The sequence below is a fragment of the Phaseolus vulgaris genome, chromosome 4, assembly GCF_051622355.1.
Source record: "Phaseolus vulgaris cultivar YP4 chromosome 4, ASM5162235v1, whole genome shotgun sequence".
In the NCBI taxonomy this organism is placed as follows: Eukaryota; Viridiplantae; Streptophyta; class Magnoliopsida; order Fabales; family Fabaceae; genus Phaseolus; species Phaseolus vulgaris.
Window position 1 is genome coordinate 6186788 of NC_143501.1, and position 71715 is coordinate 6258502.

A 71715-nucleotide genomic window follows, 5' to 3' on the forward strand; every position below is an offset into this window, starting at 1 on the left:
TGGTTTTAAAAAGAAAAAAGGTTTTCAAAGCTAAGTGAAAAACAACCTGTTGTTTTCTAACCTGTGTGAAGGGTTTTTGAACTGTCTTGGTTTTGGTTGGCTTAATCGTCAAACTTCATTGATCTGTAAATCATCATTAATCTTCATTTTTAGCCAGTATTTGCGAAAAAATTTCCTTAAACAATTCACTCCCCTCTTGTTAAGGTCATTAATTCCTACAAGGCATCAAGAGCTAGGTTCTTGAAATTTTCTCAAGTTATGTTTTTCAAATCTGTTTTAATGGCTGACAAGTTACCTTTTGAGGAGGGAGGTTCTATCAATAAACCACATTTATTCTATGGTGTGAATTATCAATTCTGGAAAGTTAGAATAAATTTTTTTATTCAATCTATAGATGAAGGAATTTGGGAAGCTATAGGGAATGGACCTTTTATTCCACAAGAAAAAAAAAAGATGATGTGTTTGTTGATAAGCCTTGATCTGAATGGACTAAGACATATATAAGAAAGCTAAGTTTGACTGGATTGCAAAGAATATAATAACTTATGCATTGAGTTGTGATGAATTTTTCAGGATATCCCAGTGTGCAACTGCAAAAAAAATGTGGGACATTCTTGAAGTCACACATGAGGGGACAAATGATGTCAAGAGGGCAAGGAAGCATGCTCTCATTCAAGAGTATGAAATGTTCACGATGCAGAAGGGAGAATCAATATCTGAAGTGCAAAAAAGATGCTCTCCCTTTATGAATCATCTTATGGGCCTTGGGAAGACCTTTGAGAAAGAGGAACTAAATATAAATATTCTCATATGTCTGGACAGAACATGACATCTAAATGTTATTGCCATATCAGAATCAAAAGATCTAACTTCAATGTTTACAACCTCTTTGTTTGGTTGCACTCTAACGCTCCGACGCACCTGCGATTTCACTCCGACGCTCAAGTCAGTGCTAGTGTTTAGTTTAGTCTCTATGATATTATAAAAAAATCTACCTTTCCCCCTTTCAGAAGTTCCTTTTGTAGGTTGACTTGGGCTTTGGCTCGTGTGGGCCAAGTAACCGATTGCTAAAGACATGCATAATGGTCTTTGGGTCGTGTGTAGTGGTTCCCTGATATTAAGAGAGTACTTTTCTGTTAAGGGTACCCATGTGTTACCCTGTGTATAAATTACTTCTTTATCAACACATTGTAATACACATCAGTTAATATCATAACCTTTCATTTTCTCTCTCTGAGTTACAATAACATGGTATCATGAGCTAGAGAGTTTTTTTTTCCGTTTTTCTTTCATGGCTTCCGATCCTTCTTCCTCCTCTTCTTCTACATCATCATCTTCGTCCACCCAGGTTATCTCCACCAAGAGTTCCTCCTCTGTCTCCCTACATCACCTTACCACTCCTATTCCGCTCAAACTGGATGACGAAAATTTTCTGTTGTGGAAACAACAGGTTCTAGCCACCGTTGATGGGTTGCTGCTCTCCTCGTTTCTTGACGGAACTAACGTTCCTCCGCGTTGTCTTTCTGCGGCCGATGGAACCCTCACCCCCAATCTTGCATTCATCTCTTACAAGCAACAAGATAATTTGCTGGTTGCGTGGCTTCTGGCGTCCATGACCACTCCGATTTTAACCCAAATGGTGGGTCTTACCTCTGCAACACAGATTTGGCAAACGCTAAACACATATTTTTCCTCTCACACTCGAGCCCAGATCAAGAAATTGAAACTCCTCTTAAAGAATCCAAAGAAAGATCGTTTTATCTCAGCATATGTTTTGGATATCAAACGCGCAGTGGATGCGCTGGCTGCCGTTGGTGCCCCAATCTCTGTTGAAGATCACATCGAAACCATTCTTGATGGTCTTCCTCCTGATTTTGATCCCTTTGTTGCTTCCATTCTGTCTAGAACTAATCCTTACAAGGTTGCAGAGATTGAAGCTCTGCTTCTGGTACAAGAAGAACGTCTTGAACGCCATCATCAACTCGATCCTCTCAGTTTTTCGGCCACTGCCGCTCTCTCAACTTGGACGCCTTCGAATCCCACCAATGACAGAGCCAATTTCAAGTTCCATAACAATCGTGGTGGTCGTGGGTTTTCTCGCTCCCAAAATTTTGCACGTGGTTCTCGCTTTTCCCGTTCTCCAGCTCGTGGTTCTTGGACCTCTTCCAAACCAACGTGTCAAGTTTGTGGCAAATATGGTCATGCGACTCTCCAGTGTTGGCAATGGTATGACCACAAACCCAATCCACCTCCTCGTGCTAATTTTTCTCAAGTTTCGATCTCAGACCCTGAACCCAGCGATGCGTCTCTTCTGGGCATTCATTCCACCACTGAGGATCCACTTTGGTACCCTGACAGTGGTGCTACACATCATGTAACGAAAGATCCCACTGTCTACACAACCAAGCAACCTTACAACGGCACTGAAACTGTTAAAATGGGTAATGGCTCAGGTTTGTTTATTGCTAATACTGGGTCTGCAATTTTTTGTTCTTCTCTCACGGATAAACCCTTATTATTGCGCAATCTATTACATGTTCCGCTGATAACCAAGAACTTACTTAGTGTTTCTCAGTTTGCTCGTGACAATCATGTGTATTTTCAATTCCATGCTAACCATTGTTGTGTTGTTGATCAGGCTACGAACAAAGTTCTTCTTCGCGGCATTCTTAAGGATGGTCTCTACACCTTTCCAACCATGCACACTCCTCATATGTCCTCTGTTTTTCATACTTCTTTTGTAGATAATAAACTCACCGCCAATATCTGGCATGAACGTTTTGGTCATTGTCATTATGGCACATTAAAACAAATTTTACAGCATTGTAATATACGTTGTTCTTCTGATATCAAATTTTGCTCTGCTTGTATGCTTGGTAAAAATAAACAGCTTCCTTTTACTTCTTCTATTACCATTTATTCTCGCCCTTTGGAACTTGTGTTTGCTGATGTTTGGGGTCCTGCTCCTATACCTGCTTCCAATGGTGCAAGGTATTACATCTCTTTCCTTGATGCTTACACCAAATATACATGGATATATGTTCTGCATACTAAATCTCAGGTTTTCTCTGTGTTTAAAAAATTCAAAAGTTTTGCTGAAAACCAAACAAATTCTAAACTTTGCTCTATTCAAACTGATAATGCCAAAGAATTTCTTTGTCTTAAACCTTTCCTTGAACATTGTGGCATTCACCATAGACTTACATGTCCCTGCACCCATGAACAAAATGGATCTGTTGAACGAAAGCACAGACATATTGTTGATATGGGCCTAACGCTTCTTGCCACTGCCTCTTTGCCACGTCGTTTTTGGGCTGAAGCCTTCATCACTTCCACCCACATTATCAATGCTCTTCCCACCCCTGTGTTGAATGGTGATAACCCTTATACTAGGTTGTTTAAACACCAACCTGATTATAATGTTTTCAAAGTGTTTGGTTGTGCTTGTTATCCAAATTTACGTCCCTATAATAATAATAAGTTTGATTTTAGATCACAGTGTTCTCTCTTTCTTGGATACAGTCCAACTAATAGAGGTTATATCTGTCTCCTTCCCACTGGTAAGACTATTGTTTCTCGTCATGTTCGTTTTGATGAAACTACTTTTCCATATAATGAAGACTCGACTAATTTTGTTATGCCTGTTGTTTCTCATAAGCACACACATGATATTTCCCCCACTTTGACTGTTGTTCATACCAATACTGATTCTATTAATGAGCATGTTGTTTCTGATAGCAATTCCACTACTGACATTGGTGCTTCTGCAACTGGTAATATTGATTTTCTTCCTTCTGTTCCTCCTCCTACTAACACTCATCCCATGACCACTCGTGCCAAGGTAGGCATCATTAAACCCAAAATTTATACTGTTGTTTCTACTATTCCTTCTCCTCCTTCTTCTGTCAAGGAAGCTATGGCTTCTCCTGTATGGTCCCAAGCAATGACTGAGTATCAAGCTCTCCTCAAGAACAAAACGTGGACTCTCACTGCTCTCCCATCCAATGCCTCTCTGGTAGGTTGTAAATGGATTTTTAAAACCAAATTGCATGCAGATGGTTCTTTTCAACGTTGCAAGGCACGCCTTGTTGCCAAAGGCTTCAATCAAACTGAGGGACTTGACTACAGTGAGACCTTCAGTCCTGTTGTCAAACCCACCACGATTCGTATTGTTCTTTCGCATGCTGTTACAAATAACTGGGCTATTCGTCAAGTGGACATTGATAATGCTTTCCTCCATGGTGATCTCAATGAACGTGTGTATATGCAGCAACCACCAGGTTTTATATCTCATGATCCCATTCTTGTATGTCAATTACACAAGGCTATCTATGGCCTCAAGCAAGCACCCAGGTCCTGGTTTTCTAAACTTAGCACAACTTTATGTGATCTTGGTTTTTGTCCTACAGTAAGTGATACCTCTGTGTTTACTAAATTCACATCGTCTTATACTATGTTTGTCCTAGTTTATGTTGATGATATAATCATCACTGCATCTTCACCTACTGAAATTACTAACCTCATTACCACTTTGCATTCTTCTTTTGCATTAAAAGATTTAGGTAGTCTTCATCATTTTTTAGGAATTCAAGTTTCTCGAACATCTACTGGTGACATGCATGTCTCTCAGGACCAGTACATACGTGAGCTGTTACAGAAAACAAATATGCTCCATGCTAAACCTCAACCCACGCCTATGACATCCTCTTCGCGTCTCCAACAAAATTCTTCTGAATCATTCAATGATCCTTCCCTGTATAGGTCAGTTGTTGGTACACTTCAATATCTTCTTATAACTAGGCCTGAACTCTCTTACTCTGTTAATCGTGTTTGTCATTTTATGCATGATCCGAAACTTCACCATTGGCAAGCTGTGAAGAGAATTCTTCGTTATTTAGTTGGCACCATTACACATGGATTGCTTCTTCGCCCCAACTCGACGACCTCTCTTATTGGCTTTGCGGATGTAGATTGGGATGCTGACGTTGACGACCGCAAATCCACAACTGGATACTGTATTTATATGGGGTCTAATCTTGTTTCCTGGTCATCTCACAAACAGAAAACAGTTTCCATAAGTAGTACGGAAGCAGAATACCGGGCAGTTGCAGCTCTCCTTGCTGAAATTGTGTGGATTCAATCTCTTCTTTCTGAGTTGCGCATCCAAGGTTCCAAACCAAAGCTGTATTCGGATAATCTTGGAGTTGTTCTGCTAAGTGCAAATCCTGTTATGCACTCTAAAACGAAACACTTTGAACTGGACCTCCACTTTGTTCGTGATCAAGTTCGTAATCAAAAAATTCAGCTTCTTCATCTTCCAGCACGCTTTCAAGTTGTTGATCCCCTTACCAAGCCTGTTTTTGGCATATTGTTTCTGCATGTATGGGATAAACTCATGATTATGGCCAATCCAACCATGAGTTTAAGGGGGGTGTTAAGGGTACCCATGTGTTACCCTGTGTATAAATTACTTCTTTATCAACACATTGTAATACACATCAGTTAATATGATAACCTTTCATTTTCTCTCTCTGAATTACAATAACATTTTCGAAGTGTCTCTGACTTATTCAATGCTGGTTGTAATAATTTACTTGCTACGTATTTATCGTATTTAGTTATTTTAATATAAAGTCTCAATCGTCCGGTGCCCGATCGGTACAAAAACTAATTTAAAATCTAATTAAATTCACGTGCCAAACTAATGATACTTTAAAGCATCCCCACACTACTAAGATTCATTATACCTAAAAGGAATACAGCACCAACGGGAAGAGGAAAATGCAAGTCGGGAAGAAGAGGAACAAGGCACCAACTGGAAGACGGAAGACGGAAAACGCGTGAGCGGGAGTGAAATATTTGCCCTAAAATTTCGATTTTTCACTCAATTGTCACGTCATCCGCCTATGCCACGTCATTCGCTTAAGTCACGTCAGCATCTTCCACATTATACTACATTGGAGTTTTTCAAAAGTGTGTTAGTTGACCGATGGTGTCAACATATCAAAATCTTATCAACTAAAAAAATTTCTATTTAGAATTTGGATGGATGTGTGGCTTGTTTTTATTGTTTTTTCACCTATATTCTATTAATATCTTGAATGAGTTGGGACAAGTCTATGAAACTAGTGGAGTGAAAGAAGTTAAAGTCTTGTCTTTAATTTTAAAAATGTTTTCTAATGTGTTCATATGTGAGGTATATATTAATTAGTGGAGATAAGTTATAAATCGTGCCCTATACTAATAGGATGAATCCTATATGCATGATATATTTATTACTTGGTTTCAATTCCTTCTCTCTCATGTAAATAAGGATTATTTTAAAATAATCTTTGTAAAGTATATTTTTAAAAAATAAACATGAAAAGTTAAAGCAAACTTCTTTATAAAATTAAAAATAAGTTTTAAATAAATTATATATAATAACTTTTTAAAAATTAGTTTTTGTATTTATTTATAGGAAAATTTATTTAGTCTTTTATTTAAAAAAATTATTTAAAGATAAAATATTTATATATATATATATATGAGTGTACTAAATCCTAAATTCTAAACAATTCAAATTTATGTAACACATGGTCCAATCTAAATTTTAGACTTTTTTAAAAAAAAAAATAATTGATTTTTACTTCAAATCAAAATCTAAAATTTTTCAATAAACATTATATACAATAAAAATATTAATAATAATATTATTGTTATCAATAATATTATTAATATTTTTATTATTATTAATTTTATTATTGTTAATAATAATAAAAAATAATAATATGAGTATTAATAATAATAATAATAATAATATTAATAATTTGGATATTAATTTTAGAACTTGGGTTGAATTTCAATTTGTAAACTAGTGGATTTTTGTGATTTAGACTTTGGAGCATGTTGGAGAATGGAAAGGAAAATAAAAGATATTTTACATTTGGAATCCAAAAGCATAATTTAAATGTAGTTAAAAAAATATCTTAAAAAATGTGAGCTAAAGTAATTACGTCTTATTTTCCACTTAACATGTTTGTGTCACTCTCAACTCTAATTAAAGTAAAAAATATGTTAGTCTAAATATAATTAAATATAATTATACTTGTCCAATATAATGAAAAATGTAAAAATTAGAATTCCTAAATTTTAAATTTCAATTTTAAACATCTAATTAACATTCATCTATTGTATTAAATTGAATTTAACAATTAATTTCAATATTCAAAATTTAAAATTTAAACATCTAAATAACACGATTTCAATATCAAAGGGTAAGTAATGATAATCCAATGGAGATATTCATGTATTGTCATGATTGAGATCCTAAAAAACAACCTAGGTATCAATTTCAAAAACAAAAGGGAGGTTAAGATAACTAACCTCAATGAAGAACGTTAACTCAATCCAATTGAACAAAAACGTCCACCACATCAAACCACTCACAAAGAAGGAAGAAAAATTAGTTTTGGGTCACCAATGGAGTCACAAACTCACTCTCCGCCATTGAAGAGGACACAAAAAAAAAAAAAATTGTTTATGCGAAGAAGAAAGTGGGGAAGAAGAACTAGTGATAATTGTCGTTTAACAGTCAAATTAAAAAGATTTTAGTGAAAACCGTCTAACACAGTGTTAGGTCGTCTATCACCAAAAAGATGATAGTATAATTGTGGTCAAATGACCTCAAGTAATCTCCCAGCAAATCTAATAGTGAATCAAAGCAATCAATATTCAGAACCTATTTGCAAGCAATAAAAATTAGCAATAACAATAAAGTAAAGAGGGGTTCGTGATTGTTTAGCAAGAAAATATAATAGACACTATAAGATGAATAAAAAACAAGTGACTCCCAAGTTCTTCCACCAATGAATTCTTCACAAGTTATCTAAAGATTATCATCCTTTAATTCTCATACAGGGTTAAACTAAATCAAAGATGCATTAATCCAATTCAATAAAATCTTATAAAAAAACTTGCGTCTACTAATGTGAGGAATTGCAAGGTGAGATTCAGCTTCATGCTCTATATGTTGTTGTAAGTGTTGCTTGAACCGGTGGGTCACTCGATCCTGCTAGAGCGTCATGATTTGCTGATGAAGGGTTAATATATCATTGTGATGTTGTTTTCATTGGATTTGCATCTCATTGAGATGTTAGCTTCGTATAAATTCCATGTCCTTGTCAAATTTGTGTTGCATTCCAGTGATCATGTATTGTACAACTGTTTCATTCCTTTGGAGGAAGGTGTCTATGTGTGACTTAAGGGCTTCTAGAACAAAGGGATCCTTCTCAAAAGGTGATGTTGACATAACTATCTGATTTACAAGAATTGTGACTCAGTATGAGTTATCAGAGTTTCATGGTGGACGCCAAATGTTTTCACCAGAGATGAGTTGAAATCGTTCGAAGTGGATGCTGGAATTATATGAATTGATTGACCTCTTCGTTAAAAGGTTGTTGAGCTTTCATGACAAAGAATGAGTGAGTAAAAAGTATTTAGTTGAATATTCCCTAGAAAATGAAGTTATATTAATAGGCTTTTGGACTTGATAAAATATCCAATTATCTAAGTGTCGAATAACAAGAGTTAAATTTTAAATAGTGTTCTAGTTATATTATATAAAGACATAAATAAAAATAAGTAAATGCCAATGTCTTTAACCTGAATGATTAAAATAACCTATTTATGTTATTTATGTTTCCATTCATAGAAAAATTAATAAAATTTATAAATTAATTCATATCAATAAGATATCCTCCATTTATGCATATTTATTTATGCATGAAGAAGAATCAAATATAAATAATTAACCTTACTCCATATGAAAAGATATAATACAACAATGAATGAATGCTCAGATTTTTTGAGGTCCTAATATTTCTTATGTGGAACAACAACGAAAGGCAATAATATGCTCTGCTTTTTAGTTATGGATAATCTATTTTTTTTGTGTGTACACGTATGAATCGCCATAAATCTTGAATTGATGGATATGAAGATGATTGTTGAATAATTAAAGTCCAAACTGAAAAGTAAAAAGAGAGTGAAAACTCAAAATGTTTATTTAATAATTATATTATAAATTATCTTTTGTCCATATGGATAAATTCATATTTATTTCCTTCTTAAAATAGTTGTCCATTAACTATACCAACATCCATAATGGTTTTTGAACCAGTAACCACAGTGTTTTGACAAAACCAATGCTTATATAAATGCATCCAACCACCAACCTAGATTACCAGAATGTCCTATATTTGATGTCCTCAAAGTCCAAATTAATTATTAAAAATCCAAAAACAGCACTTCAACCGTTGGTGCTGTTCTTTATAGTTCGGCGATAGGTATGAAAACTGAAAAGTTAAACCTTTCACACTCTCATTAGTCCACCACTACAACTATTGTTTTGAATTGATTGGTCTCCAATTATTAATAAAGGCAACATACCCTCTTTCCCTCTCAATTCTGCGAGTTCCTTTTTGGCATTTTTTCACTATAAATTTGACACCTTTTTAGGATTATCTTTTCCTATTCACCCATTTCAATTCCTTTCACTATTCCAACAAGTCATTGTAAACATGGGTTTTCGTTTGTTCTTGCTTTTGGTTGTTATGCTTCCGCTGTGTTATCGTGTTGATGCTGCTTGCTCTAATGGAAACTGCAAGGTTTGTGTACCCTCCCGCACCTGCTTTTGAATTATGCCTTTAACTTCTCTGTTTTCAACTCTTTATCATATTCTTTTCGAATCTTTGTTCAGCTAGATGATGAGTGCAAGTCTAATGGTGATTGTGGAGCCGGGCTCTACTGCTTCTCTTGCCCATTTGGGTATTTAGGCTCTAGGTGTGTGAGATCTTCCATCACAGATCAATTCAAGCTCATTGTAAGATCCCAATTCTTAAATGTTAAAGTTCTTAACATGGTATCAACAAGTGACAAAATTTAGAGACACATGGGGTGATTCAGATTCTGGTGGGGTTGGCCAGAAGCTGTTTCCTGTTCCATCGTTTTATATATATCTGAACATTAACTGTCTCTTCGGGGAAAAATGTAAAAAAACTTTCAGGAAGTTGTAATTTTTTTAGTTTGGATATCAAATGAGAGTGCACATTCTCTTTTGTTTGGTTCCGAATCTTTAAATTTTGATCTTAATCTGTTGTTAATTGGCTGTTTTTTTGTTTAGAATAACTCTCTACCGTTCAACAAATATTCATTTTTGACAACACACAATGCATTTGCCATTGATGGAGAACCATCACACACAGGAAAGCCTCGAACTACAATTACTAACCAAGAAGACAGTGTAACCGAGCAGCTAAAGGTATTATGTCATTCATTATTGCTATGCTTAACTTCTGTTAATTTTTCTCATGTTCTGGTCTCTTGCAAGTGTTTAAAGTCACTATTTTCTTCCATCAATGTTTCATTTGTAGAATGGAGTTAGAGCACTAATGCTAGATACATATGATTTTGATGGAAAGGTGTGGTTGTGTCATTCATTTCAAGGCCAGTGCTATGACTTCACAGCTTTTGTATGTAAAAATCGTCTTCCCACTCTTTCCTAACTTGTTTCTTTACAAACACTAATGACCAACAAGTTTCTCTGCACAAAGATCCTAACTTTATAATCAACAAGTAGGAACCAGCCATAGATACACTGAAGGAAATTGCAGCTTTTCTATCAGCCAATCCAACAGAAATTGTCACGCTCATATTGGAAGATTATGTTAAAACTCCAAAAGGATTGACAAAAGTCTTCACGGACGCTGGTTTGATGAAGTTTTGGTTTCCTGTGACTAGAATGCCAAAGAAAGGAGGAGACTGGCCTCTAGTGAGTGATATGGTTGCAAAAAATCAAAGATTATTAGTGTTCACATCTGTCAGGTCTAAAGAACAAAGTGAAGGCATTGCATACCAGTGGAATTACATGGTTGAAAATCAGTGTAAGATAACACTAGCCACTGAAGCTCCTCTATTCTTTATTGTGTAATAGGCACTGGTTAAAGTAAAGAAAAAACACGAGAAGGTTGAGTGTGGATTATGGTATACATTTATGCTTCCTTACATTGTCAATTTTCACTTTGGTGATCTTAAATTCATCAGATGGGGATGGTGGAAGAAAATCAGGAAGCTGTCCAAGTAGAGCAGAATCTTCTCCTCTTAACGACAAGAGCAAGTCCTTAGTGTTGGTAAACTATTTTCGGTCTGCTCCACTTAAGCCAATCACATGTGAAGATAACTCTGGAGGTCTCATTGACATGCTACAAACCTGTCATGGTGCTGCTGGCGACAGGTGGGCTAATTATGTTGCTGTTGACTATTACAAGGTACAACTTTGGCATTTTTCTGTTTTTACTACTAATTTTGTTGCTGAAGCATAAATTTTTTGACTCATTCATGCCAATATCCGTTATAATTTGGGGATCATTGTGCAGAGAAGTGAAGGAGGAGGATCCTTTAAAGCTGTGGATACTCTCAATGGGAAGCTTTTGTGCGGTTGTAATGATGTTCATGCCTGTGTGGTAAATAAATTCACTCTTACATTCTAGAAAGAAACATGAAGTTAGTACATAACTGTTCAACAATTGAATTATGATTCTTTTCATTTTCAGCCTGGATCTACTTCACAAGCTTGCTCAGCAAAGAAAGCATAGCAACAAGCTTCCTGAAATGTTTAGATTTAGAGTCTCTTTAACTGGAATTGCTTGTTTTCATCCCCTTATTTCTGGTTCGATACAATACAAATACTATTTTATGGAGCCAGTTTTACCAGTTTATATGTTTGATTCACAACTACTAAAGTGTAACACTAGTTACCAGAATATCTTTAAACGTGTAAGTGACATTTGTAGAATATACATGTTTTAAACAGATTGGAAAGTGTTTTAAGATTCGCATTGAGCATACAAATTTAATTGAACCACTATTTCAAGCGTTTGCTCTACTTTCCAACATCCACCTACCATGATACAAGTTCTATTATTTTGTGTTCATTCAAGTTGGTAAATGAATGTGATACATTTTCATCTTGTCTAATAATATTCCGAAAATCTGGCTTGTCACAACTTTGGTGAACTTCTTTTTCAATTAAATATTTGACAATTCTATCATATTTTTATCATAGTACACTTGAATCTTAGATCTTGGAGAAGTAGTCTAAACCATAAACCTTCATTGAGTCCAAGAACTATTCATCTAGTTTCAACTTCTATACTAGATCTAGCTACAACTTCTTGTTTTTCCATGTGACAAGATTACATCCTACAAAATGTGAAGTATCCAAAGGTTGATCTTCTATCATTAAGAGCACTTGTCCAATCTGCATCAATATAAAACATCACATTGGAGTTCTCCTTGAACAAAACTTTTTTTCCAAGAATAATGTATCTTAAAATCTGTATATTAACATCCATGTTTTTTCACCTAGATTGTGTATGAACTGACTAACCACACTGAGAGCATATGCTAAATATGGTATGGAATTTCCCTGCAAGTCTTTAACATCTCACCTTGTTAGTTGGAGTTTGATTTTCTTCAATACACAACTTCAATCCTTTCAACTGGAGAATTTGTTGGTTTGCATGTTGTCATCTCATTTTCTTTAAATAAATTCAATTCATACTTTCACTAAGAGAAAAATACATGGTTTTGATCTTGAAACCTCATTTCCAAGAAAGTATTTCAAAGGACCAAGATCCTTCATTTCAAATTCATTTGCCAAGTACTCTTTCAATGTCTTGTGTTCATCTAGATCATTCCAGTAACTATCATGTCATCAACATAAACAATAAGAATTGTAATATTTTCCTTTTTTTCTTTAAAAACTATGGCCTTGGTTGCTCTGTTTATATCCAAAAACAAGCATTGACTTGGTGAATATCTATCAAATCATACTCGTGGCATTTGCTTTAGTCTATATAATGACTACTTCGACTTGCATGGCTTCTTGTTATATGTATCCAGGATCCCACATCCTTATCGTAGCTCCATATAAACTTTTTTAGACAATTCTCCGGGTAAGAAGTTATTTTTCACATCAAACTGGTGTAAGGACCAATCAAGGTTCACAACTAGAGATAACAAAATTTGAATTGTGCTAATTTTGTCTAGGAGAACAAATGTTTCAATATAATCTATTCCATATGCTTGTATATCCTTTGCCATTAATCTAGCATTGAATCTCTCAACTACACCATCTACATTAAATTTCACAGTATACACCAATCAACATCCTATTGTATACACCAATCAACATCCTATTGTATTTTTCCAACTGGACAATCTACCAATTTCTACTTTTCATTCTCCAAATTTGGTGGCATCCTTCCACCTCGAGTAAGCTAAAGCTTCCTGCACACTACTATATTTGAGTTAGACAAATTCCAATTACAAATGTAATTACTCATAAGATATCTTACAAGTGAAGTCAAGATCGTAAGTAGGTTTGGGAATACCTCTATGACACGATATGAAAAAATTCTTCCTCATCATGTGATTATTGATCAATCAGAGTGTTGCACACTCTCATCATCTCCTAATACAACTTTGTTATCCCCTTTCTTCAGTCTCCAATCTGAATTCAATATTAACTTCTTGTGGAACAAAAATCGAAATTTCATCATAATTTTCTCCTTGAATTTCAACTCAAGAAAAAATATCTCAACACTATCTCATGAAAAACTACATCTACAATAGTAAATATTTGTTTAGTTTTTAAATTGTAGCAACCATATCTTATTTTTTTGTTGATCAAGATAGCTAAGGAACACAATAGTTTGAAAGTGACTGAAGAAGACTTACACTCAAGATGCCTAGACTATGTGCAATTGATAGCGTACCTTTGGATTGAACTACCATGAAATTGATTTCTCCAACAATTCGGACAAAGACAAACAAACAAAAATGCTAAGCTTTGGTACCAAATTGTGAAAGAATTCTGTATCATTTTTAATTCATATCATTATATACAATATAGACTTAAACCAGTTTATAAAAATATGACTATAAAATATTTATACAAACATATAATTTAATCAATGAAATATCTTCCTCTCAACAAAAATTACATAAACAAATCAACCTTATTATGGTTGTAAAAGCTCAACCTTCCTAAAACTACCTTAAAATATCTGCCTTTGTTAAAACAATCGTATTAAACTCCTCTCATCAAAATCGTTTAATCCAAGAAATGAAGAAGTGATTCAATTGGCCTAACTAGATAATGGGTTTTGGCTATTAGAGTGCGCCTCGGTAATGTCTGCACTTTCTTGTAGTTTCAGGGCATTCTTGAGCATCCAAACGACGTCGTTCATTGACGGTCTCTGCGATCCAATTTCTGACAAACAACTCAACCCAATCTGGCAAAACACTCTAAAGCAATTGGGCGCGATCTTCCCCTTCAACGTGGGATCCAATATCTGTGCAATGGTCCCATTTTGGTGACAGTATCTAACCCAATTCCCAAGCGACTCTTCTCTCGGCTCCGCCGTGCGGATCAGAGGAGGACGAGCGCACAGTACCTCAAACAACACTACTCCGAAAGAGTACACGTCAGACTTTTCCGTCAAATGTTGTCGTTTATAATACTCTGGATCTATATACCCAAAGCTACCCTTCACAGGGGTGGTGCAGACATTGGACTTGGAATCGCCCGTGGGCCCAATTCTGGAAAGCCCAAAGTCCGAAACCTTGGCTACCCATTCCTCATCCAACAAGATGTTCGTGGTTTTCACGTCGCTGTGGATGATCGTGTATGTTTGGGCGCAGCAGTGAAGATAATGCAGCGCGTGCGCTGCGTCGATACAAATCTGCAAGCGCCGCTTCCATGGCAACGGAGGCTTGTCGCTGTTGTAGAGATGCTCGCGGAGGTTGCCTCGTGCCATGAAATTATAGACCAGGATCATCTCCTTGTTGCTGTTGCAGTAACCGATAAGTGGAACGATATTGCGATGGCGGAGCTGCGAGAGCATCTCGATCTCGTTCAGAAACTCTTCACTGCCCTGCTTTGAACCCGGTTTGTGGCGCTTAATAGCCACCTCGATCTCGTTTGAACCGGGTTTGAAGAGCTTGAGAGTCACCGGGATGAAAATTCTGCGGATGAAGCCCCTGTACACGTGGCCGAATCCCCCGACGCCGACGACGGAAGCGTCGTCGAAGTTGTTGGTGGCGGCTTTGATCTCTACGAGGGAGAAGCGCAGGCAGATGAGCGTGTTCACTGGCAGTTCTTCTGCATCGGTTGACTGCTGGTGTGCATTGGTTGACAGCTTGTGTGCATTGGTTGAGAACGAGCGTGGATTGAACATGGATCTTGCCCACCTAAAGACGAAACCAACAGACGAGACCGAGACCAAGACGAATACCATCCCTGCTATGCTAATTTTGTGTTTATTCCTTCTCTTTTCGACTGATAAGACGTTCCTTCTCTTTCCGACTGCCATGCCATTCCTTCTCTCTTCGAATGCTATGCCGTTCTGCGCGTTTGGTCCGGCGAGGATGTTGGAGTCGCTGATTTTGAAGATCTCGAGGCCATTCAAGCACGGATTGCTCGAATTCAAATAAGGGTGCAATTGGAGCGAGAGATTAACCTTTTCCTGAGTATCATTTTTGGGAATCAAAACGACGAAGTTTCTCTGCACAGCGAGACCCTTAAGTTGGTTGCTCCATCTCAAAACTTCAGCGTGATCCTCAGCCAAGTCGCTCCCTATGTAAACGCAGAACACCCTGTCACCGATGTTAGTGATGTTCTGATCAAGTTCACAAAAATGGAGCCTAACCAAGTAGTAGAAACCAGAGTCAACGGGGAAGTTCCAAGTCAACTTAGGAGATCTCTTGGTGATACGCTCTGTTCTGTACAGTACCTTGGGTGCCACCGAACCATGGTGCAGGGTTATGTTCATCTCACCATTATTGTTAGGATTTTTTTCTTTGATTAAATAATGTTCGTCACCGGCGACCAGGTTTCTGAACAAACCGGTGTCCTTTGGCGGCGAAATTCCTTGAACTCCAACTTTGACTCTATACTGTGCGTGCAGAGCAGTGTCGGATGTAACGCGGTACAAGGTGTGGGTTCCGACGAGCTTGAAGCCCGCATGATGTGGTGAAGTGTAATAGAGATCGGTTGGGATAGAAAACACCTGGATTCCGTTGATGAGAGCGTGGGAGTTAGGTTGTGAGGGAGTGAAGCTGAGGTTGAGCGTCTCACCGTTGTCAACGTTGACCACGTATTCTCTGAAGATCGTTTCCGTGTCATCCTCGTCGGTGCTGAAACCGTAGAAGAGGGTGAAATGGTTGCAATGAACGGTGAAGGATGCTTGTGTAGAAGGAAAGGAAGGGTAAGAAGCGGGGTAGAAGAAGAGGCGAAGGAAATAGGAACCTGGGGTTACGGGGAAGGAGTAATTGAATTGGGAACGAGAGATGCGTGCTGTGGTGTAGGGTAGTTGAAGGGTGGAATTAGATTGTGGTGGTGTTGGGTTAGCGGAAACGGTGCTGTCTTGATGAGACAAGAACATCGAAGCTGTGTCCCCTGTCCATGTTGTTTCACCGTCGTAGGATGTTCCAGTGCTGCCGCAATTGATTGTGAAATTGTTGACTGGAGTGTAGGCTTGGAGGTTCGTAAAGAGTGTAAAGAGGTGGAGGAGGAAGAGTTTTAAGGCGGTGATACTGCTGAACCTCATTATGAACTAATCTGAGAGACTGGGTGAAGTTGTACTATGAACACTTAATTTTCTCATTCAGAACAATCTTGTAGCAGTAGAAAAGAAGCAATGAAGACACGAAGGTTCCTTGTTAACTAACCTGAAAGACTGGTGAAGTTGTCTTATGAACACTTAATTTTCTAATTCACAAAAAGCTTGTAGTAGTTGCTAAGAAGCGAAGAAGACACGAAGATTCCTTGCACTGCAAGTTTAAGTATGAACATCTAGTCTAATCATGCTCATACAGTAACATTTCAATTTTTATTAAATATCCATCTAACACTAGTTGCTATACATTTTATTTATTTATTTAAAGTGAATCACCTACTAAATTAAAAGTATTCTTGAGTTTATAGATATTGTGTGATTTTTTTTACTTTAAATATAAAATAATTTAGGATGAATCAATTAGTAAAGTAAGAATATTATTATTTTATTAGATATATTAAGCGTATAAAGAAATTGAATGATGTACATGTAGCTTTTTTCTAATCTAATATAGTGAAAATTCTTTAGGGTACACAGAGATAAACCCGTAAATGTTCTAATGTGTTTTCGTATTTAGAAATTTATTATTTAAACTAACATTTAAGGTTTAGAGTTTAGGGGTGAAAAGTGTCAATTTATCTATATTTTTTATTTTTATTATTATTACATATGTATTTATATTTGTTATTAAAAAGTTTGCATACTCAAAATCCAACATAATAGAGATAATAATGAAAAGGGTTAATTTGAATGGTTGAAAAATTATACATTTAAAATGAGAGAGGAGACAGATAATAAACCATTAAAAAAATGAACACAAATAAAAATGAGAGTTATTATGGCATGCAAATCAATGCAAACTCTCCTTATTTTGGGTAAGTAATGTAAGCAACAACTTCACACTCATTCTTTTTTTCTTTATTTTTTATAGTGCACACTGCTCTTAGACGTGCGTCGATTGTGACTACGTTGTTACTATTGTAGAGATCTAAGTCTTGATATTCTTCAAACTCAACATTCACGATCCCGTCGAATCTTTCCACGATAGTATGATAATCTCTATTTTAACTTGTTCGACCTTTTCTGATAGAAGAAGGGAACTTGCGTTTGAGAGTAAACATAAGAGTGGAGAGTTAAAATATTTTTGAAACATAAAATAAGAAATTAAAATGGGGCAAAATTTATGTACAACAAAAACGATTTTTAAAAGAAATCATCTTTATACATAGTTATATAAAAGATGAAGATACGTCAAAATATATACTTTTTATCTACCTTTTTTTCTATCTCTTAATACCTTGGTTTGCACTTGTTGATAATAACTAGTCAACCTTTTTTTTCAACGTTTTCCAACATAATGTATTGGGAGACTCTTTATCATAATATAAATACAGATCTATTTAAAAAAAACTCTTTGACGATGATGACGTAAATAAGATTTAAATAATAAAAATATTATTAAGAGTACTGTAAATAAAAAAATTATTATTTTCTTTAATATGGATATTTTTATAAAGATTTTATAGTATTTTTTAATAAGATAAGTATGAATAAAATTATATATGGTTAAATTTGTTTAGATATTTTGTTGAGTTAGCATGCATGTAAATTACAATTAGAAAACAAACAATCAAATTAAGGTTTTACAGAATAAGTTGACATGAGTGAAAACACACATAGCAACAAGCTTACTAAAATGTTAGACTTAGAATTTTTTAACTGGAATTGCTTGTTTTCATCCCCTTATTTCTGGTTCGATACAATACAAATATTATTTTATGGAGCCAGTTTTACCAGATTATATGTTTGATTCACAACTACAAATGTGTAACACTAGTTACCAGAATATCTTTAAATGTGTAAGTGACTTTTGTAGGAATATACATGTTTTAAACAGATTGGAAAGTGTTTTAAGATTCGCACTGAGCATAAAAATTTAATTTAACCACTATTTCACGTCTTGCTCTAATTTTTAACATCCACCTACCATGATACAAGTTCTATTTTGTGTTCATAATTGATCCCGCCTGTTGACCAGAACATTGGAGCTTTGCCTCGTCAAACTTGGATCGACGTATGCGCCGCGTTCGTCTTCGTCCTTCGCCGTGATCCACCTCAAGAACCTGCAAAAGAACAGAACGGCGCCACTGCGGCCGATCGCACTCCAACGCCCAAGTCAGTGACCGAACCACCAATTACTAAGAGTAACACTCAAGAACTCTCAAGGAACCGTGAACCAGTTCTCTCTCAGCATACTCAAGAACTCGCAAGCGTAAAGAAGACAATATGAACGTGCGTACCTCAGAAGTTCGTTGAGAAACTCTTATATACCTGGACACTTTCTCTCTCCTAGCAGTTACACACCTGGACACATGGCTTGCATCCAGCTGTACACGTGCCTTCATCTGGAGCATCCTTGACTTGGGCGCTACTTCTGACTCTCCTTTGGCTAAGTTACTTATGCATGATACTACTCAGTGCATGGTTGTCTTGGAGCGCGATCTCTACTGGATTGGCGAGTTAGGGTGCCTTCGTACACACCTTCCCTGTGGTCTCGCCGGCCGCCTTCATAATCTGCACCACCTGTTCCACCGTTTATGCCCGAGTAAGCTGTCCCCCGACCTCATCCTCTGGCCAGCTGGGAAGCATCCATCTGCCTTCATCTTCGGCGATGTCCTTGCTTTGGCGATCTCTAATCACTTGGTCGCCTAGATTCATATCTGACGACTTCATCTTCAACTTGGTGACCGCCGGTATTGGTGTGATGGAGATCGGAGCATGCCAACTTAATAACTGGCGAGTACGCGAACCCCCCGACCTCCTTCCCTTCTGCCAACCAGGTGTACCATCCAACACGCCTATATCACAGCTCGACGCCACGTCATTACTTCCGACTACCAGGGCGGTACACAAGCCCCCCAGTCTTAAGCGAAGACTTGTCCAGCGAAAAGACTAAAGGAGTTATGTCAATACCGATCTACGTGGCGCTGGCGCAGAATTCCAAGCGGTTGTACTTTCTGCTTTCCTGACGCTCCACCAAACACTCCTCTAATCGCTCGACACGTGGCTTCATCAACGGTTACCTTTAATTGTCGTTTGCGCTTCCAAAACTCATTCGAAAAACCCCTTAAACCCATTTCTCTTCTACTGTTCCATCACTTCTTCGTTTTCTCAAACGCTTCAAGTTTCTTCTGCAAAAGCTCACGACGTTCTTCAACCCCCTGAATCATCAACTTCCTTCATTGTTCTTCCGATCATAAAAAGGTACCCCCTTTACTTCTTCTGCTGATTTTTCCTGCATTTTAACCAATTCGCATCATCCATTAACTGTCTGGTGCATACGCTGTGGGCTGTTTTTTCTGTTTCTCCCTTCTCGTAACTTAGGGCTTCGTCTTCGTTACAACGAGCCTTCGTTCGTTCGTTTTTCACCCTTCTTTCACGATCAAGTTAGCCTCTTCGAACCCTGATCACCTTTTCTTTTCTTCTTCATTTGCAGCTTCCGCGATGACTCGCTCAAAGATCACCCCAAATCCTCCTCCCTCGTCACGAAACCCTTCATCTCAAGCTCACAACCCACCGCGAGCACCTGGTGCTTATTCTTCCTAGGCTGAGAGGCCTGCAACCTCCCGCCCTAACCCTGCTCAGGCTACTCCACCTGTCGCCGGAGGAGCCTTCGTTCCTTCCCCAGACTTCAAAAAATTATACCCATGGGCCACCCCGACCTTGTTGAAGGAAACCTCCTCAGTGAACTCTGCTGGGGCAATTCTTCGATTGAAGAAAGGGGAAGAGCCTCAACTGTCGTTCCACAAGGAGCATGACGACAAGATGATGGTGCTACCTTGCCCCCCCCCCCCCCCCCCCCCCCCCGACATGCCGGTGTGCGCTGACGACAAAGGGAACAACGACGGGTTGTTCTGCTTCGTATACACCACCCTGTTCAAGAAGGTGAAACTTAGGTTTCCCTTCACTCGTTTTGAAAGGGAGCTACTTACCGAGCTCGACATCGCCGCCGCCCAGCTCCATCCCAACAGCTGGGCGTTCGTGCGGGCGTTCCAAATCATGTGCGCACATTTGGGGCTGCCAGCGTCAGTGGACGTCTTTCTTTTCCTCTTTGAAGCTAAACACCCAGGAGATCGCCTGTGGGTGAGTCTAAACGGGATTGCTGGGAGGTCGATCTTCTCCATCTTCCAGCAATCCTACAAGGATTGGAAGGGCAAGTTCGTCCAGGTGCGCCCAAACGACAAGGACGCCTCACTGCTCGACGGTTTCCCCTTGTATTGGGTAAACAAGGGGAATAAAGAGTCCAAGGGTAGCTTCAGGAGGCCAAGGAGCCCCGACAACATGGGAGCCCTGGACAAAGATCTATGCCTCTTCTGGAAGAGCGTGGCAGATCTCAACATTACCTTCCTTACCACCGCGCTCATCTCCTTCGAATTCTTCGAAGATCAACTCGAGGCTCGCATAGGTTAGCGCTTCAGCGTTTAAGTTTTTGCCTTGCCATTCCTCTGTTAACTGTTGCTGGGCGTCCTGTGTGTTGTACACAAGACTTTGGTTTTATTTTCTGCACCCCTTATCTGCTTTCTTGCATACTGACTTATGCGTTTTTCTCTCTCTCTGAACTGACCCATGTTTCTTTGCATCATGCAGACCTCATGTTGGGCAAGGGAAAGCTGGCTGAGTTGAGGGCACTCGCCCGAGTCCATGGGTTGGCGTCGGGTTCCCAAACCGTGCCAAACTTCGTGGTGGAGATCGCCGCCGCCCAGGGGAGATCGCCCCCTAAAGGCCCAGCACCTTCGGCTGCCCAGCCCGCCCAACAGCAGCGCAAAAAGCTTATCCTCAGGAAACCAAAGAGGAAAGCCCTCCAAGTGGTCCATGAGGAAGAAGAAGAAGACGATGAGGCGATTGAAGATGGCCTCATCACCAAGAGGAAGAGGGTGGCGCCTTCTTCACCATCTGCTCCACCTCCTCCTCCAACATCAACACCACCTTCCACACCCGCTCCGCCTCCAACACTGCTTCCTCCACCAGCCCCCGCCTCGCCAGTCCAAGCGGTTCCTCCGGCATCCGCACTTCCTGTGGTTGAGGCCGCCGAAGCTAACTTCATGGAGAACCCCCCGAGCGCCTCCACGCCCTATGTATCAGCGGGAGGGGGTCCTCCTTCAAACACCTCAACCGCAAATGCTGCACCAGTCGGGGATGAGGGTGCTCACAATTCGCCTATCCTTATCACTGAATCCCCGACGTCGCCACCACGCCAAGAAGCACCCATTGAACAACCAACTCAAGAAGGTGGCGGCGAGAACCAACAACAAGCCCACCCGGTGCCTCCACAAGCAAACCTCTCTCTTGAGGTCAAGAGGGTGTGGGAGCCCTTCTCAGCAAAACTGAAGATGATGGCGGAGGATTTCCCCTCCATCATATCTAAAGCTGTGGAGAGTTCCACCAAGAAGCTCCAGGATGACATCTTCACACTCCGAGCTGAGAATCACTCTATCAGGATCGAGGCGGAGAGGTTATCCTGCAACCTAACACTCACCGAGATTGATCACTCTCGAGTGGAAGATGCCATGAGCACTGAGCTCCGGGTGGCACGCAAGGAGGCCACCGATATACGACATAAGGTGCAACTTTTGGCTCAAGAGAAGATCGAGCTGGAGAGCAAGCTGGTACCTTATCGCGTCAAAGTGGCTGACCTGGAGGAGTTGATCAAAGCAGACGCCGCCAAGGTAAAGAACCTTGAGAAAAGGTCAGCCGATCGGGAGGTCTTCTTGGGGAAGGTGGAGAAGGAGAGAGACGACACCGTGGCCAAGCTCGCTGAAGCCAACGAAGAGAACGGGAAGATCGCCGCAGAGCTGGCCCAGGTGCAGGCAGAATCCAAGAAGGTTACTGAAGACCTTCTTCAAGCTCGGGAAGCAGTTGAAGAACTTAAGAAACAAGCTGAAGAGCTGAAGCAGCAGAACGAGGGGCTAAAGAAACAGATCGAAGAACTTGAGCTGAGCTCTGCCCAGATTCTTGCTGCTGGATTCGAGGCTGCCCGAGAACAGTTCGCCTGCATGTACCCCGATTTGGATCTTACCATGGTGTCTCTCAACAACGAGGTGGTGGATGGGAAGGTTGTTCCTTCTGAAGATTGATTGGCTTCCCTCCATCCATTATTCCTTTGTCTCTCTCTTATACTTGTAATAAACTCTCTCTTTATTTGTACATGTGTCTCGAACTGATTATACCTTATGATAAAGTCTTTGTACTTCTTCTTATAACTTCTCTGTCTGCTTTGTCTCTTCTTGCACAATTCACTTCAACGAAATTAACTTAGTAACTTCGTAGGCGTAATTATATACTACCTGCTACGAACCATCAGCTTTCGAACAATAACACTCTAACAACTTGTAACTTCAGGGTAATGAACCTTAGCGTAAAATCGCTCTTCAAATAACGAACTTCAACTCAACTAATGGCTTAAGACTCCGCTCATCTAATCTGCCTTATCAAAACGGGTCTTGACTTCCTCGTTACTGCTTGAATTTCTCCTGGTCGCCAATGACTCTTGGCAATATCAACTTCCTCCTGGCTTCACAACTTGGCCACTGTTCCTTTATCTGGTGGTAGAGGCGCCTTTCGGATCCTTCTCTACCTCCCTGAGCTTCAGAACAAAAGACCGGGTGGCTAGGCGTTCTCTTCGAACCTACCCTAGCCACCCTCCAAACTTCTTCTACCCTTCACACCATACCTGAACTCGTTCAAGACGAGAAGGATTTTCTCTTGCCTGAACTCGCTCATCGGCGAGAAGGTCTTTAACTCGCCTGAACTCGCTCATCAGCGAGAAGGTCTTTTATCTCGCCTGAACTCGCTCATCGGCGAGAAGGTCTTTATCTCGTGCCTCTACATTGCCCTAGGGGGTACATCTTCTCTCCTCCAGAAACACTGAGGACTTTTGTTGGTGCCTCTACATTGCCCCAGGGGTTACATCTCCTCTCCCCCAGAAACACTGAGGACCTTTTGCTCTTCCTCGCCTGCATTCGCTCGACGGCGAGGAGGTCTTTATCTCGCCTCAGGACGCGCGAGGGCGTTGAGGTCTTTTAACTGGTGCCTCCGACCGCCGAAAGACGATGAGGACTTTAACTTTAACTGATGCCGCCAATCGCCGAAAGACGATGGGGACTTAGAAACTTTCTAGAAAGCATGCAATATATCTTTAACTTGCCTCAAATCACATATAAGTGACAAGGTCTTTCTTCAAAACTTTCGGAAAACAACAAGCATGCAATCTAAAACAACTTTAAGCTTCGAAAACTCTTCTTTATTGGGTGGCCTCATTAAAAACCCTCCTTAGGGAAAAAAGAGTGCCCCCTTCAAACTGTTTTAACAGAAACATTGTAATATAACTTCGTGTTTTTCTGTACTTACAAAGTTCTTAACTGTAATATAACTTGAGGTGCGTGGCGTTCCAAGTGCGAGGAATCGCCCTTCCTTCCAATGTTTCTAAACAGTAGGCACCGTTCCCGAGCGCCTCGGTTATTCTGAACGGTCCCGTCCACTTAGGCGACAGCTTATTCTCCATCTCGTACTGGTGGGCTTTCCTCATCACCAGGTCGCCCTCTCTGAACTGTCTTGGCATCACCTTCGAGTTATATCTTCATTCAATCCTTCTCTTCACCGCCTCAACTTTCAATCTCGCCTCTTCCCTGACCTCATCCAGTAGGTCCAGGTTCAACCTTCTCTCCTCATTCGAGTCTTCCTCCACGAAGTTCTGGAATCTCGGCGAGCTCTCCTGGATCTCTACTGGAATCATTGCGTCGCACCCAAAGACCAAGCTGAACGGGGTCTCATGGATGCCAGACTGCTCGATGGTGTGGTACGCCCAAACTATACGGGGTACCTCTTCAGCCCAACTTCCTTTGGCTTTCTCTAGCCTTCTCTTCAAACCTCTTAGCAACACCCGATTGGCTGACTCTACTTGGCCATTCGTCTGAGGGTGCTCGACGGATGCAAACACTTGTTGAATTCCCACCCCTTCGCACAGCTTCTTCAACAGGTGACTTGCAAACTGAGTCTCATTGTCCGACACCAGGCGCTTGGGCACACCAAACCGACACACAATGTTCTTCCACACGAAACCCTCAATCTTGTGTGTGGTGATCTGGGCCACTGGTTCTGCTTCGATCCACTTGGTGAAATATTCAATCGCCACTACCAAGTACTTCATCTGCCTGATCGCCAGGGGAAACGGTCCCAGGATGTCGATTCCCCATGTATGAAACGGCCAAGGGCTGTAAATCGATTTCAACTCCTCGGGAGGCGCCTTGTGCTAATCGGCGTGCTGTTGGCATTGTTTGCAGCACTGCGCATACCTCTTGCAATCTTCTCTCATTGTTGGCCAGTAGTAACCTGCACGGAGAGTCCTTGCGGCCAGAGCTCGACCCCCGACGTGGCTTCCGCATATCCCTTCATGGAACTCTGCCATAATTCTTGTACATTTTTCCCCGTGCACACATTCCAGGAGTGGGTGAGTGAACCCAAACCTGTACAGCTCGCCATCAATCATTGTGAACTTGCTAGAATTCTTCTTTACCTTTCTAGCCTCCGTCGGATCCAGCGGGAGAAGGCCATCCGCCAGGCATCGCTTGTACTGTGTTACCCAGGTGTCTGGCTCATGCGTAGCGCAGACCTGCGTCATGTTCACCCTCTCCCCCCGACATGCTCTTATTCTTGGCGACCTCAAAGTCTCTTGAATCAGGGACCTATGACTTCTCGCCGCTTTCTCCGTCGACTTGCTTATCTGAAGAACCAGGTGATCTGCCACAAATGCTCTCGGCGTCTTCAGAGTTTCTTGAATCACCGTCCTCTGCCTACCCCCCTTGCCTGAACTGGCGAGCTTAGCTAGCAAGTCAGCTCGGGCATTCTGCTCTCTGGGCACATGCACCACTTCAAAGGAGGCAAAGGAACTCTTCAATTCCTGTACATACTCGAGGTAAGCCGCCATTTGTGGATCTTTAGCCTGGAACTTTCCTGTTACTTGCCCCGTGACCAACAGCGAGTCACTCTTAGCCATCAGCACCCTGGCTCCCATCTCCTTAGCCAGCAAGATACCGGCGATCAGCGCCTCATATTCTGCTTGATTATTGCTGGCCTTGAAGGCAAACCTCAAGGATTGTTCGATCTGCACGCCATTGGGTCCCTCCAAGATGACTCCAGCACCGCTACCCTGCTGGTTCGACGATCCGTCCACTGAAAGCACCCAACGAAAATCATCCCCCTCAACTCGTGCTGCTTCAGACGAGAGCTCGACCACAAAATCTGCGAAGATCTGCCCCTTGATCGGGCCTCGGGGCTCATACTTAATATCAAACTCCGGCAGCTCCACTGCCCACTTCACCATCCTCCCAGCAACGTCAGGCTTCTTCAAGACCTTCTGGATGGGCAAGTCGGTCATCACCAGTATCGTGAAGCTATGGAAATAGTGGCGTAACCTCCTCGCCGAAAAGACTACTGCCAGTGCAGCCTTCTCCAGGGCCTGATACCTCATTTCGGGGCCCTGCAGCACCTTACTAACAAAGTAAATGGGTTTTTGAGCCTGATCTTGGTCGTGGGCGAGCACCGAACTCACCGCCCTCTCAGTTACAGCAAAATACAACCTGAGAGGGGTCCCCACCAGCGGTTTACACAAAACCGATGGGCTCGCCAAATACTCCTTCAGCTTGACGAAGACTTCTTCACACTCCTTCGTCCAGGCAAACTTGTTATTCCGCCTTAAGCACTGAAAATACGGATGACCCTTCTCTCCACTAGCGGACACGAAACGAGACAGGGCGGCCATCCGACCTGTAAGCTGTTGCACTTCCTTCACTGTAGCCGGGCTCCTCATCGCCAAAATGGCAGCGCACTTATCAGGGTTGGCTTCTATTCCTCTTTCAGTTAGGAGAAATCCCAGGAACTTCCCAGCCTCCACGCCAAAGATGCACTTCTCGGGATTCAGCTTCAACTTAAACTTGGCGATCGTAGTGAATAACTCCTCCAAATCCGCAACGTGCTTGCTCTTCTCCGGCGAGGTCACGACCATGTCATCCACGTACGCTTGCACATTCCTTCCCAGCATGGGTGCAAGTACTCGATCCATCAGCCTCTGGTACGTGGCCCCCGCGTTCTTCAGCCCAAACGGCATCATCTTGTAGCAGTAGCACGATCTCTCGGTCATGAAGGCAGTCTTCTCTTCATCCATGGGATGCATCTTGATCTGGTTATACCCCGAGAAGGCATCCAGGAAACTTAACAACTTACACCCTGCAGCACTGTCCACCAGGGCGTCTATGCTTGGTAAAGGATATGAGTCCTTCGGGCAAGCCTTAATCAGATCAGTGAAATCGACGCACATGCGCCATTTCCCATTACTCTTTTTCACCAGCACGACATTGGCCAGCCAATCAGGGTACTGCACCTCCCTGATATGGCCTGCAGCGAGGAGTTTCTGTGTTTCGTCTCTGATCGCCTGCCTCCTCTCCTCGTTGAACTTCCTTCTCCTCTGTCGTACTGGTCTTACCTGACTGTCCATCGCCAAATGATGGCACAAGAAGTCGGGGTCGATCCCGGGCATGTCCGAAGCGGACCATGCAAACGCATCCAGATGCCGCTCTATCACCTTAGCGATCTGGTCTTGGAGCTCAACCTCCAGAGATCTTCCCAGCTTGAAGATCTTTCCTCCGATCTCTCTTTTGAGCCACTGCTCGACGGGTTTTGGTCTGGTTTCTCTGGCGATCACCGCCCTGGCGATTCCCAACTCCCTCGCTTCCTCAGGACGATTCCGCGCCTCTTCTTCCTCCAGACCGGCGTTCCCCTCCCCTAGCTCAGCATCCACCATTACCACGTCATTCCCGGCGGTCTCTTCTATTACCGTCGATCTGGGCTTCACACCAGGAGGCGGGGTGGTTGTCACATAACTCACCGACCTCTTGTTCTTCAGGCTATTCTCATAGCACTTCTTCGCTTCTTTCTGGTCGGATTTGATGGTGATCACCACCCTTTCCATAGACGGCAGCTTCACCTTCATGTGTCGGGTCGACGGTATAGCACCTATTCTGTTGAGCGTGGGTCTTCCCAGCAGAATGTTGTATGCTGAAGGGGCGTTCACGACAAGGTACTTGATTTTCTCTGTTCTCGAACCAGCCTCATCTGTAAACGTGGTCCTCAATTCAATGTACCCCCTGACCTCCACCTGGTCACCAGCGAACCCATACAAACACCCTCCATAGGGCCTCAGCTGGTCAAGGGGTAGCTCCAACTGCGTGAAAGTCGGCCAGAACATCACATCTGCCGAGCTTCCTTGGTCCACCAGAACCCTGTGGACCTTCCTTCCTGCTGTGATCAGCGAGATGACTATGGGGTCGTTGTCGTGGGGCACAACGTCCCGAAGATCTTGCTTGGTGAACGTAATGTCCACATCCGGCAAGTGGTCTTCAAACATATCCACCGTCATCACAGACCTCGCGTACTTCTTCCTCTGTGATGCGATGCATCCACCACCTGAGAAACCTCCTGCAATGGTGTGGATTTCTCCGTGGGTAGGCATCTCGTGCTGCTGAGCCTCTCCACCTGCTGGTTGGGAGCTCGACGCGCCCCCGTCCTTCTGTCCAGCAAGTAGTCGTTTAGGAACCCGCTCTTGACCAGATCGTCGAGCTGGTATCCTAAAGCCAAACACGAATCCACGGTGTGGCCAAAGCCCTGGTGGAACTCACACCAGGCGTCTGGCTTTGGTCCCAGCACCTTGTCGCCCACCTTCTCGGGCGCTTTCAACCTAGCTGATATATTGGGAATGACGATCAGGTCCGCCAATCCCATGACAAACTTGTGCTTAGGTGGGCGATTATACTCCCGGCGTGCTGGTTGCGGGCGTCCTTGGCCCCTGCCCTTGTTCTTCCTTGGGTCATAAGGATGACGAGTCCTCTGATCCCTCCTGGCCGCCGCTGTCTCCAGCACCCTCTGCGGCTGGATCCTGGTCTGGGCACGTGGCCTGGCGGGAGCCACGCTGCCCCTCTTCTCGGCGACTTCACTCTCATCGGCGATGTGGGCCACCGCAAGCCGCCTGACCTCAGCAAACGTGGCAGGGTGAGCCCTGATCAATGCCTCGCAGAATGGTCCCGGCAGCACGCCCTTCTTGAATGCGTAGACCAGCATCTCTTCATCTTTGGCCGGCGAGCAGACCATCTGCGCCCCAAAACGATTCAGGTAGTCCCTGAGGGACTCTCCCTGATACTGCCTTATGTCAAACAAATCGTAAGACACCCTGGGCGGTGCCTTGTTCACGATGTACTGCTCGATGAAGATCTTTGAAAACTGTTGGAAGTTGGTTATGTGACCTGTAGGCAGGCTCACAAACCATTCCAGCGCCGTTCCCTGGAGTGTGCTCACAAACATCTTGCAGTACACGGCGTCTGATCCTCCTGGCAGCATCATCTGCGTATGGAACGTGGTGAGATGTGCTTCGGGATCCTCCACGCCGGTAAAAACAGCTTTCACAGGCACCACGCTCGTAGGGATAGGCTTGTCGGTAATCGCCTGAGCGAAAGGCATAGGAAAAACACGAGGCGGCGTTGACGGCGCGACCTCTTCAGCGACTGGGCGCCCTCGCTGTTCCTGAAGAGCTTGACGCAGTTCTTCAGTTACTTTGCTAAGCTCGTCATTCCTGGCCCGAGAGGCGACCAGGTCCTCGTGCATTCTTTCCTGCTCTATGCGCGAGGCCTCCACATTCGCCTGCAGCGAACGCATAATTTCCACCATCTGCGCCATAGTCATGGCGCCTTCAGCAGCAACGGGCGCAACTGGACTTGAACGGTTGCTTCTCATTTTTCTCATGAAAACTTGACGAATCACAGAGAGTAATGAACAACACCTCCTTCAGCGACGATCGATTCAGCGATCAATCGGTCTGAACTTCGCGAAACTTCGAAAGAAACCTCAAGAACACGGCGAACTTCCACAGAAACCTGCAACTCCACCAAAAACCAGCACTTCTTCCACGAAAATCCAAACGAGCCAAAGAACTCAGATCTCACCGAACAAAATCCGCGCAATCAGCAGAAAACTTCACCTCACCGAACAAAAACCCAAACGAACGGTGGAAAACGCGAAATTACCGAACAAATCCTAAATGAACAGCGGGCAATGGTTGCACCAGCACACAACCACACAGAAAACTGCAAAAACCTCCAAGAACTCACGCTGTGGATGGGAACAGGTTTTACACGGCCCCACGGTGGGCGCCTGATGATCCCGCCTGTTGACCAGAACGCTGGAGCTTTGCCTCGTCAAACTTGGATCGACGTATGCGCCGCGTTCGCCTCCGTCCTTCGCCGTGATCCACCTCAAGAACCTGCAAAAGAACAGAACGGCGCCGCTGCGGCCGATCGCACTCCAACGCCCAAGTCAGTGACCGAACCACCAATTACTAAGAGTAACACTCAAGAACTCTCAAGGAACCGTGAACCAGTTCTCTCTCAGCATACTCAAGAACTCGCAAGCGTAAAGAAGACAATATGAACGTGCGTACCTCAGAAGTTCGTTGAGAAACTCTTATATACCTGGACACTTTCTCTCTCCTAGCAGTTACACACCTGGACACATGGCTTGCATCCAGCTGTACACGTGCCTTCATCTGGAGCATCCTTGACTTGGGCGCTACTTCTGACTCTCCTTTGGCTAAGTTACTTATGCATGATACTACTCAGTGCATGGTTGTCTTGGAGCGCAATCTCTACTGGATTGGCGAGTTAGGGTGCCTTCGTACACACCTTCCCTGTGGTCTCGCCGGCCGCCTTCATAATCTGCACCACCTGTTCCACCGTTTATGCCCGAGTAAGCTGTCCCCCGACCTCATCCTCTGGCCAGCTGGGAAGCATCCATCTGCCTTCATCTTCAGCGATGTCCTTGCTTTGGCGATCTCTAATCACTTGGTCGCCTGGATTCATATATGACGACTTCATCTTCAACTTGGTGACCGCCGGTATTGGTGTGATGGAGATCGGAGCACGCCAACTTAATAACTGGCGAGTACGCGAACCCCCCGACCTCCTTCCCTTCTGCCAACTAGGTGTACCATCCAACACGCCTATATCACAGCTCGACGCCATGTCATTACTTCCGACTACCAGGGCGGTACAATAATCATTCTGAGTTTGTTTGGCATTGGTCTCACTCCAATGATCCCATCCCCTGAACTCTCTGGATCCCCGTCCATGTCCTTCATTATAATACTCTATATAATCCTTCATTATTGAACATTGAATAACCCTTTTTTTGAATGATTGTCCTTAAATGAAAAGGATTATAAGCTAATAAGGAAATTTATAAATCATTATATAATATTTTATACAAGGTTTACAACTAGAGATAACAATATTTGAATTGTGCTAATTTTGGATACAAGAGCAAATGTGATGGAGGGTCATCCAAATACACACCAATAAAGGTAGAAGCACTATTTCTATAAATAAAGTAAAATACTTTTGTATATGATTTTTATTTGTAACATACTTTTAAATGCATGTTGTAAAGATATCAAAGACACTCTAGGAGATCCTTACTTGTCGGACAAGCAAGAATGTCTAGAGCATCTTAAAAGGACATATAGGTCACTGTTTAAGCGACCAATCCTACATCAAAATTATATCAAAATGTTTCAATGTAATGTATTCCATATGCTTGTGTACATCCCTTTACCACTAATCTAGCTTTGAATCTGCCAATTGTATCATCTACATTAAATCTCATAGAATGCATCGATCGACATCCTACTAATTTTCATTTTTATTTTTTTACAAGGATCTCATCTCTCATTCATGGCATGCTTCCATTTAGAGTCAAAGCTTCCTGCACAATATATAATTGCTTATAGATGTGATAGTTGAGTTAGTCAAATTCTAATTATAAATGTAATTACTTTATCTTACCGTTGAAGTCAGGATTATAGTAGGTTTAAGGGTACCTTTATGACACGATTTGGAAAAGTTCTTTTTTCTATATCAGGTTCTTGAGGAGAAGATATGTTTTTTGCATTAGTTTCTTGAGGGGACGAATGATGTATATATCATCAACATCAACATTCAAACTTTCGATATCATGCTCAAATTCTTCCTTATTCTGTGATTATTGACCAATCAAATTATTGCACACTCTTAACTTTGTTACTCTTTGTTTTCAATATAGACTCACTATCAACTTCTTGTTAAACAAAATATGAATTTCATCATGATTTTTCTCCTGAATCTCAACTCGAAGAGAAAATATATCAACTACTCAGAAAAAAAAAAAAAACTACAGTAGTAAACATTTGCTTGATATGTAGATTGTAGCACCACTATTTTTTTGTGATAAGCATTACTAAGGAATACAAGGAAAAAACTTACTTTTCTTATATGATCGTGTAAATTAACTTAAGCCACACAATAAAAAACTGTGTTAATTGAGCAATTCTAGAACTTACTAGTGGACATATATGTATTTGTAAGTGATTGAAAAAACATTTTATACTAAGAAACCTAGATGGTGTTTATTTGATACTGTACCTTCATATTGAACTACCATTGAAATTCCAATAATTTAAATACAGACAATCAGAAAAAAGAAGTCCTAATACCAAATTGTTCACTCTATATTTTTTCATTCATATAATTTATAAATAGACTTAAACAAATCTATAATTCTATAAATTATGACTAAATTAAGAAAGATATGAATATAAAATATTTTATAAAAATCTATAATTTAATCAATTAAATATCTTATCAATAAAAATTAGAAAAAAAAAATCAACAAGAATTACATAAAGAAATCAACCGTAATAAAATTTCTGACTTTGTTAAAACAGTCGTATTATACTCGTCTCATCAAAATCGTTAATCGTAGAAATGAAGAAGTGATTCAATTGGCTAACTAGACAATGGGTTTTGGCTATCAGAGTTTGCCTCGCTAATGTCTGCACTTTCTTGTAGTTGCAGGGCATATATAAGCATCCCAACGACGTCGTTCATGGACGGTCTCTGCTCCCCAATATCTGACAAACAACTCAACCCAATCTCGCAAAACATTATAAAGCATTTGAGCGCGATCTTCCCCTTCAAGGTGGGATCCAATATCTGTGCCATGGTCCCATTTTGGTAACAGTATCTAACCCAATTCCCAAGCGACTCTTCTCTCGGCTCCGCCGTGCGGATCAGAGGAGGACGAGCGCACAGTACCTCAAACAACACTACTCCGAAAGAGTACACGTCAGACTTTTCCGTCAAATGTTGTCGTTTATAATACTCTGGATCTATATACCCAAAGCTACCCTTCACAGGGGTGGTGCAGACATTGGACTTGGAATCGCCCGTGGGCCCAATTCTGGAAAGCCCAAAGTCCGAAACCTTGGCTACCCATTCCTCATCCAACAAGATGTTCGTGGTTTTCACGTCGCTGTGGATGATCGTGTATGTTTGGGCGCAGCAGTGAAGATAATGCAGCGCGTGCGCTGCGTCGATACAAATCTGCAAGCGCCGCTTCCATGGCAACGGAGGCTTGTCGCTGTTGTAGAGATGCTCGCGGAGGTTGCCTCGTGCCATGAAATTATAGACCAGGATCATCTCCTTGTTGCTGTTGCAGTAACCGATAAGTGGAACGATATTGCGATGGCGGAGCTGCGAGAGCATCTCGATCTCGTTCAGAAACTCTTCACTGCCCTGCTTTGAACCCGGTTTGTGGCGCTTAATAGCCACCTCGATCTCGTTTGAACCGGGTTTGAAGAGCTTGAGAGTCACCGGGATGAAAATTCTGCGGATGAAGCCCCTGTACACGTGGCCAAATCCCCCGACGCCGACGACGGAAGCGTCGTCGAAGTTGTTGGTGGCGGCTTTGATCTCGAGGAGGTAGAAGCGTCGGCAGATGAGCGTGTTGGCTGACAGTTCGTGTGCATTGGTTGACATCTCGTGTGCATTGGTTGAGAACGAGGGTGGAATTAACATGGATCTTGCGCACCAAACGACGACGAAACCAACAAACGAGACGGAGACGAAAACCATTCCTGCTATGATAATTTTGAGTTTATTCCTTTTCTTTTCGACTGATAAGACGCTCCTTCTCTCTCCGACTGCTATGCCGCCGGCGAGGTTGTTGGAGTCGCTGATTTTGAAGATCTCGAGGCCATTCAAGCACGGATTGCTCGAATTCAAATAAGGATGCAATTGGAGCGAGAGATTAACCTTTTCTTGACTATCTTTTTGGGGAATCAAAACGACGAAGTTTCTCTGCACAGCGAGACCTTTACGTTGGTTGCTCCATCTCATAACATCAGCGTGATCCTCAGCCAGGTCGCTCCCTATGTAAATGCAGAACACCCTATCACCGATGTTCTGATCAAGTTCACAAAAATGGAGCCTAACCAAGTAGTAGAAGCCAGAGTCAACGGGAAAGTCCCAAGTCAACTTAAGAGATCTCTTGGTGATAGGCTCTGTTCTGTGCAGTACCTTTGGTGCCACCAAACCATGGTGCAGGGTTATGTTCCTCTTACCATCCACGTCGCCTGCTAGATCATCATTGTTAGGATTTTTTTCTTTGATTAAATAGTGTTCGTCACCGTCGACCAAGTTTCTGAACAAACCGGTGTTCTTTGGCGGCGAAATTCCTTGACCTACTTTGAGTCTATACTGTGCGTGGAGAGCAGTGTCGGATGTAACGCGGTACAAGGTGTGGGTTCCGACGAGCTTGAAGCCTGCATGATGTGGTGAAGTGTAATAGAGATCGGTTGGGATAGAAAATACCTGGATTCCGTTGATGAGAGCGTGGGAGTTAGGTTGTGAGGGAGTGAAGCTGAGGTTGAGCGTCTCACCGTTGTCAACGTTGACGACGTATTCTCTGAAGATGGTTTCCGTGTCATCCTCGTCGGTGCTGAAACCGTAGAAGAGGGTGAAATGGTTGCAATGAACGGTGAAGGATATTTGTGTAGAAGGAAAGGAGGGGTAAGAAGCGGGGTAGAAGAAGAGGCGAAGGAAATAGGAACCTGGGGTTACGGGGAAGGAGTAATTGAATTGGGAACGAGAGATGCGTGCTGTGGTGTAGGGTAGTTGAAGGGTGGAATTAGATTGTGGTGGTGTTGGGTTAGCGGAAATGGTGTTGTCTTGATGAGACAAGAACATCGAAGCTGTGTCCCCTGTCCATGTTGTTTCACCGTCGTAGGATGTTCCAGTGCTGCCGCAATTGATTGTGAAATTGTTGACTGGGGTGTAGGCTTGGAGGTTCGAAAAGAGGTGGAAGAGGAAGAGTTTTAAGGGGGTGATACTGCTGAACCCCATTGTTAACTAACCTGAAAGACTGTTGAAGTTGTATTGTGAACACTTAATTTTCTCATTCACAACGAGCTTGTAGCAGTTGCAAAGAAGCAAAGAAGACACGAAGGTTCCTAGTACTGTTAAGTATAAGTATAAACATCTATTCTAATCATGGTCATGCTGAACCACAATTCCAATTTTTTATACAATCACTTACAACTCCTAATATTTTAATTATAAATTATTTTTTACTATATATTTATTTTTAAATCTATCACATCAAAAAACTTCAAACTTATCATCTATACATTTGTTTCATTTAAAATAATCACCTACTAAAGTAAAAGTATTATTGTTTTATAGATATTGTTTGAATTTTTTATTTTAAATATAAAATAATTTAGGATGAATCAACTAGTAAAGTAAAAATATTATTATTTTATTATATATATTAAGATTGAATGATGTACATCTAACTTTTTTCTAATTTAATATAGTGAAAATTCAATAGGGTACTCTAAGATAAACCCGTAAATGTTCTAATGTGTTTTCGTTTATAGAAATTTATTATTTAAATACTAGAAAATTAGTTCGATTGATTTTTTTTAATTATTCACGGTTTATAATTCGAGTAAAAATTAAATAAAAGTGATTTATATATATTGTTTTTTGAAAAAATGGTTACTCATACTTCTTGTCTACCTTTTTTGAAGAGGTCAAAATATATACTTCTTATCTACCTTTTTTTCTACTTCTTAATACCTTGGTTTGCACTTGTTGATAATAATGAGTCCTTTTTTCAACGTTTTCCAACATAATCTATTGGGAGACTCTTTCTCAAAATATAAATACAGATCTATTAAAAAAAACTGTTTGACGATGACGTAAATAAGATTTAAATAATAAAAATATTATAAATAAAAAATTATTTTATTTAATATGGATATTTTTATAAATATTTTTTTATAGTATTTTTTAATAAAAATAAGTATGAATAAAATTATTAATGGTTAAATTGTTTTACATATTTTGTTGGGTTCGCGTATCAATTCATATGTAAATCATAGTTACAAAATAAAGAATCGAAAGCATCAAATGATCTATCAGACAAACCATTATACAGTACATTAGACAATATATCAATCAAAGTTCAAAAACTCACCAGGGATAGTCTATCTCAAAAGATTCATAGAAGATTCTCATAACCAACTTATTTTTCAAAACTTTTCAAAGGAATCCACACAAAAAAAAAAAAGTCAAGAAACTCAAAAATTTTCTTAAAACATACATAATGCTTGTACTAGACACTTTAGATGCTTGTTGTACAAAAAAAAGTATCCAAGAATTTTTATTTGAAAGGAAACCTAGTAAACTCTAAAAAAAAAAAAAGAGATGAGTCACAAATGGATAAGCTTAAATACTCAATCTTTCCTAGTCAAAGTCTTTCCTAGATCACTTTCAAAAAAAAAAAAATCTTAAAATTAAGTAGTAAAAGAGTAAAAGAAACTACTGAAATAGAAATAGTAAAACAAATTCTAATTACAATTCTTCCCCCCACACTTAAATCATAAATTGTCCCTAATTCAACTTGAGGGAAGTGGCAGCTGCAATTGTTTCAACCATACTCTCTACAATACAAGCCAAGACTCCTGATCCACAATGGTGCAAAAACACTACTAGCTGGAGTGTCTAACCTAGGCATGCAGTACCTTGGTAAACTATGAAGCAAACCTGTTATGATGAAGAAGCCTTTAAATAGTGGATGGAACTGGGTGGGTCTGGAGGGTGTGTGAAATGGCATAGTTGCTTCCATGGATGAGTGGTAGTATTGTACAAAGCATAGATAGAAGATAGAAATTTATTCAGCATATATGGTCTGATATGGTTGGTTATTTGGAGATCGCCTAAGGGTGATGGTCTAAGGCTAGACAATCTAGCTAGGGTAGACAATCTAGTTGAGGTGGGAGAGATGGAAAGGTAATGTCAAGTTCTTTAAAAAAAGTACTCATACATAAAGGTAAAGTCCTAGAACATTGATGCTTCATGTAAACTTGGTCGCTCTTAGCACAATGACTATCTGCCACAAAATCGGCCATGGCTTCAGAACATATATTAAAGGATGAGATGAACTCCTCCAACTTATCCTTCGAGGTAAACTCGAAGGCATAAAAAGCAACCTCACCGAGTACCCAGAAGTATTATGAATCAGATAAAGGAAGAAATTTGTCCTTTCTTGTCTTCTTGGACGAGCTTGGCCTAGAAGTCCCTCCAATATCTTGGATGGAGGCCTTTTGCTTAGCCATAGTAGCGTTGACCTCATTCCTCTCTGATAACTCTCAATTATGTTGTATTTCTTTAGCCTAATTGCATTTTCTTGGAGTTTCTTTTGATCTTATTTGTTTTTAGATTACATTTGCACTTTCTCTAAAATAAAAGAGTTTCTACAAAAATGACTTAAAAACGACTTCTTATAGCTTATATTTTGCCTAATTTGTCTAATGTAATGTTTTAACCTTTTGAAAATTTTATTTGAAGATGAAATTGACCTAAGAATCATGGAAGAAACTGTTAAAGAAGTGAGACTTGGAAATCGGGAGCTAAAATGATGAAAAATCTCAGAAACAAACTCTAGAAGGTCAACCCTTCGCTGAAAATAGGCAGTAGAAGATCAACAATAACGATGATTGACTTTAGATGGTCAATAGTGTTTGAAAAGAAAAAAGTTGCAGAAGTTAGTTAATAATATAACTGGGAATCGAGGGTCGTTAATGGTTAAAGTTAAAACTCATTCAAAAGTAGAAACTCTATAAATAAAATTGATTAGAAACACAAAGATAGACAATATGAAGTAGAATAGATTATAAAGAGATAAGGAGTCAAATAATGAAGTTGATTAGTTTAATTTTCTATAGTTCGTTTTCTGTTTTTGATGTTTCATTTCTAATAAAAAGTACTTTGTTTTCTTCTATGTTTTCTCCATCATTTCTTCTTCTCTTTTTGTTCAATGTTTTGTAATCGTTGTTCGAAGTTGAATTTTGTTTTGAAAATTGGTAGCAGTGAAACGAGAATCATACAAACTAATTCATTTATCATACAAACTAATTCATTGTGTTTTCTTCAGTAACAAGGATTCTAGATTTGCTTCTTTTGCAAATTGAAGATGAAGATTAATAATCATGGTTTTTGTTCCATATTTTTCGTTTGAAAATTGAATTTCGTTTTCTTGTTTTTAATTCGTTGTAATTCTTGTTTGTTTACATTTATGCACTTTACAATTCTAGTTTACAAGTTCTTTGTTTCAATTAGATTTTAATTCAATGTCATTTATATTTTCTACTACGCCCTATTTTACGTTTCAGCCATCTAAATTTACTGCAATCTACAATTATGCAATTTAATTTCCAGCAATTTACTTTTCCAACCGTTTACTTTTTAGCAATTTACATTTCTTGAGATTTACAATTTTTGTCATCTACTTTTCTTGTAATTTAAGATTTTGCCATTTATGTTCTTTCTCATTTACTTTTTTGTTTCTTTTTTCCTTTTCTGCAATTTCTTCATATACCCATTAGACAGTCTAGTAAGTGGTTGTTTACTAGAAGGTTTAATCATTGTGTGAAGAATCTTTCATTGAAAGTCATTTGATTTTCTCCAAAGCAATCATCAGACGGACTAGCAAGCAATTGTAAACTAAATGATGTGACAATTGCGTTTTAATGAATTTTGTTTCATTCCTTTCATTTTTCATTTACCTTGCCCTCTATGTTTATGTCTTTATTTTTCTATTGTCTATATTCCTATTTTTACATTTTTATGTGTTGCTAAACAGTCCATCAGATGATTGTCTATAGACGGTCTAGTATTCACTTTGTTTTATTGTTTAATTTTTTTTTACAATGTATTTAATTCCAATTTTTCTTTTCTCTTTATTAATTTGTAACCAAAAAATTATAGGCAATGAGTTATGTACATGTGATGTTTTTCTTACACTACATTAGGGGCATTTAGTTTTATTTTGAGTCTTGACATGACTAACAGTTTTATCACTCCCCGATTCATTGATGGTGGCTATCACGACACTATGGGAGTAAAAGGAGAAGGAATTGGAAGCAGTAGTAGAAGAGGTAGACATTCCTAGTTAAAAAAAGTGGGTAGCAAACACGAACGAGCACAAGAAAAATTGAAAGAAAAAGTACAGGGAGAAAGGAAAGCAAAAGTGCACCACACACCATCTGAAGTGAATAAGTAAGTAAACTATACTAAGGTCGAATTCCTGAGCTTGGGAGGCTGAGTACTACCCAATATCGATATTTATGAAGCAGTTAACCGAGATAACGGAAATTAACCACCTACAATTACCACTTTTATTGCTTATACTGAAAAATAACCGATCCACGTTTCCATATAACTTGACACGAATATGCAATAACCGCATGATATTTAAGACATTATACAAACTACCAAGGTCTATAAATATCATCTCAAAAAATATTCTTAATTCACTTAATACTTTCTTTACTATTCATTTATATTTTTCCATACTTTCAATGACTTCAACATCAAAAAGTTTTCTATAAATATATTTTTAATCAGTCTACTATCATCAAAGCTCTACTATCTTTAAAAGAAAATATTAACTTTTGAGTTCATCTAGGACTTTCAACCTCATAAGACTCCACACATCACCCAGATAAGAACACACTCCTTTCGAGTACAAAAAATAATCCATTAAGTAATGTATTTGTATCATAAGGGAATTGTTATATGATATTGGGATAAGTAGCAACAAAACTTAATGTACTTTGTCTTTGTTGCGATACAATTTATTAAAAGTATAGAAGTGATAGAACAAAAAAAAATTTAAAAGCCTAAACGTAGTTCGTAGGTCCTAAAATAATTTTGGTTTTCATTATCCCAGGACTTGCAGAGGTCTGCGTTAATTGGATTGGGTCAACGCGGCTTTGGATCCATAATCTCTGAGAAAGGAGTGCAAGACAAGACCGTATTATTACTATAGCTGGTGTCTTCACTACTGGAAGTCGTGGAAGTCACACTCAAATCAGTAGTACTAAAGCTATATTCACTAATTTCCACTCCTTTCTCAATTGCGCTTTGCTCTGCACTTTCTTGTAGCTGCAGGGTAAACTCCAGCATCCCAACCACATCCTTCATGCTCGGTCTCTTCGCCCCATCTTCCAACAAACAGCTCATCCCAATCTCACAAAACTTCTTCAGGCACTCTCCTGTTATCTTCTTCTTCAATGTCGGCTCCACAATCTCTGTTATGGTCCCCATTCGGTCACAATGTCTCACCCAATAAGAAAGCGACACCTGTTTCGTCTCCGCAGAGTGAACCAAAGGTGGACGACCACACAGTACCTCAAACAGCACAACGCCGAAGGAGTAAACATCAGACTTTTCCGTCACACGATGACGTTTGTAGTATTCCGGATCGATATAGCCGAAGCTTCCCTTCACATGGGTACTCACGTGGGACTTGTCCATGCCTGTGGGCCCAAATCTTGAAAGCCCAAAGTCCGAAACCTTTGCAACCCACTTCTCATCCAACAAGATGTTCGTGCTTTTCACGTCGCGGTGGATGATCGTGTGCTTCGCGCCAGTGTGGAGATAGTGGAGTCCACGCGCGGCGCCGATACAGATCTGCAACCGCTGCTTCCACGAGATGGCGGGGTTGTCCGTGTTGTAGAGATGGTCTCGTAGGGTGCCACGCTCCATGAAGTCGTAGACAAGGATCATCTCGTTCATCTCGTTGCAGTATCCGATTAGGGACACGAGATGAAGATGGCGGAGCTGCGAGAGCATCTCGATCTCGTTCATGAACTCGTGCGCACCCTGCTGCGATTCCGGTTTCAGGCGCTTGATGGCCACCGGGGTGGAACCGGCGTCGATGTAGCCCTTGTACACGTGGCCGAATCCCCCGACGCCCACGATGAAGACATCGTCGAAGTTTTTAGTGGCGGCTTTGATCTCCGAAAGGGAGAAGTGGCGGCAGAGATCGGACGGTAGAGAAGTGTTTGTGGTAGTTGACTTGGTCGTTGTGAAGGAGAGTGGACCCCACTTGGAAGTCGTGGAAGACTTTGACGTGTTGTAATCTTTTGGCTTTGTTGTTCTCTTGAGTCGGAAAAACAGGACAAGGAAAACGATTAGCGAGATCAAAACGACGCCGGACACCGCCCCTGCTAGGACGGCAATTATCGTCGTTTCACTTCCGCTTCTGGTCTTTCCGTTTTGGTCGGGATTGTTGTTCTGTGGAGTCTGAACCGGGTCCGGGTTGGGTCCTGAGAGGTTGTTTGAGCCAGCTTCGCTGATTTTGAAGATCTCGAGACCGTTCAGGAAGGCGTCGCTGTAATCCGTATCCACACTGCTGTCGTAAGGATGCATTTGAAGCGAGAGATTAAACTTTTTCTGAGTACCATTCATGGGAATCATTACGGCGTAGTTTCTGTGCACAGCTAGGCCTTTTCGTTTCGCACTCCATTTCATTACGTCTGCACGATCTTGAGCCAACTGGCTATTTATGTAAATGAAGAATTGTCTGTCACCGATGTCATTGATAAGAGGATCAAGCTCGCAAAAGTGGAGTCTGAGAACGTAAGTGAAGCCACAATCAACGGGGAACACCCAAGTCAGGTTGCTCATTTGGTTCAGAGTGCCGTTTGTGCCCTGGTTACGCGCTGTTCTGAACAGTTCCTTCGGTGCCACGTAATCAGGATTCACGGTTATGTTCATCTTCCCATCGATGTCAGCTGATAGATCATTATTCTGTGGATTTTCTTTAATAAAAAAAGCTTCTTCGTGAGCCCAATCCCTGAGCAAACCGGTGTCGTTTTGTGGCGGGATTTCTTGGCCCCCAGATTTGATTCTATACTCAGTCTGGAGCGCGAAGCTGGTTAGAACGTTGAATTGCGTACCATGTCCCACTAGCTTGACTCCTGTATCATCTTGTGGAGTGTAATATAAATCGGTTGGCATGGAAAGCACCTCGATTCCATTGATGAAAGCGTAGGAGTTTGGATAGGAGGGAGTGAAGGTGAGGACAAGCCTCTCACTGTCGTTGACGTTGACAACGTATTCTCGGAAGATAGTGTCGGCGGCTTGAGCGTCGGCCACTTGAGCGTCGGCGTGAAGAGAGGCGTTGAAAGCGTTGAGGAGAGTGAATTGGTTGGATTGAACGGTGAAAGATGCGTGGCTGCGGGGAAAGGAAGGGTAGTCGGAAGGGTAGAAGAAGAGGCGAAGGAATTTGGGGCCTGGGGAGACGGGGAAGGAGTAGTTGAATTGGGAACGGGACAAGCGTGCAGTGGAATAGGGGATTTGATTGGTGGAAGGAGACTGTCTTGTTGCCTTCTCTGAAACGGAGCCTTCTTTGAAAGATAAGTACTTTGTGTCTTCGTCGCCGGTCCACCTTCTTTGAGCGTCGGAGGATTTCCCGGTGGTGCCGCAACTGATGGTGAAAATATCCTCGGGGGTGTAGGCGTGGAGGTGTAGGGAGAAGTAGAGAAGGAGGAAGAAGAGTGTTAAGGAGGTCATGGTTTGGTGTTAACAAGTGAGAACTGTTGGGAGCGCTTAATACTAAAGGAATGTTGAGAGTCTCTGAATGACTTGGACCAGTCAAAGTAGCAAATACGTGGAGTTGAAAGAACTTCATATTTCAAATTTCCACAGGCCTACCAAAATATTGATAAAATATTTTTTTCTATTTTCCTTTCTGCGCAACAATTTATTCCTCTCTAAGTAAGGAAATTAAAAATTTATAAAAGCTTAAATTAAAATTTACATATTTTTTTAAGAACAGAATTAGTAATTTCAATTTTTTAATCAAAACAAACAACAAAAAGTTATAAATAAATATTAAAATTGAATAACTTGGCAAGTAACTAAAAAATATATTCAAGTTTTCACTTTATTGTGTGATGTTAGGGATATAATTTTATGAATCTATCATATTTAGGACTAGTGGTCACACAATATACATAGAATATATGTTTGAGAGCAAAAAACTTTAGTTAGATTATACAAAAATAGACAGCAAATAATACCGTCCAATTGGCAAGTGTCACCTTTGCTCGTTGTTTTTTTTTTCTCCATAAAAAAATGATTAAAATTATTTTTTTTAATTTATTTTCTTCTCAATCAAATGGTTTGATTTATATTTATAATTAAAAATAAAAATAAACCAAATTGCTTAACGTATTTTTATATAATGTTATAGATTTAGAATAAATTAATAACTAACAATATATATATATATATGTATATATATATATATATGTGTGTCTCTTGTTTATATTTTAATTGCATTTTATTTATAATATATTTATATTTACATTTATTAAAACAAGGTGATAACTTTAAATTTAACTATAACTTGTGTAAATTATTTGTGAATATAAAAAAAAATTAAATTAAATATATAACATCATATAAAAAATATTTACACCGTATACTTTATTTAAAAAAATTATTTATAACATAAAAGTATCCACTTTCTGTTTATCCGTTTATTCAGATCATTATTTAAAATACTAAAAAATAGTTTTACAAATTAGACATTTTAAAATAAGGTTATTTGAATTAGTTATTCTAATATTAACTGTTCCTACTAGGAAGATTGGACTTAAAGAACTATTGAAGTCTAATTCTACTTTCTTCGGTCGGTCAGGTGACTGAGTGATGTGTTGGCATTCTTCTCGTCCTCCTGCTTCTCCTTCGGCACTCGGTCTCGGGTGAACATCGGATGGTGGGGTACCTGCGAAGGCACTCCGACGCTCAAGTCAGTAAAGCGGGTGGTTAGCTTTCAAGTAGGTGAACAGTAATAAATGACATACCTCACTCCTTGGGATGCGTGCTATTTATATTATTCTAATGGGCTTACCTTGTTGGACCCGTTTATCGGGGTGGATACCGCTTAGGGTTGTATTACCTAATCCTTAATGATGGATTAACTTCGTTGACTTTAGTTTGAGCGTTAATGGTAATCAGGATTGGCCGTCGGCCAAGTTCCCCAAGGATGAATCGGTCACCGACCAGATTTCCCTGGTCTCGGTCGTCTTGGACAGGTCTTCTAAGGTCTCGGCCAGGTGGTCGTTGGCCTCGTTGTTCGGCCAAGTCTATCAGGTTTCGGCCGGCTCCCCCTTGGTCTTGGTCGGGTCGACCAGGTCTTGATCAGGTTGACCAGGTCTTGGTCAGGTTGACCAGGTCTCGGGCAGCCAGGTGGGTTTCAGGCAGGGAGACCAGGGGTTGGCCTCGCCCACACCGGTACATTATCAAATTTCACTTAAAATTTATGTGTAGAAAGATAAGTTTTTTAAAGATTTGTGCTTTAGGTAGAGCCTTATGAATGGGTCTATTATCTATTTTTTTTCTTAACATGATCTCGTGTAAGAACACTTTCAGGGTGAGTTATGGAAAAATCTCATTCCCCTTAATTTGAAACTCAAATCTTAAATTCTTGATTAGAAGAATGCGTAACAATGAATTAAATTCTTGATTACATATTGTGATATTTTCTAAAATTGTTAATAACACTTACAACATAAGTTATGTTAGGACGTGATCCGATCGGTCATCGGTAGTCGATGACGTCAGCATCAGAGAATCACGTGGACCACTCGCAGGGTGACACGTGGACTAGGTGGCAGAGAGGTAGGGGGACGATCGCCAAGAGAGGTGATCGGTGGTCAGTAACCAAGTTACCACCGACAGATCAGGCGGCAGAGAGGTCGGGGGATAGATCACCCAGAATGGTGATCGGTGGTCAGTAGCCAAGTGACCACCAGCAGACCAGTTCCCAGACTCGCGCCTGGAGGCAGAGCACGAGTAGCGAATAAACACTGATCAGTCATCGGGTGTACTGTCATCGGGGTCTCGTGTTACACGCAGTTAAACTGGGACTAAGGTTCCCAGCGAGAGCGTTACGCATGGACCTCGCATGAGCACACCTCAAGGAATCATGCACGAGAGTGGCCTGAGGGAACTAGTAAGCCAGTCGGTGATTGGTGATTCCCTCAACCCATTACGTGCGTGTCATCCTGAAGGGTAAGTTGCCTACGCAGAGAGTAACGTTTGGTGAGTGCGTCTAGACCAGCCACACCCGACGTTCTCCTAAGAGTATGCAATTTACCCAGATAAGAGAAGCATCCTAAGTTACTCCGCAAGGGCGTAACTTAGGCAGACAAAGAGAGGCGCTAGAGCCCTTCCAGTAAGTGACACGTGTGTGGTTAGATGTGAGTTGCAGGCCTCCACGTGTCATCATCTGAGAGGGGTGCGGCCCAGACAAAAGAGCACTCCGTACCGCTAAAGGTACAGACAGGCGCAGCCAAGCGCAGACATGCGCAGACTCTCACGCTCCCCATCGCTGATTCTGAAGGTACGCTTTCTCTGAAAAGCATGACAGGGTTCTGACACATGCCAGAAAAGCATAACAGAATTCTGTTATGCCCAGAAGCAGGGAAAGAGAGATAAAAGGCAGAATCAGAGTGAGAGCAGAGGGAGAAAAAAAGATAGACGAAAAACAGAGTGCAAGTTTTTTCTCACACCCACACTACTAGTTTCCAGTTTCTGGTGGTTCTGTTGGACTAACTTGATCGTCGGAGTGCAAACGGCCGCTAGAGGCGCCGTCTGTGTGTTTTGCAGGTCACATTTGAAGACATCTGAAAGAAAGTTCAGAGGGTGATTCTTCAGGAGACGCAGTCGCGAAGACAGGGCAGAGAGTGCCACGAAGCGATTCCTCCACGTTTGAGTTGCCGGCATGATCATTTGGCGCCCACCGTGGGGCACGAGTGAATCGTTGTCCCATATATACCACAGTCTTAAAGCTCACCAGAGTTTTATCAGTTTCTTTGATAGAGAAGATGCCTAGAAACAGACAACCATCACCTGCGCCATCTGCTGACGAAGGAGCTGTGACAATGGCGCAGGTCCTGGAAATGGTGCGCACGCTGCAGGATAACGCTGCAGCGTCGAAAGTTGAACAAGAAAGGATGCAGACGGAGTTGGCTGCGTCGCAAAGCAGGAACGACGAGCTGAATCGTGTCAACGAAGAGTTGAGAAGGACGCTGCAGGCGCAGAGGGAGCACGTTGTTGACGAAAGGGTGTCTAGGCAGCCCTCACCTCCAAGGGCATTTCCCATGCCATTCTCCCCTGAGATCATGGGAACCATGGTGCCTCCCAACCTGGTGGGGGTAAAAGCGTCGTTCAAGGGGGTAGAAGACCCGGAGGCGCATCTGACGGCATTCCACACCCAGATGATGTTGTCTGGGGGCTCAGACGCTGTGTACTGCAAGATGTTCATGAGCACATTGAGCGGAATCGCCATGGAGTGGTTCGTGAGTTTACCAGAAGGGCATATCACGTCTTTCTCTCAGTTCTCGAAGCTCTTCATTGAACAATACATCGTCAACAAGGCACCTGCAGTGGTGTCCTACGACCTGTTCGACGTGCGCCAATACCAGGGGGAGTCGCTGAAGGACTACCTCAACCGATTTGGGGCACAAGTGGTTAGACTACCCAGCAAAGATGAAGATATGCTTGTGCACGCGTTTAAGAAGGGAGTGCTGCCTGGCCCTTTCAGCGAGTCTCTCATCAGGAGCCATCCCAGCACCTTTGCAGAGATCCGACGACGTGCGGTGGCGCACATAGTGGCAGAAACAGAGGTTTCTGAGAAGAGGGGAAGTGCTGCACCGCCCAGACTGCGTGGAGGGCAAGGAAAACCACAGCAAGCAAGGGTGCATGAGGCCAAAGAGGGGAAGAAGGTGCGGGAAAAACCTCGTCCCTATGCACTAGGCAAAGACCAGAGTAAGGGGCGTGCAAGGGAGAATAACGCACCCCCGAGATACAACTTCATGGTGGGATTGGCGGATCTCATCGCCCTTCCTGCCGTAGCAGCAAGACTACGAGCACCAGAGAAGACAGATAAGGTACTCAGAAGGAAGAAGAATGAATGGTGTGAGTTTCATCAGGCCTTTGGCCATACACTTCATTCCTGTTTGGCGCTGGGACACCAACTGGAAGAGTTGGTGAAGTCTGGTTTTCTAGCAGATTACCTGCGTGAGCCGCAGGGTGATCGCGCGTCAGGATCCCAAACTGGAGAGCAACAGCATGAAGTCCCTGTGCATGGGGAAGTGCAGACGATCGCTGGAGGCTTCTCTGGTGGGGGATGCACAGCTTCACAAAGAAGGAGATACACTCGATCGGTGATGGCGGTAGATGCAGTGAATGAGAGTCATTACCCTGAGGTGGACATTATCTTCAGGAAAGCTGACCTACGGGACGTTGTCCCGCACGACAACGACCCTGTGGTCATTTCTCTCATCACAGCAGGAAGACGGGTGCATAGAGTACTCCGCGCGGGGTACTACTGGCCAAAGCTGAAGGAAGATTGCATAAGGTTTGCTCAGCGATGCAAACAATGTCAGCTGCATGCAGATTGGCACAAGGCACCCCCTGAGGAGTTGATGTCCATCCATAGCCCGTGGCCATTCCATGCATGGGGGATTGACATCCTAGGACCTTTTCCCCTGGCGACAAGGCAGATGAAGTTCCTCATTGTGGCCATCGAATATTTCACTAAGTGGGTGGAGGCAGAGCCAGTTGCACACATCACCGCACAGAAAGTCGAACACTTCGTCTGGAAGAACATTGTCTGTCGCTTCGGAATACCCAAGAGGCTGGTTTCCGACAATGGCACCCAGTTCACAAGTCATCAGCTGAGGAAGATGTGTGAAGAGTTAAAGATACAACAGGTTTTCGCTTCAGTGGAGCACCCACAAACAAATGGGCAGGTGGAGTCAGCAAATCGAGTGCTGCTCAGGGGGCTGAAGCGAAGACTAGACAAGGCCAAAGGAGGCTGGGCAGAGGAGGTCCCCAGAATTGTATGGTCTTATCACACCACCCCACAGTCCAGCACCCATGAGACACCCTTCAGCCTTGTCTATGGGACAGACGCCATGATTCCTGTAGAGATACAGGAGAGCTCCCCCAGATTCTTGAACTTCGTTGCTGAAGAGTCCAATGAAGAGCGTAAGGTGAATCTGGATCTGCTAGACGAAGTGCGAGAAGAGGCCAGAGTCAGTGCTGAAGCTGTGAAGAGAAGAGTAGAGCGGAGGCACAACTCTAAAGTGAGGCCCAGGCGCTTCCAGGAAGGTGATCTGGTGATGAGAAAGGCGCATCAGAATGACATGCAGAACAAGTTATCCCCAAAGTGGACAGGCCCATACAGAGTGGTGGAGACATTAGAGAACGGAGCCTATCGCCTAGAGACTTTGGAAGGAGGAGCAATCCCCAGAACGTGGAACGCCACCCATTTAAAATTTTATTTCAGTTAAAGTTGTACAGTAATAGGCGTTCTCGCGCTAAAAGACACATGTTTGTATGTGGTGGAAACAGCTGAACAGACAAGGGGGCACTCTTTTCCCTAAGGAGGGTTTTTAACGAGGCCACCCAATTAAAGAAAATTTCCAGCATGTCAAGTGTGCTCAAGTATTTAAGTTAAAATCCTCCTTGCCCCAGGTGCAAGTGCAGGTGATTGGTTAGGCCCTACTTGCCCTAGGCGCAAGTACTGGCACCGATCTAAGTCTTCCTCACCCCAGGTGTGAGTGCAAGCAGTTAAAGGTTTGAAAAGCCAGGGGTGCTAGTAAGACCAAGGGGGGGAAAGGAAAGGTTTTGACAAAACGTCCTTACCCACTTGGCATACACCAACATTGGCCCAGTAAGACTCTTAGTCAGAAACCTTTCTCACCCCAGGAGTGAGACAGGGATCGAGCGACTCAACCCGCCAAAGGGTGACCTTGGGGAAAGTAAAAGGGGTTAACGAGAAACACTTTTCTTTCCCCAAGACGAGGCATCACTTTGAGCGATCGATGTCAAAGTCCTTTATGCACTTAGCGCTAGAGCGACAGAGAAGCAGATCGCGCTAAGCCTAAGCTGGTTAACACTTAGTCGTGCGCAAAGAGTAAGAGAAGCAGATCGCGCTAAGCCTAAGCTGGTTAACACTTAGTCGCGCGCAAAGAGTAAGAGAAGCAGATCGCGCTAAGCCTAAGCTGGTTAACACTTAGTCGCGCGCAAAGAGTAAGAGAAGCAGATCGCGCTAAGCCTGAGCTGGTTAACGCTTAGTCGTGTGCGAAAGGAAAGGTAAAGCCCAAGATCGCGCTGAACCTAAACTAGCTAACAATCAGTCGCGCACATAGAGACAAGTGAAGTTCAAAGAAAATACAAAGAGAAATTGAGCAGTTAAAATCAAGGTATATCACCAGAGATATTCATACAATTGTCAGTTACAATGAGTTGAATGGTGCAGAAACGTAAGGTTACAGAATGAAGCTTTGTACAGAGAAGTCAAATTCACAAAAGGGAAGAGATTCAGGGAGTAGGAGGCCTAAGTTTTCCATCTACCACTGAGTGATGAATGCTGAATTGTGAAAGGTCCAGTTCTGGGAGGACGCAGCGGACTTGCTCGAGCGCCAGCTCGAATCCATCAATGAGGGAATCAGCGCCCACGTTCATCAAGTCCTCTTTCTCCGCCTCCAGACTTTGCCTCGAAGCCTCCGCAGCATCCCTCTGCGTGGTGAGGGCAGCAAGGGAGGAGGCAGCTTCAGACAGCTTACCCACTGCCTCCTCAAGCTTCCTTTCAGCAGCAGCAGTTGCCTCTTTGGCGGCCTTGAGCATCTCCACCCGCTGAGAATCTTGTTGACGTAGAGAGGCGTTCTCAGCCTGTAACTCCTCCACCATCTGACTCCGTTCGCGCAAGGAAGAATTCTCAGCCTGTAGCTCTACCACCTTGCAGTCCAGAGGACCAACAGTCTGCCCCATCAAGATCTCCATCTTGATGGTCTCCTGGACCTGCACCAAATACTCCTTCCTGGCCTTCTCCACCATGCCTCGCATCAGCTCAACAGACCCCTGAGCGGCTTCAAGGTCACTTTGCAGCGACTCCTTGTCGTGCTCAAGTTCCTTCACCCTTTTCTCCAGGGCTTTCTGCTTGCGATGCTGGGTGGAGAACTCCAGCGAGAGCACCACCTGCTTGGCAAGGTGTGCATCTATCTCCTCCCCGCTCCAGTCGACGAGCTCCCCGTTGCTGATGTGCTGTCGCACCATGGAGATAACTCTGCTGAAGTTCTCATGGTTGGCCCCAGAGTTGCTTGGGCGTGAGTCGGACCCACCATGTTCAGCATTTGCGGTGGAGATTGGTAGAGGAGTCGGGGCACCCTCGTTTTGAGCAGAAGCACCCCCAGCAGGGTGAGCGGATGGACCAGGTGATTGGCCTGCTGGGGGGGAAGTTGGCGGTTGAGAGATTGGGGGCAATTGTTGGCAAGGAGAAGGTGGGCATGCGGGCTCTCGGGCAGGTTGAGTAGAGGGAGAGGGAGGTGGTGAACCTTCCTCTACCTCCACCACCTCGATCTCTCCAGGCTGAAGAGACGAGACCCCCTCGACCACTGGCCTCTTCCTCTGGCGGTGAATGAGGGGGGAGCCAGAGCTTTCCTCTTCCACTGAGGCAGCAGCAGCAACAGGTACAAGCGAAGAAGCCTTCACCAGTCTTTTCCTTTTCTTCCCTTGCTCGGGGCCTTCAGCTGGCGCGACCGAGAGTGGAGGGGCTTCAATTGGCTCAGTGGTGGAAGAGGAGGAGCCAATCCCTTTGGTCGCTCGATGTTTAGCAAGCTCTAACACCGCCAACCTCCTATCTTTCCCTGACATTGAATCTGCATAGGCAAGAAAGGGGAAAATTAGACAGCTAAGAGACGCAAGCAAGGTGAAATGTATGAGAGCATGCATGAGGAGGTATAAGTGTCCTGAGGGGCGGCAGAGAAAGAACTACCTATATATTTTTTCAGAGAAGCCACATCAAACTCATCCTTGATGAGGCGAGCGGAGTCAAACTTAGCCCCCAGGAGCAGCCCACACAGCTCGCGCTCGTAGGGGGCCATGGTCTCGAGGTCCTTGGGTTTTTTAAATGCAACCTGGGGAACCCAGTAGAGGGGGTACCCCTCGAGCAGATGAGGACTTTGTGGGGTGGCGGATATCATGTAAAATCTGCCCTTCCAGTCTTTGAAGGACTGCTGGTGCAGGCCCAGAAGCACCCGTCCAGCAACCCCGTTTAGGCTGACCCAAAACCTATCCCCTGGTTTCTTCGCCTCAAAGAAGTAAAGGAACACCTCCACCGAGGCGTTGTGCCCAAAGTGGTTACACAGGATCTGAAACGCCCGGATGAAGGCCCAGGCGTTGGGGTGGAGTTGGCAGGGCGCGACGTTCAACTCCATCATCAGCTCTTTCTCGAAGAAGGTGAAGGGGAGTCGCAGCTTCAACCTTTTGAAGATCGCGGAGTAAACAAAAACGAAGGGCACCCCATTGGTGGCCCTGTCGTCAGCGCAAATGGGCATCCCTCGGGGAGGGATGCGGACTCGGATGTGGAAGTCGTTTTCCCTGTCTATGGAACATGAGGGTTCGTCCGGGTCGTGGCTCAGGAGTGAGTTAAGATGGTCCTCAGGTAGCAAGATGGACGTTTCAGATAGCAACGCCAGAGGGGCCCAGTCATAGACCTTGGCGTTGTCATGGAATGAGGTGACAACAGGCGGTGGCGAAGCTGGTGCACTCGCGGAGGGCTGTGCACCAGAAGAAGAGGCAATGACACGAGCGGTCTGCTTCAAGCGAGCCATCGAGAGATAGCTGCAATGGAGGAAAACGAAGGGTCAGAAATAGAAAGGGAGAGAGTGATGGATGGTTCGGTGAAAAACAGAGAGAGGAAATGAGAAAGAAATGCCCAGGTAAAGGAGAAAGAAGGGGAGGCAGAAGTCAAGGCGGAAACACGAGAAAAACCCTAGCGCGGGTTGAGAAGAAGAAAAACAGGGAAGATGGATGCATGATAACTAGAATGATAAATGCAATCGGTAAAGATGACCAAAAAGGGGCCAGGGAAAAGAAAAACCATACCTTTGAATGATCGCAAGAGATTGGGAAGCAGAGAATTTGAAGAAAGATGGGTGCGCAGAAGAGAAGTTCGCAGAGAGTCTGGGAGTCGAATGAAGAAGATGAAGGAACAGTGGAAGGGCGCGCCAATTTGAATGAAAGAAGCGCTAGCGACGCACAACGCTGGCCGTCAATGGCGCCACGTGTCGCGAGATTAAGAGAGGGAGTCCAAACGTTAAAGAAGCAGCACGTGAGGTGGCACGTGAGGCGGCCCCACTTGCCACGTGGACTGAAGGCACGACCACTTAGTCTCTTCGCTGAGAACGAGTTCTCGACTCGAGACTGGGGGGCTTGTGATCCGATTGGTCATCGGTAGTCGATGACGTCAGCATCAGAGAACCACGTGGACCACTCGCAGGGTGACACGTGGACCAGGTGGCAGAGAGGTAGGGGGACGATCGCCAAGAGAGGTGATCGGTGGTCAGTAACCAAGTTACCACCGAAAGATCAGGCGGCAGAGAGGTCGGGGGATAGATCACCCAGAATGGTGATCGGTGGTCAGTAGCCAAGTGACCACCAGCAGACCAGTTCCCAGACTCGCGCCTGGAGGCAGAGCGCGAGTAGCGAATAAACACTGATCAGTCATCGGGTGTACTGTCATCGGGGTCTCGTGTTACACGCAGTTAAACTGGGACTAAGGTTCCCAGCGAGAGCGTTACGCATGGATCTCGCATGAGCACACCTCAAGGAATCATGTACGAGAGTGGCCTGAGGGAACTAGTAAGCCAGTCAGTGATTGGTGATTCCCTCAACCCATTACGTGCGTGTCATCCTGAAGGGTAAGTCGCCTACGCAGAGAGTAACGTTTGGTGAGTGCGCCTAGACCAGCCACACCCGACGTTCTCCTAAGAGTATGCAATTTACCCAGATAAGAGAAGCATCCTAAGTTACTCCGCAAGGGCGTAACTTAGGCAGACAAAGAGAGGCGCTAGAGCCCTTCCAGTAAGTGACACGTGTGTGGTTAGATGTGAGTTGCAGGCCTCCACGTGTCATCATCTGAGAGGGGTGCGGCCCAGACAAAAGAGCACTCCGTACCGCTAAAGGTACAGACAGGCGCAGCCAAGCGCAGACATGCGCAGACTCTCACGCTCCCCATCGCTGATTCTGAAGGTACGCTTTCTCTGAAAAGCATGACAGGGTTCTGACACATGCCAGAAAAGCATAACAGAATTCTGTTATGCCCAGAAGCAGGGAAAGAGAGATAAAAGGCAGAATCAGAGTGAGAGCAGAGGGAGAAAAAAAGATAGACGAAAAACAGAGTGCAAGTTTTTTCTCACACCCACACTACTAGTTTCCAGTTTCTGGTGGTTCTGTTGGACTAACTTGATCGTCGGAGTGCAAACGGCCGCTAGAGGCGCCGTCTGTGTGTTTTGCAGGTCACATTTGAAGACATCTGAAAGAAAGTTCAGAGGGTGATTCTTCAGGAGACGCAGTCACGAAGACAGGGCAGAGAGTGCCACGAAGCGATTCCTCCACGTTTGAGTTGCCGGCAGGATCAGGACGTGTATAGATCATTGCATATATCAGTGAAGTAATCAAATTTGCATATGGAATATCATTCATATAATATTATTCCTTCACCGTCTTAGGAGATTGTTTATCACTTAATTTGTAATCAGCAGTGTAAAAATAGGTTTCAAGTTTGTCATGTCAAACTTGTTAAGAATTTTTTTAAGGTAGGTCTCCTGAGAGAATTACAGACGCTTCAATTCTCTTCGTATAGAGATCTCAATCCCCAATATCTTTCTAGCATCCCTTAAGTCCTTCATCTCAAACTCATTATTTAGTTCAGATATAACATTTATCACCTTGAGTTTACTATTGCTTGGTATTAGAATATCATCTACATACAACAACAATATAATGAATAGACCATCTGCTAAGAACTTGAAGTAGACACAAGTGTCATACTTACTACGTTCAAAACCAATTCTGGCAATAAACTCATCAAATCGTTTCTTCCATTGTCTTAGAGATTTTTCAGACTATACAAAGATCTATTTCTTACAAACATAATCTTTCTTTCCCTCTATCTTAAACCATTTTGACTTGCTTCACGTAGATGGTTTCGTCTAAGTCTCCATAAAGTAAAGCAGTCTTGACGTTCATCTATTCCAGTTTAAGGTTAAACTCAACAACCATGGATAACAATATCCTTATGGATCTATGTTTTACCACATGAAAGAACACATCATTGTAATTAATTCATTCTCTCTGTGTAAAACCTCTAGGAACTAGCCTCACCTTGAATCTTGGCTAATTAGTTCCTGAAGCATCATCTTTTCTTTTGAAAATCAATTTACAACTGACCAACTTAGAACCTCCATGTCTACGCAGTTCAAGTAGTGTTTAGATGAAGTGACTTCATCTCCTCATTCATGGCATTTAACCATCAAGTATTCTCCTTACTTGCTAAGGCAAAGTAGAAGGTTTATCTTCTAATACCTCACTAGCCGTTACCTAAGAATAAGCAATAAGTTATGCAAAAACATACCTCTTCTCATGGTTCCTTGTTTGGCTATTTTGTACTCATCATCAGACAAAATAGTACGTCTATCATCTTCCGACGCATTAGCCAGACGTCTTTCATCTTTAGACTTATAAGACGATCTAATGGCTTCAAATTCGTCTAGTCTTTTGGACTCACCTCAATGTTATCCTTCCCAACACTCTTGCTTTAATAGGCTTACACTTAGAAACTTAAGATTTATAAGTCATTTTAGTTTCTTTAAAGACAACATCTTTGGTGATGAAACATTTCTTGAATCTTGGCTCTAAACACAATAGACAACACCCCTTCACTCCTTCTGGGTATCCAAGGAACATGTGATGACTCTATTTTATGGCAAGTGTACAGTGTCAGAAGTAATAAATTTGTCCCTAAAGACTAATATCGAACCCACGAGGAACAATTCAATTGTCAAGTATAATATTCACTAAATAGTAAACAATATGTAAAAGTTTGTTAGAAAATGTTTGATGTGTAAGATGAATTTGTAAGAATGTAAATAAAGCAAAGTAAAAGCTTTGTATGAGTCAATTGGGAAAATTGGAATTGGAGTTCATTCTTCTCACTCTTATGTATTTTTCAAAAGATTATAATATTCAACCTTGATTGATATTGATGCATATATAAAAATAATTCACATCGATTCCTCGCATACAAAATTATTAAGAGAGTCCCCTTAATATTGACTCCTCATATATTTATAAAAACTCATTATCAGTACGAACAAATGTTATAAAGCTACCAACATTTCAAATATATTCCTACCATTCAAATATGTTAAACATTATCATTTAGGTCAGATCCTTAAAAGTACTTTCCGGTCAAATCTAAGTATCAAAATCATGAATAATTCAAGCTTTGAGAATAAAATGATATATCGATCATTAATCAAGAGCTCAATATTATAGATAAATATCACCTCAATACATAAGAGTTTGAACATATTATTCTCAATCCCAAATAAAGGAATTAGTTACTCATGTTGGCTATTGCAAGCATGAAAAGCTTGGGTGAGTTCCTATGGAGAGATCTTGCTTGGGCGAGTTTTGAGCAAGTTTCCAACGTTCCAACTTTTCCTTTTTATCTTGTTTATTCTTCTTTAGCCCTTTCATCTCCATTTTCCCCTAGAATCTTGAAATTAATACAAACTTTGGAATAAATTGTTCTCATTCATCTTATAATCATAAAATATGTAAAAAGGTTTAAATTCCTAAATTAGGGTTTCAATTATAACTATTTTATCAATAAAAATCCACAAGTATCTAACTTTTAATATGAAATATTACTTAAATATGACACTTATCAACATACATTTAACAACACGAACGTATAGTTTACTTTACCCAATATATGCATAGGCAACATATTAGGATCAAGGTTAGGAGAACGACCAGTCCAAACTTCCTCACGAGTCTTCATCTGTAGAGTCGTTGAAGGACATCTATTGATCAAATAAAATGTAGTAGCAGTAGCCTCATCCCGAAAATTGTTTGGAACTCATCATAAAACATCATACACCTTACTCATTTCAGAATGGTCCTATTGAATCTCTATGCTAGACCATTATGTTGAGGTGTTCCTGTAATTATCAAGTGTCTTATTATACCATGCTCTCTGCAAAACCTTTTAAGCAATTTTGAGCAGAACTCCAAGCCATTATCAGTTTTGAAACGTTTAATCGTCTTACCAATCTGATTTTCGACTTGACTCTTCCAGTTCTTGAAATTTCAAATGCTTTATCCTTGGTCTTCTTAGGGTAGACGCACAACTTCTTTGAAAAGTCATAAACTATTAATAGGAAATACCTGACACATGAGTGTGATGGAGTAGGAGATCTATCCCCATAGACCAGTATGAATATAATAAAGGATTCCTTCGTTCTTTGTTAACCCATGTTAAACTGAATTCTGCAGGCTTTTTCCTTGAACATAGTGTTCACAAAATCCTAACTGCTTAATTCTATCACTTCCAAACAAGCCTTATTTGTTCATCTCCACAAGCTCATTTTCACTTACATTACCTAACCTTTTGTTCCATAACTCAGTTTTGGAACCTACGCTACTTTCAATAGAAGTTGACCTAGAAACCATCCAAGGCGTACATGCCATTCTTCATCTCACCCTTCATGACCACCATGGACTCTCTCAACACCTTTAGAAGCCCTTTTTTACCTTTAAAAACATATCCCTTCTTTTCAGCTTCACCAAGGGATATAATATTTTTCTTCAAGCTAGGTATATACCTAACTTCTCCAAAAATCTTATCAGTTCCATCATGAAGAAAAAACTTCATTGTTCCAATTCCATTTATCTTACAAGACTTGTTATCACAAGGGAAAACAGACTCTCCTTCAAGTTCTGAAAACTATTAGAACCATATACGACTTGGTGTCATATGAAACAAATTGTCAAAGTCCAATATCCATTGACAATCATTAGCACTGCTCGACACTATAAGGACCTCTAATGATTCATAATCGTCTTCCACCGGAGCTTCAAGGAATAATGTAATTAAGGGGTACCTCTTTATTAGGGCATGATGTGTGTTGGTTGAAGACTTCGTGGATGAATTCTCAGAAAAAGGAATTAAATTCTCTATCACAGCATAATGGAATGTGTAACCACACATGCATGTCCCAACCTAATGAGGATTACAATCCCGTTTAGAGCCGTAACGAGGTTTACAAACCTCATGTGTATGTCCTGACCATGATGAGCATTAAAATCCCAATCAGAGCTATAATGAGATGTACAAACATCATTTACATGTCTTGATAATGATGAAGATTACAATCCTGATCAGAATCGTAATGAGGTATACAAACTTCACGTGCATATCTCTATTGCGATGAAAATTAAGATCATGAAATGTAGAATCCTCACTCTTTGATTTACAATTCCAGTCAGAATTGTAATAAGGTATACAAATCTCGCGTGCATATTCTGAGTGTAATGAGAAATAGATCTCAATCAAAATCGTAATGGACATCATCTAAGTCATTTAAAATACTAAAAGTGATACGTTTTAAAATTAAGAAAACTAAAAGCTAACAATAATAATAATAATATTTAGTGTCAGATAAATTTTAAAAAAATACTAAATCTAAATTTTGAATATTTAGAAAAATAAACACATTTATTTAACCCTACATCAAATTTAAAAGGTTTTAAATTTGTACATAATTGTTTTTCTAGTTTTAGAGAGAATTATAAAAGTTAATCCTTTAAAAATATACTTATTTTTTCAATTTAAAAAATTCTACCGAAATATAAAGAAATTATCTTGATCCCATTCGATATTCCCATAGAATTGTTTCCTTGTGACGGTTTTTATTCTTTCTTTGCTTGTTGACACTGGTCACACTACTTCTCCGTTAATAGTAGCAACATTTTCACGTTGCTCTGCACTTTCTTGTAGCTGCAGCGTAAACTCCAGCATCCCAGCCACATCCTTCATGGACGGCCTCAGCGATCCATCTTCCGACAAACAACTCACCCCAATCTCACAAAACTTCTTCAAACACTCTTCTGCAATCTTCTTCTTCAACGTGGGCTCCACAATCTCTGCTATGCTCCCACTTTCGTAACAATGTCTCACCCAATTAGCAAGCGACACCTGTTTCGTCTCTGCAGTGTGAATCAAAGGTGGACGACCACACAGTATCTCAAACAGCACAACCCCCAAAGAGTACACGTCAGACTTCTCCGTCAATCGGTAGCGTTTATAATACTCCGGATCCAAATACCCAAAGCTGCCTCTCACATCGGTGCTGACGTGGGCCTTCGAAGTTCCAATTGGCCCAAGCCTGGAAAGCCCGAAGTCCGAAACCTTGGCCTCCCACTTATCATCCAACAAGATGTTCGTGCTTTTCACGTCCCGGTGGATGATCATGTGCTTCGCGCCTGTGTGGAGATAGTGCAGTCCACGCGCCGCCTCGATGCATATCTGCAGCTGCTGCTTCCACGAGATAGCGGGGTTGTCCGTGTTGTACAGATGGTCACGGAGGTTGCCACGTGTCATGAAATCGTAGACCAAGATCATTTCCCTATTATCGTTGCAGTAGCCGATGAGGGACACGATATTGCGGTGGCGTAGCTGTGAGAGCATCCTGATTTCGTTCAGGAACTCGCGACCGCCCTGCTGCGAATCCGGTTTAAGGCGCTTGATGGCGACCGGGGTAGAACCGCCGTCAATGTAGCCCTTGTACACGTGGCCGAATCCCCCGGTGCCGACGATGAAGACTTCGTCGAAGTTTTGGGTGGCCGTTCTCATCTCGTCGAGGGAGAAGCGACGGCAAAGATCTGTCGGCACGGAGGATTTCTGCTGCATTTTTAACTTGGATTTGTTATTCTTGCTGCATTTTTGACTTGGCTTTGTGGTTCTCTTGCGACGGAAAAAGACAAAAAGGAAATTGATCAGCGAGATCAAAACGACGCCGCACACCACCGCTGCTACGACGCCAATAATTGTCGTTGCAATTCCGCTACTAGTCTTTCCGTTTTGGTCGGGATTTTTTTTCTGTGGTGTCTGAACCGGGTCCAGGTTGGGTCCGGCGAGGTTGTTTGAGCCGGCTTCGCTGATTTTGAAGATCTCGAGGCCATTTAGGAAGGCACTGTTGTATCTTTTATACGCACTATTTTCGTCAGGGTGCATTTGAAGCAAGAGATTAAACGTTTTTTGAGAACCATTATTGGCAATCAAAACGACGTAGTTTTTGTGCACAGCTAGACCTTTTCGTTTCTGATTCCATTTCATTACATCTGCACGTTCTTCGGCCCACTGGCTGTTTATGTAAATAAAGAATCGCCTGTCACCGATGTCATTAATAAGAGGATCAAGCTCGCAAAAGTGGAGCCTGAGAACGTAAGTGAAACCACAATCAACGGGGAACACCCAAGTGAGGTTGCTGATTTTGTTCAGAGTGCCGTTTGTGCCCTGGCTACGCGCTGTTCTGAACAGTTCCTTCGGTGCCACGTAATCAGGATTCACGGTTATCAGCTTACCACTCCAGTCACCTGGTAAATCATCATTCTTTGGATTTTCTTTAATAAAATAAGCATCTTCGTCAGTCCAATCCCTGAACAAACCGGTGTCGTTTTGTGGCGGGATTTCTTGGCCCCCAGATTTGATTCTATATTCAGTCTGGAGCGCATAGCTAGTTCCAACGCTGTAGAGCGTGGTGGTTCCGACTTGCGTGAAGCCTATCTCATTTGGTCGGGTGTAATATAAATAAGTTGGCATGGAAAGCACCTCGATTCCATTGATGAAAGCGTAGGAGTTTGGATTGGAGGGAGTGAAGGTGAGGATAAGCCTCTCACCGTCGTTGACGTTGACCACGTATTCTCTGAAGATAGTGGTGGTGGCTTGAGCGTCGGCGTTAAGAGAGGCGTTGAAAACGTTGAGGAGAGTGAATTGGTTGGATTGAAGGGTGAAAGAAGCTTGGTTGCGGGGAAAGTTAGGGTAGTCGGCAGGGTAGAAGAAGAGGCGAAGGAATTTAGGGCCTGAGGAGACGGGGAAGGAGTAGTTGAATTGGGAACGGGACAAGCGTGCAGTGGAATAGGGGATTTCATTGGTGGAAGGAGGCTGTGTTGTTGCCTTCTCTGAAACGGTGCCGTCTTGGAAAGATAAGTACTTTTGACCGTCGGATGATTTGCCGGTGGTGCCGCAACTGATGGTGAATATTTCCTCCGGGATGTAAGCCAGAAGGTGTACGGATAAGTGTAGAAGCAAGAAGAAAAGTGTTAAGGAAGTGAAGATGGTCATGGTTTGCAGTGAGAGAAAAAAGGGAAGAAAGTGAAGATGGTCATGGTCATAGTTATTACGTTGATTGGTGAGTGAGGTAGTTGCTAGGAAACACGAAAGATAGTGTTGGTAGTGGAAGCCATGATTTGTAGTGACAGGGAACAGAAGTGAATGAAGTCGCGAAGACTTATCATGAGTGTTAGGTTAGAATTGCATGGAAGGTAAGGAGAACGTTGTTTGTTAGCGAAAGACCACTGCGTGTCTATTCACTTGACACTTTATTAAGAAATTTCCACCACTTATATAATATAAAATTCAATGTAATATTCTAATTTAGTGAATGTGTAATCTCGAACACGGTTTCTTCTTTAGTACAGAAAAAAACGAAAGTGCAAAAGAAAAAGGAACAAAACCTGCTAATGTTTTATTGGAGAGTTAAAACAAAAGTTAAAGAAAACTAGGAGGGTAAAATATACAGATAACCACTAAATTTATAAATTTTAATTTTTCATTAAATTTAATTACATTTTACCACTCTTATAAAATTAAAATTTCGAGTACCGATAAAATGAATGATATAAATTGTAAGATGGTAAATTTATATCATTCTCATTCGAATTTGGGCTACTTATACTTCAAATAACACATGACTGTTTTTTCACCTAAATATTTTCCTCCATTGAATTTAAATTAGTGTGAATAAATAATTGTCGTTTCCTTGAACGCTTTTTGTTATTTTTTATTGTTTTCAAGTCAGGTGCTTTTTTAATATCAAAGATTTCATTTTTTATTTATATTTTCATATTTTTTAGTTAAATGTAATTTGTATTTTAATTTCTGTACCGGTCCGCACGAGGACTTGGCATCCGATCCAAACTGACTAACATGACCAACGACGAGCTGATTAATAATCCAACGCTTGTTAATCTCCTTTTATTAGGCCCATTAATGACCATGGACCCACAATAATTGTATAAATTAGAATAGATCCCAAATGATAAGGTACACAATCATCTAATCATAAATACTAAGTACTAAATACTGGAGTCTAACTTGAGTATCAGAGTACCTTTTGCAGGTACCATCCGAGCCAACAGTTAGCTAGGATGAGGAGTGGAAGAGTGAGTGTGAGAGTTCAGCCGAGAAAAGGGAGTGAGGTGCAGACCGACCGACCGACCGAAGGAGTAGTTCAAATCGTTCTCTTGGTTCTAACCTTGTTCGAGAACAATTGACGCTCATTGTGGGGCCGAGAGAACCAGAATGAAGAAGAAAGTAAAAGGTGTCGATTAGAAGCATGGTGAACGAGAAGATGTCTGATGCTGAGTAGATGACGCTCTTGATGTCTCTGTAGAGAGAGATGACTGAGATAAAAAGAAGGATTGAGAAGATGCAACGGAAGAGTGAAAAAGAGATTCTTGCTCTCCGGAGATAGAATGAGGAGATGAAAAGGAAGTGGATGGAAGGAGGTCCATTTGTGGGACCAAGCAATCTAGCTGGGAAGTCCTTCATCCACCCTACTGGCCCTAGAACTATTGAGGAGCCAAGGGCAATCCACACCCAAGAAACTGAGGGTGAGTTCTATCTGAACAAGTCTGTCCCCACTGTTGGGTTTATTAATGTCTAAGTTCAACGGAGGGGGGGAGGTGAATTGGACTTATTGGGAAAACTGTTTTAAGAAATCCTGACAGAAAAGAACATATTGTTTTAGAGAAAAACAAATTTATTTTCTGATTCCAAGTAGTAGTTTCAGAAATACAACAGATTGGTTTAGAAACAACAAATTTAATTTCTAACTTAACAATTCTAAACACACGCAAATTGAAATGATTAGTAACAAAGACATCAAGTGTAGACCTTAATTCTAGAAAACAATTTTCAAAACCATTTGAAAGCAATTTAAAAAAGGTAAGGATCCTGAACAAGATTGCTTACTTGAATTTTAACACTTGTATTACTCAGTAAAAAATTACAGATACAGTTAATTTTAAACAAGATAAAGACCTTATCAGAATCTTGAAAAACAGTATATGATTTAACCCAACAAAAGTTAAAACAACAAATTCAATTTTTAAAACATCATATTCATTTTATTGCAGATTATCAGATTTCATATTTAAAGAAATGATCAAGGAAAGAGAAAGGCACATCTTCATCTTCTGCATGTGGAGCATCATCATCTTCATTTGCATAGCCTCGATTTGATGCTTCATGTTCCATTCTTGAAGCAACATTCCTTCTGTACACCCATGCATTTTCCTCCTTTTGAAAATCCATCTTGGTAAAAGTTGCATTGTTTATCTCACTAATAGCCTTGATAGTCTCATTTCTCTCATTAGTGTTGTCAACCTTAAAACAATCAATTAATTTGGAGACAAAAATAACATATGAAAATTTATAATCTGTGAGCCTTCTGGATTTTAGTATATGTTCTACCATGATGCTGACCCAATTAATTTTAATTATGTTCATTATACAATAAAGTATAATTAAATCTTCTTCATGAAGGACGACATGGTTACTACTTTGAGGTGTGAGTTTCCATGCAATCACATAGGCAAAATGCGTGGGGTTAAATTCAGATTACCTGCTTGAAACCGATTCACAGGCTGAGCTAGATGGCTTACACAACTTCTGTAGAACTGGATTTTGTTGAATTCCTGAATCCCAGCTGTGTTTCCTGCTCACCTCCAGTCCAAAATATTTAATCCTAGCTATGTTGTTCCAAACTTCATTTGTAATGGTCAGCTTGACCCCCTTCACATATGAGACAAGATTTCTTCCTTCAAGAGTAAGGTTAGTATAGAAAACCTTTATCAAATCTAGATATATATTCCAGTCATTTCCAAAAAATGTTTCAGCCTTTGATGTTTAAGCACTACTCTTGGTTCTTCCAAATTTTCGCTTTTCAGCCAATAAAATTCTAACACCTTCGGAACGTTGATTTGCTTCCTGCTCCTTTCATGCAAGAAGGTTGTCATGGCTTCAATATCTCCAGCAAACCAGTTTTCAATATACCATGGTTACTATTGGGTTGCTCTCGGGCTCCCCTCCTTTTGTGTCATGAGGATGTCATTTTTTGTGTTGCTTTAACTTAATGTTAGTCAATGGTCAAAAGAAAAGAATTTGTTTTTCTTTCCTAGTCATACATGTGATCCTGAAACAAAAAAACAACACGTTAAATAGATTAATATGTTATAATTTTACTGCAGAGAACAATTCATGCTTATTATGCCTAATTCGTTTTGCAAAAAATTAAACCTATCTTCAGCAAGAGATTTTGTGAAAAGATAAACTAGTTGCAGTTTAGTTCCAATTAGGTTAATTTCATAATTTCCATTAGCAATATGTTCACGTAAAAAATAGTGTCTTATCTAAATATGCTTAGTTCTATAATGCATAACAGATTTTTTAGTCAAGTTAATGGCACTAGTGTTATCACATAAGAGAGGTATTCTACTTAACACAATACCAAGTCACTTAGTTGTTGTTTTAACCATAAAGTTTGAGAACAACAACTTCCTATTGCAATGTATTCTACCTTTGCTGTGGAAAGAGCAACACACGCATTTTTTTGCAGTGCCAAGAGATTTAGCTTAACCCAAGCATATGACAAGTTCCACTTGTGCTTTTCCTATCTATTTTACAACTTGAAAAATCTGAATAAGGCAATTAAATTTAAGGATACATTACATGGATACCATAAGCCAACTTCTTTGGTTCCTTGTAAGTATTTCAGAATCCTTTTAGCAGCACAAAATTGTGATTCCTTGGGAGCAGATTAGAACATGGCACATATACACACAACAAACATGATATCAGGTCTATTAGCTATTAGATACAATAAAGAACCGATTAAACCTCAGTATTTGGTTTGATCAACAGGTTTTCCAGCAGGGTCTTGATCAAGGTGACAACTTGTAGAAATGGGTGTGCTGATTGCCTTGCACTGTTCCATCTCAAACTTTCTTAGCAAATCTTTGCAATATTTAGCTTGATTTATAAAGATCCCATCTTTTAGCTATTTGACTTGTAAACTACGGAAATAATTCAGCTCCCTCATCATAGACATCTCAAATTCGCTCTTTATAACCTCTACAAATGCTTCACATACCTTCATTTGTTGAATCGAAAATGATATCATCCATATATACCTGCACAAGTATAATGTCTTCATCCTTTTTCTTAATCAACAATGTCTTGTCAGATGTACCACGGTTATAACTCTGAGACAGTATGAAATCACTAAATCTTTCATACCATTGTCTAGGAGCTTGTTTAAGTCCATATAGAGCCTTTTTGAGCTTGAATACACGATCAAGAAATTTGTGATCCTCAAAACTTGGGGGTTGTGAAACAAAGACCTCTTCATTTATGTAACCATTCAGGAAGGCACTCTTGACATCCATTTGAAATAGTTTAAATCCTTTTATGTAGAAGAAGGCTAGGAGAAGTCTGACAGCTTCAAGTCTTGCCACTGGTGCATATGTTTCATCATAATCGATTCCCTCTTCCTGGTTATGTAACCTTTGGCCACCAGCCTTTCTTTGTTCCTTGTGATTATCCAATGCTCATTCATCTTGTTTCTGTATACCCACTTAGTACCTATGATATTCATATCAGATGTTCTTGAAACTAGAGACCATGCCTCATTTCTTGTAAACTGATTCAACTATTCTTGCATAGCAAAGATCCAGTTGCTGTCTTGTAGAGCTTCATTCATAATTTTGGGCTCCACTTGTGATGGAGATCAAGCTCAAGTGGACATGGAGGCCAATCAAAAAGATCAAGAAGAGGTAGAGGCACAAATGGAGGACGCCCATGGAGGTCAAAGCCCACCTCAAAGGCTTACAAGAAGCATGTTCAAAGCTTTAGGAGCTAGGGGACAATTATTTTCTCTTTTTGTAATTTCTTTGGTTGAAGGTGCTTAGAGGGAAACATTAGAAACCTCTTTTGTTATAGCATCTTGTAGGATTTAATTAGGAGCTTTAGGAGGGGGGGTACGTTAGTAGATAGGTGTAGGAGTAGAATAGGAGGTGCCAAAGTGAAGGAAGAGGTCACACCTTCCTCATGCCTTGTAATTGGCGCCGATTCTAGAACTTTTTTAGGAGGGAATTTTTGAATTTATGTAGCTTGCATTTCAGCACCTTAGGCTATAAATAGAGGTGCTCCCTTTGTAAAATTCAGATTTGAATTTTAATTAGAGAAACTATACTCAAATTTTGAGAGAGCATTGGAGAGCTTTGAGCCTTCTTCTCTTGTCTTATCTTGATGGTTCCATGGTTACCTCAAGTGGCGGCTTGCACACTCATCTAGGAGCATCCATCCTTCTAGTGGCGTGATCATCCAACCATACATCCATCTTCATGAGCTTTCTCCTCTCCTTTCTTCTTTCTCTTTTGTTATTCATGTTTTAGGCTTGTGTTCTTGAGTTTTGGTTCAGTTATTTGCTTTTTCCAGCAGCTGTTCTTCTTCTTCTTCTTTGTGTTTGGTTCGGTGCTTTTTAATTTCCAGCACTCCTTTTCAGTTTTCTTGCCTTTTAATTCAGTTTGTTCGGTTCATAGTTGTTCTTATTCAATTCTATTCGGTGCTTTTGCTTTTTATCTCTTTTTGGTGGTTCAATTTGACAATATGTGGAACTTCCATATGAGTTTGGATTTGGTGCTAGTTTTGGTGAGTTCTTGACTTAGAACATTGATCCAATTCTAAGAAAAAGTGCCTAACTATTGTCCAACTCAAGTTGATTCCTAAGAATGTCAAGAATCATTCTCTTCTTTGCTATTGGAATCACATCATGTGGTATCAAGAGTTTAGGTGTGTTCTTGTTTAATTGTTGAGTTGTGTAGCACTTTATTTCAAGAGCTCTTTTAATTTCTTGCAATTTATGGTTATGTTTTTAGGCTTATTTGAGTTTGCTTGCTGTTTTAATTCTTTTGCCTATCATATGTTTGAGTATTTTCCTTTTTGAATCCATACAAGTTTTGTCTTAGTCTTGTTTTTTCCATATTTGTCATCACTTCTAGTAGTACTTTTATTGCTTTTGTTGTTTCTTGCTTTAGTGTCATATTATTTTCTGAATTTGATATTGATCCTTTGTGCATTTTCTGTTTTAGAATTGAGTTCATACTTGTATTCTAGACCTATACAAGTTCCTATACATCATTTTCCATTATGTCTTTGCTAGTTCATAATTCTGTTTTTCATTCCTATTAGGATTCCTCTGTTTCTGAAAAAAAGTGCTTACTGTTTTTCTTTATTACAATTGATTTACTCACTGGAAAATTCTGAAATTCTGGATTTGTGATATTCAAAGTGTTAGAAAAGAGTAGAAAAAAGAATTACTCAAAAATTCAAAGTACACAAAAAATGATAAATAAAATAAAAAAGTGTACAATTCTGCTGAAAAGAATACGGTAATCTGGCAGCAATTTTGAAAACTTTATCTCAATTAATTGGCTTACTGTTTTTAATTGATTCCAGTGCCATTATTGAGTTAACATCTTGAAGTTTCTGTGGTTTAAATTTCATAATCCAGTTCGCTCTACATCATTCCAGTTAAATCAGTGAATATCAAGCACAGTTTGCATAAAAAAAAAATATTTTCCAGTAGCTAAATTTTTTGTTTTATTCATCTACTCTAGTGCTTTTCCTTAAGTATTCTTTTGTGTGCCTACTTTCTCATTGAGTTCTTTATTTTCTTGATTGTCTTTCATTCCTTACTCTTTGAGTTTGTCTTACATATAGTTTTCCTTTTGCAATTACCTTTCTTTGCTTATACCTTTTCTTGTTTGTCTTTATTGTTTCATTGGTTTTGTGGTGGTTGCCTTTGAGATTGGTGTGCTTGCTTTGACATCTTTCATTTGAGGATTCCAAGACCTCAAGATCAGATTGGTGCAAGGACATTATTTCTTTGAGAGTGACCTCTTTTTCTGCCTCAATTCACTTCGACATTTTGCTGGACATACTCACTGTTTTTGCTAATTTTTTTTTGTTTCTTAACTTGTTTGCTGTTTTTGTGTGTTTGCTGTTTTTAATTCCAAATGGCTGGATTTTCAAGTGATGCATCATACAAGAATAATTCTCCTTCCAAAGCTTCAATCCTTGGTGAATTACATGAAGCTCAAAGAACCATTAGACGCTTGGAGGAGAAATTGCAAAAGATGGAGGTGCAACAAGCTAGACCATCTCCTTCAATCCATGATGAGCATCATAGACCTTCAACAAGAGCTTCTTCCAATGATTTTGGCCGTGAAGATGAGCGTAGGAGAAGGAGAACTCCACCCCAAGTCCATGGACAAAGACATCATCAACAAGGGGAAAGACAACAATGGCTTCTATCAAGATGCAAAGTCTAGGCTTCCTTCGGTCAAGCTTCCTTGTTTTAATGGCTCTAGTGATCCTAATGTATATTTAGATTGGGAGGCTAAGTGTGAACAAATATTTGAGATCCATGAGATCCAAGATGATCATAAGCTTAAGCTAGCCACCCTAGAGTTTAGTGATTATGCCATGAAATGGTGGCATGGAATTGTAAAGGACATTATCTATCACAAGGGTCCTCCCGTGGACTCTTGGAACTCTTTAAAGGATCATATGCGCGCTAGGTTTGTGCCCCCACATTTTAGGAAAGACCTCATGTTGAGACTCCAACGGTTTCAACAAGGCACGCTAAATGTGGATGAATATTATAAGGAGCTAGAGACGCTTGTGCTTAAAATTGAATTAGAAGAAAGTGAGGAAGCTATGATTGCTAGGTTTGTGAGTGGTCTTAGGAAGGATATTCAAAACATTGTTGAGTTACAAGAGTATTCATCATTGGGCTCTTTAGTTCATCTTGCAATGAAGGTGGAAGCCCAACTTGCTAAGAAAAACTCTTTCAAAAATGCTTCCAATGATGGATACTACTCCAAGTCTTGGAGAAACAAAAATTCTTTTTCTAAACATCCTTCCAAAGATTCTTCTTTCAAACCCAAGGAAACTAAGCCATCTACTTCTAGGCCTTAATCTCCCACTAGAACGTCTAATACTAAATGCTTTAAATGTATGGGTTATGGTCATATAGCTGCAAATTGTCCTTCTAAACGAAGTATGTACATGCATGAGGGCATTGTAGTTAGTGAGCATGATTCGGATTCTCCTAAGCATTCATTGCATTCTCATGCATCTAGTGAGGAAGAGAGCGAATGTCCACTTGAAGGGGATTTGTTAGTTGTGAGAAGACTTCTTGGACAAGTTTCACAACCTTTTGATGAAAGTCAAAGGGAAAACATTTTCCATACAAGATGTCTTATTCAAAACAACATTTGCTCTTTGATAGTGGATGGGGGTAGTTGTGCAAATGTGGCTAGTACAAGAGTAGTAGATAAGCTTGGATTGCCTACTATCTCTCATACAAAGCCCTACAAATTACAATGGCTTAGTGAGGGAGGAGAAATAGTTGTCAATAAACAAGTCCTCATCCATTTCTCCATTGGAAAATACAAAGATGAGGTATTATGTGATGTTGTGCCCATGGAAGCCACTCATGTTCTTTTGGGAAGGCCTTGGCAATTTGATAGAAAAGTTTTACATGATGGCTTTACCAACAAACTATCTTTTGAATTCCATGGTCACAAGGTTACTTTAAAATCTCTCTCTCTAAGAGAAGTCCATGATGACCAAGTTATCATGAAGAAAAAGAGGGAGAGTGAAAAAGATAAAAAAGATAAGAGTTCTAAGCCTACACTCCTTGTGTCTAGGCGTGAAATTGAAAGGGAAATAGTGGCTCATCATCCTCTTTTCTTAGCCATCCCTAGAACTCTTAGAGTAGAATCACTTGTTGATAGTCCTCATTGCTTGGAAAATTTGGTAGAAGAGTTCCAAGATGTGTTTCAAGATCCTCCCAATGGACTTCCACCTTTGAGAGGGATTGAGCACCAAATTGATTTGATATCGGGCTCTTCTTTACCAAACCGTCCAACATATAGGACCAATCCAAGTGAAACCAAGGAAATTCGCCAACAAGTTGAGGCTTTGATTGAGAAAGGGTGGGTGCAAGATAGCATGAGTCCTTGTGCTATGCCTATCATCTTAGTGCCAAAAAAGGATGGCACATGGCGAATGTGTTCGGATTGTAGGGCCATCAATAACATAACAATTAAGTATAGGCATCCCATACCTAGACTAGATGATTTGTTGGATGAATTACATGGTGCAAAAATCTTTTCAAAGATTGATCTTAAAAGCGGCTACAATCAAATCCGTATTAAACTGGGTGATGAATGGAAGACGGATTTTAAGACCAACTTTGGTTTATATGAGTGGTTAGTTATGCCTTTTGGTCTAACTAATGCACCAAGTACTTTCATGCGCCTCATGCATCATGTTCTTAGACCATTCATTGGTAAGTTTGTTGTTGTTTACTTTGATGACATTCTCATTTATAGCTTATCTTTGAATGACCATAGGTTGCATGTTAGGCAAGTTTTAGAAACCCTTAGGAAGGAACATTTGTATGCTAATCTTGCTAAATGTATGTTTGCTCTTGATCATATAGAATTCCTAGGGTTTGTTGTGAGTTGCAAAGAGATCCATGTGGACAAAACAAAGGTGATGGCCATTCAAAATTGGCCTACACCGAAATCTTTGAATGAGGTCCGAAGTTTTCATGGACTTGCTTCTTTTTATAGAAGATTTGTCCCAAACTTTGGTACCATTGCCGCACCACTCAATGACATAGTGAAAAAGGATGTGGTCTTTCAATGGGGAGAAGCACAACAAAATGCTTTTGACACTTTGAAAGAAAAATTGACTAATGCTCCCATCTTGGCCCTTCCTAATTTCACTAAGACATTTGAGATTGAGTGTGATGCTTCAAGCATAGGTATTGGGGCTGTTCTCCTTCAAGAGGGCCACCCCATAGCCTATTTTAGTGAGAAATTGAAGGGAAGTCATCTCAATTATTCCACCTATGATAAGGAATTATATGCACTTGTTAGGGCTTTATTTACATGGCAACACTATCTTTTTCCCAAAGAGTTTGTGATACACAGTGATCATGAATCTCTTAAATATTTGAAAAGCCAAAACAAACTTAACAAGAGGCATGCTAAGTGGGTGGAATTCATTGAGCAATTTCCTTATGTGATCAAACACAAGCAAGGCAAAGTAAATATTGTGGCGGATGCTCTTTCTAGAAGATACACTTTGCTAAATCTTTTAAGCTCTCAATATCTTGGTTTTGATCACATTAAGGAACTTTATCATGATGACCTTGATTTTTCCCTCATCTATCAAGAGTGTCTTAAAGGAGGACACAAAGACTTTTTTTATACAAGATGGCTTTCTTTTTAAAGGAAAACGTCTTTGTGTTCCTCATTGCTCTATTAGATTATCTCTTGTTAGAGAAGCTCATGAGGGGGGTTTAATGGGACATTTTGGGGTTGCTAAAACTTTGGATGTGTTGCATGAACATTTCTTTTGGCCTCATATGCATAAACATGTTCATAGTTTGTGTGATAAATGCATAGCTTGCCGCAAAGCTAAGTCTAAAATGCATCCCCATGGTCTATATACTCCTCTTCCTATCCCTTCAATGCCTTGGGTAGATATATCTATGGATTTCATCTTAGGCTTACCCAAGACATCAAAGGGAAAGGACTCAATTTTTGTGGTAGTGGATCGTTTTCAAAGATGGCTCACTTTATTCCTTGCCACAAAGTGGATGATGCATGCCACATTGCAAACCTCTTCTTCCAAGAAGTGGTTCGCTTGCATGGGATTCCTAGATCTATAGTGTCCGATAGAGATCCCAAGTTCTTGAGTCACTTTTGGAAGACCTTGTGGGGCAAGCTTGGGACTAAGCTTTTATTTTCTACCACTTGCCACCCACAAACTGATGGTCAAACCGAGGTGGTAAATAGAACTTTGGGACAACTATTGAGATGTTTTATTTCGGGGAATCCTAGAGTGTGGGAGAATTTACTACCCCATGTTGAGTTTGCATATAATCGTGTAGTAAATTCTACCACCTCACATTCTCCTTTTGAGGTGGTCTATGGGTTTAACCCCCTAACACCTCTTGATCTTCTTCCTATTCCCCTTCTTGGAGATGTCTTGTGCAAAGATGGGGATGAAAAGGCTTCTTTTGTGAAAACTTTGCATAAAGACATCAAGAAGAGAATTGAGAAGAAGGTTGGCAAGTATGCTGAACTTGCCAATAAAAGGAGAAAAACATTGTTGTTTGATGAGGGCGATTGGGTTTGGCTTCACTTGAGGAAGGATCGCTTTCCTACTCAAAGGAAGTCCAAACTAATGCCTCGAGGGGATGGACCTTTCCAAATCCTCAAGAGGATTAATGACAATGCTTATGAGTTAGATATGCCCGATACATTCTTAGGTAGTCATACTTTTAATGTCAGCGATCTAACTCCTTTTTCTGTAGGTCTCTAGAATTCGTGGTCGAATTCTCTCCAACTTGGGGAGTATGATGGAGATCAAGCTCAAGTGGACATGGAGGCCAATCAACAAGATCAAGAAGAGATAGAGGCACAAATGGAGG

At 41.2% G+C, this 71715-nt stretch overlaps 5 protein-coding genes across 6 annotated transcripts; 1 reads left to right on the forward strand and 4 right to left on the reverse strand.

The window, feature by feature from the left end:
* The first annotated feature begins 9137 nt into the window (after positions 1-9137).
* LOC137836997 (PI-PLC X domain-containing protein At5g67130) lies at positions 9138-11868 on the forward strand. The gene is made up of 8 exons (XM_068645808.2): positions 9138-9647; positions 9740-9862; positions 10163-10300; positions 10413-10511; positions 10619-10922; positions 11083-11306; positions 11415-11501; positions 11592-11868. The coding sequence occupies exons 1-8, from the start codon at positions 9561-9563 to the stop codon at positions 11631-11633; spliced, it is 1104 nt and encodes a 367-aa protein (XP_068501909.1). The 5' UTR covers positions 9138-9560; the 3' UTR covers positions 11634-11868.
* Positions 11869-14007: 2139 nt separating this feature from the next.
* LOC137836994 (receptor-like protein kinase FERONIA) lies at positions 14008-17021 on the reverse strand. The gene has a single exon (XM_068645806.2). It carries the CDS (start codon positions 16650-16652, stop codon positions 14190-14192), a length of 2463 nt encoding a protein of 820 aa, XP_068501907.1. The 5' UTR covers positions 16653-17021; the 3' UTR covers positions 14008-14189.
* Positions 17022-32378: 15357 nt separating this feature from the next.
* Positions 32379-35156, reverse strand: LOC137836995 (receptor-like protein kinase FERONIA). Of its 2 annotated transcripts, XM_090301589.1 has the most exons (2): positions 34684-35122; positions 32379-34571 (listed from the first exon to the last, which is right to left on the reverse strand). In XM_090301589.1, exon 2 carries the CDS (start codon positions 33968-33970, stop codon positions 32579-32581), a length of 1392 nt encoding a protein of 463 aa, XP_090157715.1. In that variant the 5' UTR covers positions 33971-34571; positions 34684-35122; the 3' UTR covers positions 32379-32578. The 2 variants fall into 2 exon arrangements, with proteins under 2 accessions (XP_090157715.1, XP_068501908.1); XM_068645807.2 differs by having other exon boundaries at positions 32379-35156.
* Positions 35157-39656: 4500 nt separating this feature from the next.
* LOC137836998 (receptor-like protein kinase FERONIA) lies at positions 39657-42713 on the reverse strand. The gene has a single exon (XM_068645809.2). The coding sequence runs from the start codon at positions 42497-42499 to the stop codon at positions 39902-39904; it is 2598 nt and encodes an 865-aa protein (XP_068501910.1). The 5' UTR covers positions 42500-42713; the 3' UTR covers positions 39657-39901.
* Positions 42714-57544: 14831 nt separating this feature from the next.
* Positions 57545-60379, reverse strand: LOC137836999 (receptor-like protein kinase FERONIA). Its single transcript, XM_068645810.2, has one exon. It carries the CDS (start codon positions 60198-60200, stop codon positions 57795-57797), a length of 2406 nt encoding a protein of 801 aa, XP_068501911.1. The 5' UTR covers positions 60201-60379; the 3' UTR covers positions 57545-57794.
* Positions 60380-71715: the final 11336 nt, after the last annotated feature.

What these genes read in the sequence shown, in the direction of transcription:
- LOC137836997 (XM_068645808.2), top strand. Translation starts at nt 9,561, where the DNA reads ATGGGTTTTCGTTTGTTCTTGCTTTTGGTTGTTATGCTTCCGCTGTGT. An exon ending in CAGATCAATTCAAGCTCATT is followed by an intron (nt 9,863 to 10,162) that starts GTAAGATCCCAA and finishes TTTTTTGTTTAG; the next exon opens with AATAACTCTCTACCGTTCAA. An exon ending in ATGATGTTCATGCCTGTGTG is followed by an intron (nt 11,502 to 11,591) that starts GTAAATAAATTC and finishes TTTCATTTTCAG; the next exon opens with CCTGGATCTACTTCACAAGC.
- LOC137836998 (XM_068645809.2), bottom strand. Translation starts at nt 42,499, where the DNA reads ATGACCTCCTTAACACTCTTCTTCCTCCTTCTCTACTTCTCCCTACAC.
- LOC137836995 (XM_068645807.2), bottom strand. Translation starts at nt 34,975, where the DNA reads ATGGGGTTCAGCAGTATCACCCCCTTAAAACTCTTCCTCTTCCACCTC.
- LOC137836994 (XM_068645806.2), bottom strand. Translation starts at nt 16,652, where the DNA reads ATGAGGTTCAGCAGTATCACCGCCTTAAAACTCTTCCTCCTCCACCTC.
- LOC137836999 (XM_068645810.2), bottom strand. Translation starts at nt 60,200, where the DNA reads ATGACCATCTTCACTTCCTTAACACTTTTCTTCTTGCTTCTACACTTA.